General features: G+C 44.3%; 2 protein-coding genes across 3 annotated transcripts; one reads left to right on the top strand and one right to left on the bottom strand.

Moving 5' to 3' along the window:
* Positions 1-2,759: 2,759 nt before the first annotated feature.
* LOC103696564 (NAD(P)H-quinone oxidoreductase subunit S, chloroplastic) lies at positions 2,760-3,862 on the bottom strand. Its single transcript, XM_008778236.4, has one exon. The coding sequence runs from the start codon at positions 3,763-3,765 to the stop codon at positions 3,097-3,099; it is 669 nt and encodes a 222-aa protein (XP_008776458.1). The 5' UTR covers positions 3,766-3,862; the 3' UTR covers positions 2,760-3,096.
* A 42,484-nt stretch (positions 3,863-46,346) lies between these two features.
* On the top strand, positions 46,347-53,689 carry LOC120111900 (ferredoxin C 2, chloroplastic-like). Of its 2 annotated transcripts, XM_039130081.1 has the most exons (7): positions 46,347-46,771; positions 46,904-46,967; positions 47,665-47,753; positions 49,348-49,416; positions 49,568-49,612; positions 50,062-50,151; positions 53,373-53,689. In XM_039130081.1, the coding sequence occupies exons 1-6, from the start codon at positions 46,541-46,543 to the stop codon at positions 50,104-50,106; spliced, it is 543 nt and encodes a 180-aa protein (XP_038986009.1). In that variant the 5' UTR covers positions 46,347-46,540; the 3' UTR covers positions 50,107-50,151; positions 53,373-53,689. The 2 variants fall into 2 exon arrangements, with proteins under 2 accessions (XP_038986009.1, XP_038986008.1); XM_039130080.1 differs by lacking the exon at positions 53,373-53,689 and having other exon boundaries at positions 50,062-50,344.
* Positions 53,690-72,089: the final 18,400 nt, after the last annotated feature.

The following is a 72,089-nucleotide window of genomic DNA, read 5'->3' as shown; positions in this document are numbered from 1 at the left end:
GGTGGAGTTGGCTACCCAGGGAGTTCGAGGCCTATGGGGATGGTTTTACATCTTGCAAAAATCAAGTCATGAGGCTTGCCTTAATATTGACTTGAGCTGCCTCAACCCTTGTGAAGGGGTGGACGACTGCACCCAGCGGAATGCTGATAATACTGAGCTGCTACCCTCCGAGTCCAACTGAGCAATGGATCTCCAGCCCGTCCTCGAGCTGAGGTATTGCTAGTTTGGCCAAATGCTCTCTTTGTCTTGGATCTTAGCCCTCCTCTTACGAGATTTGCTGTAATCAACCTTTTGGCGGACTAATTTTGTCTCTCTTTCTCTGATGTAACTGGCTATGGGCACAACTTGTAAATGACACTTCTTTTAATGAAAGTTAGAACTCTTTGATCAGCACTTACAGGTATTTCAGAATGCTTGTGCCGATTTTGCTGTGTGATTGTGGTTGTAGCATTAAGCCTTGCGAACAACTTGATAAGGTTGTATCCCTCTTGAGGTCGCCTTGGGAGCCAATATAGCCTGAAGGTAGTCGCTAATCACTTTGCCCCCCAATCATGATCATAAGAGGCCGAGCTATTCGATTTGGCACATAGGATCTTTTCTGACGTCGTCATAGCTCGATGCCAGAGAGTTCGATCCTTAGGTCGTGCCTTTGTGCTGAATCTGACTAGCTTTAGCTCACGACCAAGTAGGCTAGGCTGCCATTTTAGTTTGACCTAGTCGTAGCTAGGATTTTACCCCGGCTAGCGTTAAGACACCACTTGTGATTCGGGGACTTGGATGTAGCCAAGTTTTTTGCCCTTCAGCTTTAGCATGTGACTAGTTAGCGGCTGCCACTTTCAGCCGACCTAATCATAGTGAAGATTTTACCTTGGCTGACATTAAAGCACCATTTATAAACCGGGGACCTAGTTGTAGCGAGGTTTTTCTTTTCATGGCTAGTTTTCTACCCGAGGGGCCAGGCCGAGCAGGACTGGTTGTGATCCAAACCTAGACTAATAAGGTTTTCCTTTATCAGCTGGTTTTGCTTGCGACCAATTTGGCTAGACATACCACACGAAGGATACTGACACCGGGAGTGACAGACTTCACTGAAACACCACTTGGAGTCTTGGATGCTTAGGTACTCGGGCGGAGAGAAAGGTAGACCAAAAGATAGAGTCTTGGGGACCCCATATATAGGGACACAGACGATCCTGATCGAAGCACCGGTCCGACTACCCAGATAGATTGAAGCACGTGTCAGTCTAAGGTACGGCACGAGCAATCTAAATGGATTGCTATATTAATGGTGTCTCAAAGTCACCCCCGTAATAATGATGCCTCAAGATGGCCTGGATCCGGCGATGCTTCGAGAAGACCGATCGGTGCGCCTAACACCTTTAACAAAGATCTCGCCCTCAATCGAGGTAACCATCCGACTTCCGTCGTCCGAACCAGAATATAGTTCGGCCTCGAAAGTGGAGGATAGTAATAAAAAAAATATTGAACACATCGACCTCGGGCCAGACCGGCCCTCCAACCTCAGGCTGGAACTAAGATGAACAACTTCAACTCCAGCCAAGAAGTCGCCAGGCAAAGAGAACAATCAGCCCGCGTCGAAAAGGGCTGACAGCCCTGGTAACCTACGATCATCGTAGCTCTACATGTCGCGTTAGATTTGCACTGTGCCCTGCCCCCACACCGATTGACTCCTATGCCGTGGCAGTACCACCGCCGCAGCCGTACCACCGACCACAATCTGACATCATTGCACGTCACATCGGCCCAAATAATGACAACATTGGTTCCTATATAAAGAGAGGCAACCCTTATATGCAAACCACATTGGGTTGTCAAAGTGAAAATAAAAGATTATAGCAAACGACCAAACTAATACTAGTGTTGATTTGCTTAAAAAATGTCAAGTAATCTTAAATCTCAAAATGGCTCGAGTCCTTTTAAATGCCCATAGACTCAACCTACTACACAACTACAAATTAATGAACCATCGGCATCTTCTGTCAACTACTAGAATAATGGAGGAAGCAGTTCTTAATGTAGAAGCACAGATTTTTATATTTAAAAGATAATGTATGTCCATAAGATGCTTGAAATAAGCTACCCATGAGGTTTATTCATTAACCTGAATGAAATTGTTGTTTACTTGTAATAGTTTTGTATTTGATTTTTCATTAACCTGAATGAGGTTTATACATTAAGCTGAATGAAAAATTAATCTTTCCATGATGATTAATTAAGGGATTACATAATTCGGAAGGTTAAGCACTTGCAGAGGGTCTGATCTTCAAGTTGGAATAAAGTTCTGTATTTGAACCAAGCCTGCAACCTTCAAAACTCCCAAGAAGAATCCTAAGACAGCTTTAGGTAAACCCTCTATTGGAATTAAACAGCTCAAAATAACTCAAAAAATAGAAAAAATTTAAGACATCTGCAACCTCTGCACTGAAACATGACCATGATGAGTTTAATAATCCTGCTTCTGAATTAGTTGCGTTCAGTTCCCCATGACATAACCAAGAAAGCAATCCTAGGATGTCTTACTGCTTAACAATATGACAGAAAACATTAGATTGATAGTTTTCTAATATAAACTCTTATAGAATGCCCCGCTAATACATCCCAATTGCAATTTGCTTCTAATCTTTAGCTCCTAGAGGTGTAAAACTGCAAGAACAATCCAACAGCCGCCTAGGATAATGGAAAAACATATGCAAGTTGCTATAAAATTTGATCACATAGACTTGGGAAATATGCACTAGTGAAGCACAAAAGAACTGGGATGGTATTGATAAAATTTAACAAAGTTTATAAGGTTCTGGCATATAAAATAAACAAAGTTTATAAGGTTCTGGCATATAAAATATCTCTCACATACTCAAGGTCCTGTCCATATATACACTAATTTTACCAACAAGATTCCCTGTCGTTGACAGACTCAAGGTCCGATCCAAACTTAAAATTCAGTGCAAGCTTCAGACCAAATATTTGGATTTATTGTTTTTATATAGTCTTCATGCATAATTAACCAGATTGTCAAATTCTCTACAATATGGTATCTTTTTTTTGGTCATTATGAAATGCTACGAGCTTACCCTGTCAGACCGACTTCTGAACAATGGCTTCCAGGACGGCGGACTTGGGATTGACCATGGGAGGTCCCTTGTCCCTGCGCTCGAGCTCGTCCAGCCGGAAAGTGACGAGCTTGTCCCAATTGCCGCCCTCGAATAAGACCCCAACCTTCCCATCCGTGACCCTCTGGACGATGCCGCAGAACATGTACAACGGGTTCTTGGGGTTCTTCACGATCACGATCATCCCTGGCAGCAAGAGCGGCAGCTCCGGCGGCTTCGGCTTCGAGCCGGAGAACACAATCCCCGCCTCCTCCCTGCCGGCGATGGGTGGGTTCTCCTCGATGAACTTCTTGAGGCCCTTCTCGCCGCCGGGGAAGCCGCCGGTGAGGCCGAGCAGCTCCTTCTCGAAGGCGTCGTCGCCGAAGCCCCACGGTGACGAGGAAGGGGATCCGCCGGATCGGGGCTGAGGGGTGGTCGGAGATGGCGCAAGGCTCTGGTTGAGCTCCTTCTGGAGGCCCTGTTCGCCGTTGCAGAGGCCGCGGCCGCCCAGGATCTCGGAGAGCTGGAGCTTGGCGGAGGGTGTAATCGTGGTGGTGATGGGCCTGCTGGGGATTGAGGAATTGCGGTTTTTGCGCAGGAAGGAGGGGCGGCCAAGGACAGGGTTTTGGGTTTGGATTGGAATGGAAGACGCCATGGATTTGAAGAAATGAAGGGACAACGGCTGCTGCTGCTCCTGCTCGAGTCCGGAATGGGATTACATGGGAGACTGGACACCACACACTATTAATCGGCAGTTCGAGCCGTATTACTGGACCAGGCACACATTTTGATTGATGATTGGTATGTATTTTAAGTTAAGCTTTTAGAAAATAAAATTATACTTATTATAATTTATAAATATATGTATGTATGTATGTATGTATGTATACACACACGTATGCATGTGTGTGTGTATATATATATATATCTATGTATGTAGAATGAACCCCTATTCATCATGCATCCTTTTGGCCTTCAAAATTCTATGAAATAAATTAGGTTCAACCACTTTGTCAATGCTGGTAGGGTTGCGTCGGTGTTGGATGGGGAATGCACGGGTGGTGTTTCATAGGTGGGTGGAAGAGAAGGTGAGGGAGAGTAGAGGGGCATCAAGTGGTGAAGAGGAGTAGAAGCATTTAGGAGAGAAATTTTGCTGGGAGATGTTGAAGCACTTTTGATCTCTGTGGGCAATTGCCGACGATTACTTGGGCTTCTATTTATATGGGCTTTGTTATTTACGTTTTGGATTTGTACTGAAATTAGTTCCGCTCACAATTATGCGAGAGACCTAGTAGAGGTACGAACCTGCCTTGAACCAGTATGGCTTAACAAACTATTTCATATGCCGTTATGAATAAATTTCAATATCTTTCAAATTTTCAGATAATATTGAAAACTTTGCATAAACGATTAAAGCTTGAGAAAATCATATTATCCGAGTGTACGGCAGTTGCCGTGACCCCCGGCTCGCGATCTCGAGTCGGGAGCATGACAATTAATATGGCATCAGAGCATAAGTGGATGAATCATAAGTTATAGAATCAGATATAATATGAACGTAGGTGGATAGACACTAGGGACATTGAGACGCTAGTTTATGGTGATTATGACAAGTTATTCTAAATACTTGTAATTAACTGGTAAGCTTATTAAGGGTATGTTGCTATCTAATGATATAGGTTAGGATGCCTCTATATCGGATAAGAAAGGCTACTAGTGGTGCTACTGATGAGGCACGAAACTAGCGAGATGGCAACACCACACCCCAATAGGTCGGCGGCACCCCTCAGCAGGAGGGAGTCGTCGATCTTACTAGGAATACTCAAACAAAACAAGAATCAGACTTAGGCCAGATTATGCAGACCTTAGTTGGTATGATGCAGATGCAATAGCAGGTGTAACAGTAGTTGCTCCAACAACAATAGCAAATGCAGTTGCACCATGCACGGCAACAGCAAGAACGAGAGAAGCAGTACATGCAATGCAGTAATATAGCTGAGTTAAAGAATCTGGCTCTTCTAGCTTTTAAGGGAACTACGGAATCTTTGGAAGCTGACAATTGCCTTACAGAGATGGGCAAAGCGTTCACTATTCATAAATGCCAGGATGATGAAAAAATTCTTTATGCATCATACATGTTGCAAGGTGAGGCATTTAAACGGTGGCGGATGCTGGAACATAAATATGAATAAGATAGGGAGCCACTCACTTGGAAAAAATTCTGAGGAGCATTCTATGATAAGTACTTTTTTGGGATGTAAGGATGCAGAAAGAGCAAGAATTTATTTATCTGAAATAAAGAAATATGACAATTGCAGAATATGAAGCTAAATTTACCGAGCAAGCTAAATTCTTCCAAAGTTAGTCGAGGATGAGCTAGATCGAGTACACAAGTTTGAGATAAAACTAAGAATCGAAATAAGAAAACAAGTAGTGTCATACAAATTGACTACCTATGCAGCTGTGGTAAATAAGTCCTTGATAATTGAAAGAAAAGTTAATGAAGAACAGGCAGAAAGAGAGAATCGAAAGAAGAGGAATAGGTCAAATGATTCTTAGGGATAGAGCAATAGAAACACTGGAAATTTATACAAGAGATCAACAAGTGACTATCGTAAGCAGATGAATAGCAATAAATGTTCTAGATGTGGTGAGAATCATGCTGTAAATGAATGTCGCTGGAACACCGGTGCATGCTTTGGTTGTGGATAGAAGGGTCATAAAATAGCTGAATGTGCACAAATGAAGGAGAATCAACCTGCTCAAAAAATTGAATAAAATAAGGAGGAAAGTCAGAAATCTCAGACCCAAGGAAGGGTCTAATGCGATAGTGACAAATACTAATCTAATTCTAGTATTTATTCTTATGTATTATTTGATATGAGTATTACTCATACCCACTACTTTTGTTAGATGACTTTCTACATTGCTAGGAAAAGATTAAGTGGCTGCATAACTTTCTTTAATTAACTGTCAAAAGAAGAATGTGAACTGTTAAATTTCGAAAGTGTTCACAAGGATTAAGATATAGCAATGCATGTACTAATAAATAGGTAATTTTAGAAAACCTAGACTTAACATAGGTATGTTATGGTTTAAATTAGAGTTGCGCAGCAAAGACATGGTGAATTGAATTATTTTGACACTAGTCTGACCAGATGACTTTGATTTTAGAAGTGTTATGAAGAAATATCCTCTACTCTTTGAACTATAGCTAGAAAAATTTTATGGACAATTTTTTTTTAAGAGGGAGAATGTGAAACCAATGGACTGGGCCTGGTCTACTTGATTGGCCCAGCCATATTTTGGCCTTGGACTTCACGTGTGACACGCTTGTGGGTGAATCAGGAGGATGATTGTGGCTGAGAGACTTCTTCCTCTCCGATCGCGATGATGATTGGAGTCTCATCACCACCCAAAGATAGGTCGGATAAGGCCAAGATTGCCTATTTAAAGACCCCCTTCCTCTTCTTTTGATTTCACCTAAGATCAAGCCACCAATCCCAAGCTTCTTCTTCGATCTTCTTCCTTGATTTATCGCTCAAAGGAGCTGCAAGACCACCTCGCTAGACTGAGGTAGGTCTTCTTCTTCCTTTCTCTCTCTATTGTTGTTTAGATGAGATTTGGGCCGGCGAATCACCAAAAAACTATCCGAAATAGGGTGCCCTATTTTGGCCTCTTTTTTTTTGGGTTTTGCATCCGACGATCACCTTTGCCGGTGATAACTGTGGTTGAGAGTCATCGTGACCACCATCTCCTGGGGCTGAGCCACCATGGCTTGCCACCCCCTTTGACTGAAGAAAGAAGGGAGAGATGGACTCTCCCCTATTTTGAAAAACAAGAAGAGAGTCTCTCTCTTCTTTCTCTCTCCACTCTCTCTCTTTATCTTTTTTCTCTCTTTCTTTGTTTCTTTTATCTCTACTAGACTTTATCTCTCTATCTAGACTTTCTCTCTCATATATCCTCTCTCCCTACTTGAATTTTTTCTCCCTAGAGTTGATTGGACTTTGTAAGTATGGCTCTTAATGATTTCTGGATCGACCTAGGTGAAAGATCCTGATCTATAGTCAATAGATAACGTGCTAGCCTCTACCTTGGTTTTTGCTGAACATTATTAGATTTGGTCACCTTCGATCTCTATTGAACTATTTGTACCTAGTTCGAACATGATCAGATGAGTTTTGCCTTAATTAGACCAACCAAGGTGTTAGACACTCCCACTTGATCAGCCCCATGAGGATATTGGAATTAGAATTTCTATTTTTGGAATGATCATGATAAATTCTGATAACTTTTAAGTACCGGAAACTTAGAAGGATTTTTGAAACTAATTGGATTGATGCTTTGGATTCACTCGCAAGGTAAGTAATGTAACTCTTTTTTCTCGATATATCGACATATTATAGATATTTTCTTAAACGAATCATTCTTGATTTATGAAATTGATGCACAGTATTTTATTTTCATATGTACCTCTTGCTAGAATATTGTATGATTCTTAATTGAACATATTGATTTTGATATAGATTATGTTCGATCGATTTTGACGTCATATGAATTTGTGTATCTTACGATTTGGAACACTGAATATGGGAAAACGAGTTTTTATTTTGAAATAGTTTTAGACTCGCAGCCAGACTATGTATCGACACCCTACCATTAGAGGTTATTCACTAGTATTTCGACACCTTGCCAGTGGAGGTTATTTGCTGGTATATCTACACCTTACCAGTGGAGGTTATATGTTGGCATATCGATCCCATGCTAGTGGAGGTTATACGTTGGCATATTGACACCCCACCACTGGAGATTATACATTGGCGTATCGTTATCCTACTATTGAGGGCTTCACGTTGGCACTTTGAAGAGCTCATATTATGGCCCAGCCATTGGGTATAAATGTGGTCATAGCTCATGACTGTCGAGATGAACTTAATGATTTGAAAAATAATTGATTTATGAAATAAGATTTCAAATTTAAAGTGACTGGATAGCATATCAATTTGGTTTTGAATCGATGTATTTTGCATGCTTAATTTTAGTATATTATTATTATTATATTGTTTGATTTATCTAGCTAAAGTTTTCATTACTTACTATACTGTCTAGCTCATTATATGATTTTTTTTACTATTTTTTATAGATCCGAAAACTTAGCTCAACTCAGAAATTTATCGTGGAAAAGTGATTAGAGGTAAGATTTTGACATCTTTATTTAGACTAGATTTTATTTTAGAGTTGAAGCAAAATTTTAAAATATTATTAGTTTTGTAAGACTTTTAATTTTACTATTTAATAAGAATTTGAATGTTATTATTTAAATTATGTGACAACTCATGCGGATGTGTGTTTAGTTCCACATCAGTTATTCGCTGTGTAAATCTTGGGTACTTATATAGGATGAAGGAACCCAAATAATAAATTTCGGATAGTCATTTTTGGGTGAGATCTTGGATTATTATAAATGGTATTAGTGTGGACCTGACCCATGACGTATGTGGACTAGGAAACACTGCAGCACAAATTCTTTGGAGCTGACCACGGATCGATCATGGTATTTATGATTAGATTTAAATAAATTTGAATCCTTAGCCTCACAAGGACGTCGGGGCTTAAATGGGGAGAGTATGTGAGGACCTGTGCGAGCGTGTGTTTAGTTCCATATCAGTTATTCATTGGATAGATCTTAGGTATATAGGATCTAGGAACCCAAATAATATTTTCCAGCTAACCATTTTTGGATGAGATATTGGGTTGTTACATCATTTTTATAAAATATTCTTACTTATAGAACAAATAATGCGGATATCTCTATTCATTTAGAAAATAATCTTGTCCACGAATCCTAATCAAAATGCAAAATCAATGGCGATACCTTCTACATCAAAAACGCATGCATGAAAAGAAAGTCCATGATTATATCCTTCATCCTCAAGCCTTTCGTGCGTAATTCTTTATTACAACATTTTGTATTCCTAATTATTTCCAGCCATACAACTTAAATTACTCCTGTTCATTCGTATGCTTCAGCTCACCGAATGGACCTCTGAATTGGTCCAAGAATTAAACATGGGATTGCAATCCTCCGTTTTATACTTTTGCCTGCTTGTAACACGGGAATGCATGCTCTGATTCACTTCTCCAATGTAATGAAGTAAGGGGAGAGTACTTGGAGAAGGAATGATCGCTTTGTTGACTTGGATTAAACAAGACGGTGCTGGATACCTCAGTTCTATTATATTGTCCACAGTACAAGGAAAAACAAGATTTGGCGACGCTTTTTAAGGCTTTTACCGACGCTTATAAGCGTCGGTAATTTTCCTTCCGATCTTTTTAAAAGCGTCGCCAAAGCGTCGGCTATGTCAGAGTAGAAATAAGAATTGCCGACGCTTTTAGAACGCGTCGCTAAAGAGGGATTTTTAGCGACGCTTTAAAGCGTCGCTAAGTGGAGCAGATCATCAAATTTGACAGTCATAGCTAGTTTGTACGTGGCTCTTGCATTTTTGAGCCCGAACGGCAAGCAATCACCACAGGAACCGGTATATATGAGTAATCATAATGCACGCAATCAAACGAGCCGTAAACTGGATCTCCTTCGCTTCGTCCACTCCATCGAAACAGCTTTCAATCGGGAAAGGAAGCCACCCGGCCCACTGAGACTCCAAATCCGCCACTCGTTGGGCGACGCCTTGCTTTCTATGAACACCTCACCACTAAATGATGTACTTAGCCAGTCTTCGCTTCCAACCCGAGCAGGAAATTTTTTTAGTTAGCAGCGCTTTAAAGCGTCGTTATATATATTTTCAAAAAAAAATATTTACAAAATTATTTTGAATGAAAGCTGTATTTTTTTTCAAGATGTTTTTGTTCTTTTTTTTGGCTGGCAAAGGCCTATGTAGCATTGAGAGTGTCGAAAAGAGCACGACACTACCATCAACAAAAAGGCTTGAGGATGATGAAGGCACCATTTGAAATATGGCCAAAAAAAAAAAAAAAATCTACTTCCATTTATTTCCAGATAATCCATGGTTTCGTTATTGATCCAACAAAAATAAACTACATCCTAGATATTTGGAAGGGTATCATTTCGGACATTTCCTCCCTTAATACAATCTGGAAGCGATTTGAGATACCATGCTGCAATAATAGATGCCTTCGGCAGTCTTCGGCAGCCAAGATACCTGAGGTATAAGCTCCATGAACAGACCCAGAATGATTAACACCTGCTGCTTCCCCAGCAAAATAGAAATTATCCACAGGAGTGCGAAATCTCTCAAACAAATCAGCTGGCTTCCCAACCATATCACAAGAAAAGGACCCAAGGGGATCTAGATCTGTACCCCATCAAGAAACCAAATACCGAACCTGAAAAAAAAATTACAGTTAAAAAAATTAGTCCGAAGCTAAAATCACCAATGGAGTACAGCACAAACACAAATGGATACAAGTGATAGAATCTTATTGGCTCTGTGGCATCTGGTAACATTTTCTTGAGTTGTAGCATCACAAAGTTAATAGCTTCTTCATTAGATAGTTTCTCAATGTCATGAGCAAACCTTCCAGCAGCCATGTACACAAGAACAGGATATCCTGTTGCTTTGTGGAGATTGAGAAAATAGCCACAGGCATAAGATGTAGGAGCAACCATTCCTAAAACTTCTACATTAGGCCAAAAGGCAGTACTAATGAAGTGTAAGGCATTGACAGTTATAGCAGTGTATGGCTGGAGTAGAATGACATTGTCCTTGACTTTCGTTGGCTAGCAAGCAAAGCATGACGCGGAGGCATTGTAATGTACGGCCACGTAGGTGGGCATGAGCACGCTCGTGGATGCGGCCATAGGCGAGGCCGAGCTCGATGAGAGGTCGCATCATATATATGTTCGGTAGTGCGCCCCGAGCTCGAAGGTCGGAACGTGTTGTTGGATAAGGCGCCCCGAGCTCGGTCGGGGCGCATCGGCGAATATAAGGGCGCCCCTAGCTTGGCCAGGGCGCATTGGCTGATATAAAAGGGGCGCCCCAAGCTCGGTCGGGGCGCGTCGGCGAATATACTTGTGGTCGTAGGAGCTCTTGGACTCGTAATCCGATTAGTTGGGCGCCTCGAGCTCAGGCTCGGGTCGTTGCTATGAACATCAGAAGAGGTTGATGCAGATCGTAGCAGCGAAGAGACCCTTCTGAGGTCAGCTGAGCTCTCGACAAAGTCCGAGCTCGGACTGGCTCTTAGTGGGACCGAGGTCCGGCTCAATCGGTGCTGGAGTCTATTTGGCCGAAATTGGATGGTCCTATTGTTGTGAGTAGGACGATCCATTTTGTCCCCCATCAATGATGGCTGGCCAGAAAGATGCCGTGATGAAAATAATTCAAATTTATCTTTGGAGGCCTAACAAAAATATCGGCGAGGATATGATATATAGCCAGGTACAATCATTGCCAATTTTTACATCCTAGCATAGAAAAAACAAGGGTTTCCGCGGCGCTACATATATACATCACAATAAATTAAAAAAATATATTGCTTATTTGAGATATAGAATCCAATTGAATTAAGTTGAACTAGTATAAAAAAAATAAATTTTAATTTCTGTCCAATTATTCTGAGCCTTTAATTTAATTTTTTATTTTTTAATTAAGAGCTAATCAAATCTTCTCAAATAGGATTCGGATCTTGTTTGAAATAGTATTAAACGCGGTGAAGAGGAACGGGGCAGCAAATGGTTTAAAGAAGTGAACACAAAGTTAAAAGGACTTTCTTTTTTTAGACTTAGTTATTCTAATTTTTTTGCACGACACGAAACTCTTTGACCCGAAAATTTGGAGTATGGACCTTAGTAAAGGTCTACCGGGCTATACTTTGAAGTAATGGGTTTGCATGCAGTCAACTAAAGAAGGCATATCATCATGCCTCTTTTTTATAATAGAAGTGGGAGTTTAGCAGCGACGGAAGCAGTCGAAGAACTCAGATGTGGCAACATAAATGGAGGGGTGATGGATCGATTTTAGCACAGCAGTAGTAGCCTATCCTTGCTGATTTTCTTGGCCTTGATCCCCTCCGAATTTGGAGGATCGATGGCTCAATGGATCTCAACCTCTGCCACATTCTATGGGGGAAGCGATGCTTCTGGCGCCATGGGTAGGGTGACCTACATCACATTCCCTTAGCCTTTATCCATGTTTATTACCCACCATTGATTTGTTTTGGGCTGCTTTGGTTGTTTGCATGTATGAGCTCTGTAAAAAATCTGGTGAGAACAACATTTGCCTTCCTTTAGGCAGAAGCACCTCAAAGAAACAGCTGAGGGGCAAACCTTTTTCTTTTTTTTTTCTTTCAAGCTTAGCCTTAAGTATCAGGCACTTGGCTTAAGCTGAGGGGTAATTCAATTCTAATGTGCACACAAAGTCTAAGCTAGCTCTCGTGCTTGCTTGTGCTGCCATATATTTTGAGGTCATCTTTGACTGATTATTATACGTATACCTACAGGGTTTTTGTTTTTTTTTTTGGCTGGAAAAAAGAAAAGAGGGGGGAGAAGAAGACCTCACCCGCACAGCAACCCCCACTAACCCCCACTGGGCCCTCTTCCTGCTGGAGAATGTTCGATGCGGGTAGACAAGTTTTTCTCATATCCTTCTCACCCATGGATTGCCCCACGTGTGAGTACGTCACACCAGCACCATCTAAGTACCCGCGAGCCAGATGGCGACTCCACCGGACAAATCAGGTGGGGGGTATCCGGTCCCCGCATTTAATCGACGCCCGCGCGTTTCGAACCTGGGCCACCATCAATGGCAAGGACTACTTCGAGCTGGTTTCGGTATCCAACGTTGGGGGCGGCGGCGTAGTCTCCAGAATGTGGATCAAAGAATCCAGAACTGATTGGATGGCAATGAGAAGGAACTGGGGCATGAACTGGCAGAGCCTTTCTTACTCGAATGGACAGAGCCTGTCCTTCAGGGTGCAGACCGACGACGGCCGCTGATACCTACGCCACATCGATCCAATTTTAGCAATTCATCTGGAATTATCCTGTTCTTTTGGCAGTCAGTAAGTTTCAGCACACTGCAGCAGCAGCATGCAGCTGTGATCTTCTTGCGTCCAAACTTGCTTACATGTCCCTGTTTATTGTATCAGATTTTGTATTACCCAGGCTGAGGCTTGGGTTTAGGTAGCCCACCTAGCAGCATATACGATCCTGAGTCACAGATGATAAAAAGGTCCCTTTGGTTCTGTTTGGGGGCTCCATTCTGTTCACAAGTTGCTTTTTCATACTTTCAGTTAAAGCTAAAGCACTCCTGAACTTGATTCCAGGAATAACAATCTTTTTCATTAAATTAAGAACGAATACCTGTGGACTCAGATGCTCTCTGCATTATCTCATATCTTGAGATTAACAGTTTATATTGATACACTTTGGGCAACAAAAGAGGATCAATAGACACAGCATTTTTCTGTGTTTGTAAACTTGAAGAGGACCAGAAATTTTACTTCCCCACCGGACAGTTCGCCATAGATGATTCCAGTAGCAAATATTGCAGACTGAACGGCAGTCTCAAAGATAGAACCTTATGTCATCAACAGCCGACGGTCCTCATCAAAAAGAGCCTAATCAAGAACTAGTTAACATCGGAATAATGGCAATTGAGACTATGGCCTCCTATTTATCTCCATCTTTACCATAGCTCATGCACTCATATGGCTGTGATAATCCAGCCATCACAGAACAATAGAGCCCCAACTAAATCAAGCTACTTGAGGTTTTGTGGCGAATAACAATAATAATAACAAAAGTAATAAAGATCAAAACAAATTGACATGGTAAACCTAAATTAATATAACAACTTAATATTGTTAGAAGTGGTAGGAACTTAATATTGCTAGTAACAAATTAGCACACAAAACAGTATATTTATGAAGACTAAAATGAGAAATATGGAAGCGTTATCTGAGGCTGCTAGAATTACATGCATAAGAGAGTTCTATAAATATATCATACATAATAAGGCACCCTTATAGGAACTATTAAGACAATCACATATTTAGCAGAAAAATGACAACCATTATGCTTTTTACATAATAAGTGCTTACTCAATAAACAGAGAGCATCTAAAGGCGCCGTATGAAAATAAGAGTTGCCAAAGGCATTGTAAATTCCCATAATCTTCATGAGATCATGAAATCATATTCGTTGGTCTGGTATGTTGGGTTGTGTGGATTTGGCTCACGCAACAGGGCACGCCCCACCATGAAGCTATAAACATCATTGTGCAACCATGCTTTTCAATTGTTAAAGACTAAAATTTCAAGAAGATAGGCGACAAAAGATTTCTAATGAGAGCATAAAAGTTTGATGATCAATTTTTCCACAACAAACTTCATGGAGAAAATATATCACTGAGAAGGAGATAATTGCAAAGCATAACTTACATTTCCTTGATATCACTTTCTTCCTTCACATACTGCCTGTGTGGTACCATTTTGAGCATCTCCCAAAGTAGCAATTCCACAATCCTTCAGCTAGACTATCTACCTCGAGAGATGCAACATCCTCATCAAAGACACCATTACCTTTTCCTGCCTCTAGCCTCCCTGCAAATACTATTCTCTCCCCATCTTCATCCCATCCACTCCTTGACTTCAACAGAAAGCAGCCCATTTCGATGTGATCGTTATATATGCTAAAGTTCACTTCATCATAAACTTGATATACTCTGAATTCAACCATTTCCTCATTGACAAGTAGGATCTCTCTCGTCGCTTGTTTCTCAGATGATACAAACATATAAACTGCCATGGAGCATACTGCAGTGGAAAGTAAAAGAGGAGAGAAAAAGTGCAGAACTTCCCAAAACAGAGGGCAGAACATGGAGAGCAGCAAGGCACAGGAGAGTGAGAAAGCAGCAGCTAGATGATTGTGCAGTGCATTCTCCAAATTAGCTTGCAGGTTTTCCAACAGAACAAGAGGTCTAATACACATGTCTGCTTAAGGGATTAAAATCAGCCATTTAGCCTGCACTCTTGGGTTTATAGAAGAGAATATATTCGTTAGACTTCATGCTGGGTCATTATTACTGAGTGGGGGCACTGTTCTTGTCTAGTGGAAGCAAAGTTGGAAGCAGAATATTACCTTTAAATTGTGAAGAATAAAAGGCTTGTTGGAGAAGGAGAATTGCACAATATATTGACCCTGACTTGCAATGGAGAACTGCTGCGCTTGTACTTTCCAGCATCGGTCGGAAGCAGAATATTACCTTTAATTGTGAAGGATAAAAGGCTTGTTTGAGAAGGAGAACTGCACAATACATAGACCCTGACTTGCAAAGGAGAACTGCCATGGTAGTTTGTACTTTCCAGCATCTTTTTTAGCCACCATCCATCACCAAACATGTAATCGTAGACAAGGAGAACTTCCTTTTCTATAATTTCTTCTTCCACAGAAAAGCAACTGACATCATCAATATGCTTTTATATTTGTTCTAGTATTACTGAATCTGATTCCTAGTCTTATTTAGCACAATGGGGGTTCCGGGACATGATGATAATACTACTTTGCAGAAGAATAAAAGATTATTTCAGTTTAACAGTTTTTTCAATGCAGGTGGGTGGGGGTATAAGAAAAAGGTAGATCCAGAATTGATACATACAAGAAGGCAGAGATAGGAATTTAACTTAAGAAAAAATATTCAAGAAAATCGTGTAGTCATTTTCCCTAACATAGAAACATCTTATGCATCAATAATTTTTTCTTCTATGCAGCATAAATATGCAGAGAGTTAACTATATTGCCCCCTTAAGAATCTATGAGTTTGTGTTGGCTCATATTGACGAGCAAAACAATTATTCTTCGCATTTCCTTCTTTATTAAATGGAATAAGCTGCTTGGATGAGAAGGAGATATGAAGGGAGAAAGAAAGCCACTAACTACCTGCTCCTCGAACTTAATCAAAATCCAGCTAGTTCTCTCCTCTCAAAATTAGTGACATTTTTTCAAATGATAATCGAAATACATTATCCAAAATTTTTGCTTCATCATTACTATCAAAATAGTTCGAGGACATCCAATTTTCAGGACTTCATACGTGTTAGGAAAATATGTAACTTCATTGCCAGACAACATAAATGAACTTTATACTATCGTTTGCTTATTTCTCAAGTCCATAGGTATCTAATACTGAATATTGAACAACATATTATATGATGAGATGGCTATCCTCTTCTTAAGCGCAAGAGCGTCCATTCATATCAAACTTTGAACTATCGAAACAAGATCTGGATAATACCAAATTCAATAATTAACAAAGCTAAGGGGAAAACAAGCTCCCCTCTCGCAGGTCCCCATCCTTCCTCTCTCCCTCTCTCTCGCTCCCAAACTGGCCCCCCTTCTCCATTCAACCGCCACCACTATCCACCCCACCGCTAGTTCCACCCCTTCTCTGCCTCAGCTCAACCACCACCTCCCTTTTGCTTCTCTGCTCTCCATAGACCTTCCGTCGAGATCACAATAGCGCCATCTCTGCCATACCCAAACACCACCAACTCCCGTCGGGAGGAATGATGCTATTCCCTCACGGCTCGAATTTCTTAAAAAAGTTTTAAAAAATAAAAAACTTTTGGCTAGAATAGGGCCTAAGCCTATTTTCTTTAGTTGATAAAAGATAAACGGAGATACAATCTATAAGTGAGATTTGCACTCCCATAATTGGTAATTCGGATCAATTTTTCTTTTAGCTAAAAGAGGACATAATATTTTTCAAAATCAGTATAACTAATTATAAAAAAACTAAAATCTTATTGAAGATGAATCTTGATACTCATATAGTCTTTGCTTTTAGCCACCCTACTTAATTCTTGCTAGATTTAGAGATATGCCCAATTAAAATTTTTTCAATTTTCTTTTTTTTTTAATTTTAATGAGTCCGTTTCATAGCCTAGAAGATAAAATTTGATATTGATCACTGGATTGTACCACTCTCTTAAATGGCAGCACCATGTCGTAGAGCTTAAATGTTACTTGATTCTAAAAAGTATCTCAATCGAGCATCATACACGTAATTATGGTATCCAGAAATTTAGCATGTGATTCAGTTTCTTGATTTGGAGGATCCTCCTCTTGAACCATATTTAGCCCTTTCTTTTTTATCATAACCCACTTTCATAATCCTCATCCTTCATTTGCTCCCTCCACTTTGTTATATATATATATATATATATATATATATATATACACACACACATATAAATTTTTCTATCCATATTTTTCAGCACATCATCCTCTTATGTCTTGAATCTGATTTGGTTTGTGGATTGGTGCTCAAAGTTTTTTGTGCTTTGTTCATTGGAATTATCACAAATTGATCTTGGTCTGTAAGTTTTACTCAATCTCTTCTCATCATCAATTTTTGTGTACTCCTTATTTTATTGGAAGTTGCTCCCTCTCTATTTGAGCATTGGTCTATTTGGGCCATTTATAATCTTTTTGCACCTTCGTACTTGAAATAGAACACCATGGCAGTTGAAATGTTACCAGTAATTTCAATCAAATTGAATGAGAAAAAATTCAGTCAGTGAGAACCCAACATTTGTCACACTCTGATCGCTCCTGGGGATTACTTGGATCAGTTGGATGTTCGTGACACCTCATATCAAATCTAATGGTATCTCTAATGAAGAGGATAACAAAGCCCGCAAGCAGTGGAGCACTAATAATTCAAAAGTGTTATCATGGATCTTAAATTCAGTGGAACCATCAATCAGTGTCAATCTATACAAATTTGATGTGGCAAAAGAGCATGGGAATATCTCATAAAGATGTTTAGCAATCTAATACAAGAAAAAAGTATGAGCTCGAGCTTGAAATAATATTAACTCCTCGAGGAGATAAAGGCATTAAAACCATTCACTTAGAGATTAGAGAGATGTGGGATCTGTTGGAAAAAATATTGGACATCTCGACCTCGAACCAGACCTACCCACTTAACCTCCGACGTAAGCCGAATAGAACAACCTCCGCCTCAGCCAAGCAGCCAACTAGTCGAGGTAAGCACCTTCAGTCCTCACTGAGGAAGAAAGATCAGCCGAAAAACATAATCAACATATGTCGACAAGAACTGATATCCCTAACAACCAACAACTCTAACAGCTCGCAGTCGTAGCAGCACCACGGCCTGCACCCCACCACACTACTCGCTGCCCACATAGACTGGCTCCATGCCACTACCATACTACCGGCTGTTACCTAGTCATCATTGCATGCCACATCTGGCTAGATAATAACAATGTGGCTTTGAGGGCTTTCATGGATGCACATAGTTGGGCCTCCTTCATTTCCGCTTAGGCCTGCACGATCGAGGCATGAGCTTCCGCCGACCTAATCTCATCCTTGACCGACTTGACCTTCACCTCGGCCTACACTTTGTTAGCTTTTCATTTCCCCTCAAGCGTCGAGCAATGCCTCAAGAACCTTGTGGTCATTTGTTGCTTCTCACTAATCACAAAAGCATGAAGGAAAGTGGAATAGAGTTAGTAACTAAAGTGAAAGACTATATAGTAGTTTGTGAATCGGAGACCTACTTGAATGACCATGGTGAAAGCTTCATTGAAGAACTCGATGATGCTGATAGAGTGCATAGCCTCTAGGCCGACTGGGAGCTGCATGGCTTTGACTAACTCCATCGCCACCATAGGGTTTGTTAAAGCCGAGTCTGACTCTCAAACAGACCAGTATGGGGAGTAAACCCTGGAGGCACGACCCGGAGCAGAACGGGTGCTCTTGGTGGATGGACGAACTCTTGACTGGACCGAGCCAAGCCACGGATCTCAGGGACCGAAGCCTAGGTGGTAACCACGAAAGTAGCCTCAGCAGCAGCGGCCGAAGAAGACTCCTCTCTTGGCCTTTGGGGGACCCCGACTTCAGCGGTAACAACCGAAGAGGACTCCCCCCTCAGCCTTTTCCTCTAGGGGACCCTGACCTTGGCTACAGCCTCAGCAACAACAGCCAAAGAGGACTCTCCCCTCGGCCTTTCCTCCCGGGGAACCCTAACCTTGGTAGCAGTGGCCGACTTCATCTTCATGCTCCTCCTTTGACAAATCAGCACGAGGTCAGTCTTCATAGTGGTGAGAAATACAAAACCACGAACTAGGTCAGAAAGGAATGAAACAAGGTAGGAAGACAGAGGAAGAGTTCAGAAGGAGCTTACCGAGGGGGTCGACCATGCTCAATCCGACGTTAATTGGAGTCTCCTTGAAAAATAGCTCCTTTAGGCCAGGAATCTTAGATTGAGATTCTAGAAGCCTATCCAAGGCCCTTTGATCGTCACCGAAAAGCCTCAAGGGCTAATTTAGGTCGGTCAAGGCGCCCTCCACATGGTCTCTAATACCTACGACTACTCGAAGTGAATAAAAAAATCTTCTTTTCCATCTGTGGATGGAAGAGATGGAAGAGAAAGTACCTTGAATCAGCCGGCGATCTTTCCAAAGAGAAAAGTGCCACCAGCTGCAGTCCTGAGAATGCTTCCTTAGAGTGAAGCACCCCTGGAAGAAAAAAGATGAGGCCTAGTGCCCCAGAGAAAATAAAGAGAAAGGAAGCCAACTAGAATCCACCAGAAATTTGGAACCAATTCGGTCGGGATAAGGTTATAGGCCCTCATCAACTTGACAAAAAAGGGCTGGAGAGGTAGCCTCAACCTAGCCTACAAAGTCTCCTCATACACTCAGAGTCGAGAAGGAGAGGGTCGGGTAACCCTGTCACTGGGATCGGCGATCTTGAAGACAAACTCAGGAGAAACAAAATGCTAGGCTTGGATGAGGTTCATCTTCTCTTGTGTGATGATAGACGCCTCACAATCTGGGACTAATTGGACCTTAGACTTAGCTGTAGGTGATGGCTGCCAAATTTGGGGAGAATGGTCCGCTCCTCTCCAAGGTGTTAACGTCACCATCTCTCATTGTGGGGGAAATAAAGAAGAAAACAAAGAAAAATATGAAGAGGAGGCCAAGGTAGCAAGGGAGAAGACACGGAAAAGGACCGAGCAGCCAAGGAGTGAAAACACACTGAAAATGGAGAAGCATGGAGGATACCGGTGCCAGAGGAATGAAAGACATCATTAGAGCACTATTCCGGTGCCTGGACACTCGAGCACTAAGATGAAGGAGTAAGCGAAGCGAGAAGTGGAGGCCGAAGGTTGGGACGTCCTTATATATAGGTATGGATGGCCATGATCAAAGTGCCGGTTTGACTACTAAGGAAGATCGAGCCATCTGTCAGCTCAGGATATGACACGACAACTCGCCAAGATCGTTGAAGAATGGATGCCTTGAATAAAAACCCACAATGATCAAGTCTTGAGACAACCCAGATGTGGCGATGCTTTGAGAAAATAGATCGGCACATTTATTGCCCATGATGAAATTCTTGCCCTTGATCAAAGTGACGACTTGACTTTCGTAGCCTGAATCGAAAAACGGTTTGGTCTCGAAAGTTGGGGCCATGTTTTGGAAAATATTGGACAACTCGACCAAGGGCTAGACCTACCCCCTTTACCTCAAATATTGTGGAGTGATTGATTAAAACCCCATTTGATTTTGATGAGCTCAAAGCAATTGAGTATATCTTGTGATTACTAATGAATTCAATTGAGTGTTTCAGTGAAAATCCTGTCCAAGTGTTTCTAGACTTGGTTCATAGTATTTTGGATAAGTTAAGAAGTCTGCATGAACCAATGTCTGAGACTCGAGTCGACTCCCGAGTATCACGAGTCGACTCCAAGCGTATCAAGTTCACTGGCACGAGCTCGAGTCGACTCCAGATTAGTACGAGTCGACTCCGACTGAGAACAGAAAGAAGAACAGAAAGCTTCATCTCAGAACCTGTCAACGAGTCGACTCCTGAAGTGCGCGAGTCGACTCCAATGTTCACCGAGTCGACTCCAGGGAAGTAAGAGTCGACTCCAAGCAGTCACAGGCAGAAAAGTCAGAGAGCAGTTTTCGGGTCTGAGATTCGAGTCGACTCCAGTGGAACGCGAGTCGACTCTGATGGTTGGCAGGTCGACTCCAAAGAAAGTAAGAGTCGACTCTCAGAGGAACACAAGGAAAAAGTCAGAGAACGATTTTCGGACTCTGAGATTCGAGTCGACTCCCGCAGTACACGAGTCGACTCCGAGACTGAACGACCATCAACAGACAGAAGACCATGTTACTGCCTCTGAGATTCAAGTCGACTCACAGACAGCTCGAGTCGACTCCAAGACAAGCTACACGTCAAAAGGCAGAAGACCAACTTTCGGAAACTGAGAGCCGAGTCGACTCCAAGGAGGTTCGAGTCGACTCCAAGACTGGATGAGCCAAACGACAGAGAATCGAGAGTTCGGGCTCTGAGATTCGAGTCGACTCCCAGGACAGTCGAGTCGACTCGAGTGGACAAAATTCAAATTTGGATCCACGGACTTCAGTGGATGAGCCGACTCCAAAAATTGCCAGGTCAACTCCAGAAGTTGGCGAGTCGACTCCAGATCAAGACGAGTCGACTCCCAGTCAAGACGGCAACTTTAATTCAAATTTGGAACAGTTGCCGAGTCGACTCCGGAAAAGCGTGAGTCGACTCCTGCTACAGCCGAGTCGACTCCTGATCGCGCGAGTCGACTCCAACCCACCAACGGTCATATTGTCAGGCTGCGCAGAGTGTGCAGAACGGCCAGAAAAAGCAGAGTAATGGCTAGTTTCCGTGGGGGTTGGCTTAAATAGCCACAGAGGACTGTAGCAAGGTAGAGAACAGATATTCCACTCCAAGCATTCAAGTTTTCAAGCTCTCCAAGTGCTCTTAAACGAAAAAGGGGAGATCTGCATTTACTGCTCCAACAACTTCTTCCCAACAATCAAAGCTTCCTCCTCCTGCATTCAAGTCGACCACTCTTTCAAGAAGAGACCGGAGTTCCAGAAGCCATACATCTTCACCAGCTTAAAAGCGTTTGAGGGCTTCTAACTCCTTTACGATTATATTGTCTTAAATCTGCTTTTTGAGAAGCTATTTTCTGTTTTCTCCTATCTCTTGTATTTACTTGATTCAATCGGGGGATTGAATCAAGGGGTTTAAGGTTGGTTGGTGAGCCAAGTTAAAACCAACGTATGTAAGGGTTTGATTGTGAGCCCGGGAAAACAATCGGGGTTGGTTCTAGTCGGTGAGCCTGGAAAAACCGACCGAGTTCGTTGTGAGCTCGTAAAACAACAAGTTTGGTTGTGAGCTTGTAAAACAACCGGCTGTAATCCAAGGGGGTTATAGTGAAATTCCCAAGTGAGACTTGGGGAGTGGACGTAGGAGCAAGGGTTAGCTCCGAACCACTATAAAACTTTGTGTTTGTAGTGCATTGTCTCTCATCTCCTTCCCCGCACATTACTCACAGCACTAGGCTTTAATTAAATAACTTGCTATAGTTTTTAATTAATCATCCACAAAGTTTTAATTAGCCAAATTATATTAAAAACCCAATTCACCCCCCCCTCTTGGGTTGTCTATCTGGACAATAAGTGGTATCAGAGCCAAAAACTCTTCCACTCAAGAGTTAAAAGATCAAAATGACAACCCCATTTGGATCTTCTCACATTGAGGGTCAGTCCACCCAAAGACCCCCTTTCTTCAATGGATCTGACTACTCATACTGGAAGGCTAGGATGAGAATATTCATCCAAGCCCAAGACTATGAGATGTGGTGTTGGGAACCCGCCCATGCCGCTGATATTTCAAAAATTTTCAGATGGCAGCGGAATCGGCATGCACGGGTTCGACGTTCATCGCATGAACGCTTGTTTCGAGACCTTTCGTAATTAGGTAAGAATTAAAACTTTTAGAACTAATAGGAAGATCAAATCTTCACCTTGCGCGGGTAGATGATCACCGCGAATCTGAATTCGTGGTTTTGGAAGAGGGTTCGTTTGAAGCCGTTCAAACGTCCGGCCTCTACGGGTATCCACACGAAGTAGAGAACCGATCAAAGCTTTCTTGTCTTCCCGGGGTGCTAGCTCCCTTGCAAAGACTCCTTTGATGGCTGATCTCTTCTCTTTCTTTCAACTCTTGAAAGTGCTTGAGAGGAGGAAGAAGAAGAAGGAACTCAAGGAAGAAGAACACAGCTTCTGCAGCCTTCTTTCTTTTCCCTGCGTTGGAAGAAGGATTGGAGGAAGAGGAAGACGCCAACGCTTGGACCTTGCTCTTCCTTTGCTTGCGGCTGAACCAAGAGAGGAGAGGGGAGGGTGGCGGCAGCAAGAGGAGGATGGCTCCAATACCTAGGGCGCCGGCCTCATGGTGCTTCTTATAGCCATCAAGGGCTCCTCCAAAGTAGGAGCCCTAGATGGTTTTCCAAAGAAAGAAAGGGGGGGTGCGCCGGCCCCTCTCTCTCCTTCAATCCGCACCATCCAAGATGAGAGGGGCTGATGCCCCTCTTACTTGGTTAACCTAATCCTCTTCCAAAGAGGATTAGGTGCCTCTCTCATGGTTTAATCCTAATCTAATTAGGATTGGCCAAATTGGGTTCAATCTATACTAGTCCTAATCCAATTAGGACTTGAATGAACCATGACTCAATTGAACTCTTCAATCCTAATCCAATTAGGAGTCATGTTGATTCATTAGATTAATAATTAATTTGGACTTAAGGAATCCTAATCCAATTAGGATTTGTTTAATTTTAGTCCTGATCCAATTAGGACTCTACTTGAATCCGAAGTCCTAATCCAATTAGGATTTCTAGGAATCCTACTCCAAGTAGGAATCCAATTTTTAATTCAAAACTCCTAATCTCATTAGGATTGAGGAATCCTATTCCAAGTAGGAATCCCAGTCCTAATCCAATTAGAACTCTAGTTATCCTACCCGAAGTAGGATTCTTGTTTCAAGTCCAATTAATTAATTCCTTTTTCCTTCTTCAACTTCTTATCAATCAAATTGATTTCTTGTGATTCCTAATCACGATTTCAACCATCGGATCGGTCAATACTTCTAGTGTGTGTGACCCCATAGGTTCTATTCTGACTGGTAGTGAGATATATTGTGATCTCTATCACTATATCATTGAAAACTCCTTTCAATGGGTTGGAACGATTCCAACTCAACTCATTAGGGTTTATCGATCATCAAGATAATCTCTATGAGTCCCACCATCCACCAGTGACACCTAGCAGCATGTAGTGGCTACCCAGCAGAATGGAATGATGAACCTCTAGGTGCAGTTAACATGTGATACAGTCCTACTATCGTGGATCCCTACAGGACGGAGGTCATGGACAACTCGTCAAACCCCATCGTCTGTCATATGTCAAGATTTATTCGACTCGAGTTCGATAGTGAAAAACTCTTTCTCCACTATGCATACTGCCCCGGCCGAGGTCTTACGAACTCAGTCTTATAAATCACATAGGATCTCTCCTTATCTATCAAGGTCGATAGATTCCATATAGGTGCATACCCTACTCCTACAGTGAACTTACTGCAGCCAATCTACACTGCATGGACCCATATGGCTAGAGACCATGTATGTGTGCAGTCAAACTACAATAACCTCACTGTGAGTAGCCGAAGCGCCGCAGGTCAAAGGACCAGTCACACTACTGCAACATCAAGCAAGTCACTGACGAGTGGATAGACATCCAAGTGACTTCTTGTATTGGTCACGCTCAGTACCCTTGTTCTCTAACAAGCACCTGCACTATCACTTCAGTGTCCCTACACTGTGGACTCAAGTCTCGTCCATCCAGAAGGAGAGTGATCTGTGCACTGATCGGATCGATCACCGTCCTCGTGATGATCCTTTGATCAGGAGCATTTAGAAATTAATCACCAATGATACATGGCTCAAATTCTCAACTCTTGAGAATATGTATCATCATCTTATTAATTTCTTGGACGATTCATAGACACATAAACAATATGAATGAAAAAGATGCCTTTTATTTATTCAATAATAAATAGTCAAGTACAAAATTATGTCCCTAGAATCAACAATGTGTCAGCCAAATTGGCTTCTAGGGCATACATCTAACAATCTCCCACTTGCACTAAAGCCAATTGGTCATATATCTTAGGCCCATCTTCTCAAGGTGGGCTTCAGTCTTTTGCTGACTCAGCTGCTTAGTGAAAGGGTCTGCCACGTTATTCGCGGAGTCTACTCTCTGCACCTCTACATATTTCTTCTCCACATAGTCGCGTATGAGGTGAAAGCGCCGCTCTATATGCTTAGACTTCTGATGAGACCTTGGCTCCTTAGCAAGGGCTATGGCGCCATTGTTATCGCAGTCGAGTGTTATGGCATCTGATGTCATCACATCCAGCTCTGCAATGAATTTCTTGAACCAGAAGCCTTCCTTAGCAGCTTCAGAGGCGGCGATGTATTCGGCTTCCATAGTCGAATCAGCAATGATCGGTTGTTTAGAACTCTTCCAATTCACCGTACCACCATTGCACAAGAACACGTATCCAGATGTTGACTTCCTGTCATCGACATCAGTCATGAAGTCTGAATCTGTGTACCCTTCTACCTTTAACTCTGATGATCCTCCAAAAACCAAGAATAAATCTTTAGTTCTTCTCAAGTACTTAAGAATATTCTTCACAGCTGTCCAGTGTTCTTCACCTGGATTCGACTGATATCTGCTTGTGACACTCACAGCAAGAGCTATATCAGGTCGTGTACATAGCATGGCATACATGAGGCTTCCTATTGCCGATGCATAAGGAATCTTGCTCATGCGTTGAATCTCCTCAGATGTGTTGGGGCACATCTTCTTGGAGAGATGAATTCCATGCCTTAGGGGTAAGAGACCCCTCTTGGAGTTTTCCATGCTGAACCTCTTCAGCACCTCCTCTATGTACATTTTCTGTGACAGGCCAAGCATCCTTTTAGATCTATCTCTATAGACCTTTATTCCCAAAATATAGGATGCTTCCCCAAGGTCTTTCATGGAGAATTCTTTTGACAACCAGACCTTGACCGAGGTTAGCATGGGAATATCATTCCCAATCAGGAGAATGTCATCTACGTACAGTACGAGAAAAACGACAGCACTCCCACTAACCTTTTTATAAACACATGGTTCCTCCTCGTTTTTGATGAAATCAAACGTTTTGATTGCATCATCGAAACGAGTGTTCCAACTCCGAGAGGCTTGCTTTAGTCCATAGATGGATCTTTGCAGCTTGCAGACCTTGTGATCTCCATCACTGGAAGTGAAACCCAAAGGCTGTTCCATATAGATATCTTCATCAAGATATCCATTCAGGAAAGCAGTTTTCACATCCATCTGCCAGATTTCATAATCATGAAATGCTGCAATGGCAAGCAATGTTCGGATGGATTTTAGCATGGCTACAGGTGAAAAGGTCTCCTGATAGTCAATGCCTTCGCGCTGACTATACCCTTTCGCCACAAGCCTTGCCTTATAGGTCTCTACCTTTCCATCCGAACCTATCTTCCTTTTGTAGATCCATTTGCATCCAATAGGTACAATACCTTCTGGTGGATCTACTAAGGTCCAGACTTGGTTGGAATGCATGGAGTCTATCTCTGACTTCATAGCTTCCAGCCATTTCTCGGAATCGATATCAGATATCGCCTCGTTGTATGTTTTGGGATCCTGTATGTGATCCCTATCTCCCACTAGGAACATTTCCTCAGTATCCTCTTCAAGTATACCTAAGTATCTATCGGGAGGATGGGAGACTCTACTAGATCTACGAGGTGGTTGAGGGACATCGTGTACTGGCTCCTTATGAATAGGTTCTATAGGATCTATGACTCGTTGCTTTTCAGAGACTTTCTCTTCAAGCTCAATTTTCCTCCCACTGCCTCTATCAAGGATAAACTGATTTTCCAAGAAGATGGCATGACGGCTCACAAACACATTGTGATCCTCTGAGACGTAAAAATTGTATCCTAATGACTCTTTAGGATATCCTATAAAACGAGCACTTATGGTCCTAGCCTCTAACTTGTCCGCCTGTAGTCGCTTGACGTGGGCCGGACATCCCCAAATCTTGAGATGACCCAGACTTGGTTTCTTACCATGCCATATCTCATACGGTGTGGTAGGAACGGATTTAGAGGGAACTCTATTCAATAAATAAATCGCTGTGAGTAAGGCATCTCCCCAAAGGAACATAGGTAAATCAGTGAAGCTCATCATGGACCTGACCATATCCAATAGGGTCCGATTTCTCCTCTCTGACACCCCGTTGAGTTGAGGTGTTCCCGGAGGTGTCCATTGTGAGACTATGCCGTTTTCTTTGAGATAGTCCCGGAATTCCCCACTAAGGTATTCTCCTCCTCGATCTGATCGAAGAGCCTTAAGAGGTTTTCCAGTTTGTTTTTCTACTTCATTCTTGAACTCTTTGAACTTTTCAAAGGATTCAGACTTGTGTCTCATAAGATACACATACCCATACCGTGAATAATCATCGGTAAAGGTAATGAAGTAAGAATAACGTCCCCTGGCTAGCACATCGAATGGGCCACATACATCTGTATGTACTAGGGTAAGTATTTCAGTGGTCCTCTCCCCATATCCTACAAAGGGTAGTCTGGCCATCTTTCCTTGAAGACAGGACTCGCAAACTGGATATGACTCGGAAGTCAATGAGCCTAAGAGCCCATCTTTATCCATTTTGTTCATTCTATCTTCTCCAATATGGCCAAGTCTGAGGTGCCACAAATATCTTTGGTTTATCTCATCTCTGGATCTTTTGGATCCTTTGGCACTCACATCTTGCTCGGTAACATTCACAGATACATCCATATGTAAATGGTAGAGACTGTCAATCATAAAACCACGTGCGACTATTTTATTTCTCAAATAAATAGAACAGCAGTCTTTGTCAAATGTAAAAACATGACCTTCCTGTGCTAGACATGAAACAGAAATCAAATTTCTGCTAGCAACAGGTACATAATAGCAGTCTCTAAGTATTAAACTAAATCCAGACGGTAGTCGCAGATGGTAGGTGCCCACAGCCACAGCAGCAACTTTTGCCCCGTTGCCAACCCGAAGGGTTACCGCACCTTCCGCCAGCCTTCTACTTTCCTTTAGACCCTGCATGGTAGTGCACAAATGAGCACTAGAACCAGAATCTATAACCCAACTGGAAGTAGAAGAAACCGTTAGATTAGTTTAAATAATGAGCAAGTCTATACCTTCTGAAGGTGTGTCACCTTTCTTGTTCTTTAGGCTCTCGAGGTATGAAGGACAGTTTCTCTTCCAGTGGCCTTCGACATTGCAGTGGAAACATTTTCCTTTGTCGTTAGCCTTTTTCTTTTGAACTTCCTTCTTTGGCTTCTTGTCTTTCTTCTGCTTCTTTGTAGGCTTCCTTTTCTTCCAAGTAGACTTTCTCTTGGAACCAGAAGTCAACTCAGCAGCGAGGACATTGCCCCTTGAACCTTTCAAGGCTCCCTCAGCAGTTACCAACATGTTGATTAGTTCAGTCTTAGTGCATTCAATCTTATTCATGTGGTAGTTTACTATAAACTGACCAAATGAATCAGGAAGTGACTGTAGGATCAAATCCACTTGCAATTCCTTGTGCATATCCATACCGAGCTTCTCAAGCTCCTCTAGGTCCTTGATCATGGTCAGACCGTGATCATGGACAGACTGCCCTTCGCGCATCTTCGCTTTGAAAAGCCTCTTGGACACTTCAAAACGAGCTGTGCGACTCTGCTCACCATACAACTCTTGTAGGTGTGCCAGTATGTCCCTAGCAGTCTTTATATTTTCATGCTGGCATTGGAGTTCATTAGACATAGATGCCATCATATAGCATTTTAGTCTAATGTCATCGTCCAACCACTTTTTATGCATCTCACGCTGAACATCAGTGGGACGTGCTGGTAATGTGGGGATATCTGAATCAAGTATATAGCCTATCTTCTCACAGTCCAAAACTATTTTGAGATTTCTAAGCCAGTCCTTGTAATTGGTTCCGGTCAGTCGGTTGGTCTCAAGAATACGGGTCAAAGGGTTTGAAGCCGACATTGTATCTGCAGAGAGTAAAGATTCTAGTTAGACTTTTGTACTTGATCCTAATCTGTCCTAAGGTCTTTTAGAACAAATGTGACTCCCACTATTTTCTCGAATTCCTCACACTCCCCTGGTAGGAAAACGGAAATCCCACACGACTAGGGTTTCTAGTGGGTACTGCGGTCCCACCAATTTACATGCCACCTCACCTAACAGTTATTGGTGACACATAGATGGATGAGTGTACAACTCTTGTACAATGCTTCTCAAGCATGTTGCAGTGCAACTTGGTCTCTAAGCCATGAAGACCTCACCTAACAGTTATTGGTCTCATTTCTTAGTTAAGTCAGACCAACCGTATAACCGTAGGAATAAAGTCGTCATTGGGTCCTCACCTAACAGTTATTGGTGCCCAACCCCACCTTTACCCTACAACATCTCATGTCTATAGAGAGGTCCAGCCCCCCAATGCAACTTGACCACTGTATCCAGCCGAGACAAGTCAACATCAGAAAGGCCTTAGCAGCTCTACTACAGTGGAAGACCTATTGACTTAATATTGGTTAATCAGGTCTTAGTGTTTGCAACTTGAGCCTTTCATAAGAGGTAATCAAACAATTGGCCAGGTAAGCAGGTGGGAGGCTCCCCTTACTCAGAGAGTAAGGTCCTAATTAAGTAACCACCTTTCATGCTTTCCTAGACACCAATTAGATCAATTAATCTAATATGACTTGCTCATGTCGGTTCACTCTCGACTTGATTGAGGAGGTTTTGATTTAGGTCTCAATTGGGTTTGCTACATCACATGTAGACCTATCTACCCGACTCTCATTCACATCACATGCAAACGGCGCATTGCAGGCAGTTATAATCGCGGCAATAATTAAAGCTAAACTTTAACTAGGTGATGATCATGGATTCTAATTAGGTCGTATTACAAGCACATGCACATCAATCGATCAAGTGGTCTTCAACTCTTGAATTGGATCCAAGCTTCCTTGATTCGATCCTTGATCAACTCTTGATCCCATCGCCATCAACCGCTTAGATCACCTTTCATCTCATGCCTTTGCTTCAACTTGATCGTTGATGTACATCACATCACAGAAATACAACCAGATGTAAAATAAAAATAAAAATAATTTACATCTCCTTTTAGGAGGCACGCAGGCCTCTCAAAACATCAAATAAGATGCATGCAAGCATCTGAAAAATTACATGACATCGCAGATCACATCGCAGGTCATTACATTTGATACCAAAAGGGGTTGAATCCTATGATCATCACCGTATGCTACAATTATAATTTTCAGATCTGAAACTTAACTGATTATATCATGACATAGGTCGCTGATCATGCTAATCATGATTCTAAACTTTGTAATCCCATTAACAATGCAATTAGAATCATCTTTTTATCACATAAAAATCAGCATGTAAAAATCAGCACCCCTGAAAAATCTGCATGCAGAATTTTTCAGCATGCATGATCATTTAATTTTCAGATCTAATATGCCTTTAGATATTTAATTCTTACCTTAATCTACGAAGCCTAGGCTCTGATACCACTGTTGGGAACCCGCCCATGCCGCTGATATTTCAAAAATTTTCAGATGGCAGCGGAATCGGCATGCACGGGTTCGACGTTCATCGCATGAACGCTTGTTTCGAGACCTTTCGTAATTAGGTAAGAATTAAAACTTTTAGAACTAATAGGAAGATCAAATCTTCACCTTGCGCGGGTAGATGATCACCGCGAATCTGAATTCGTGGTTTTGGAAGAGGGTTCGTTTGAAGCCGTTCAAACGTCCGGCCTCTACGGGTATCCACACGAAGTAGAGAACCGATCAAAGCTTTCTTGTCTTCCCGGGGTGCTAGCTCCCTTGCAAAGACTCCTTTGATGGCTGATCTCTTCTCTTTCTTTCAACTCTTGAAAGTGCTTGAGAGGAGGAAGAAGAAGAAGGAACTCAAGGAAGAAGAACACAGCTTCTGCAGCCTTCTTTCTTTTCCCTGCGTTGGAAGAAGGATTGGAGGAAGAGGAAGACGCCAACGCTTGGACCTTGCTCTTCCTTTGCTTGCGGCTGAACCAAGAGAGGAGAGGGGAGGGTGGCGGCAGCAAGAGGAGGATGGCTCCAATACCTAGGGCGCCGGCCTCATGGTGCTTCTTATAGCCATCAAGGGCTCCTCCAAAGTAGGAGCCCTAGATGGTTTTCCAAAGAAAGAAAGGGGGGGTGCGCCGGCCCCTCTCTCTCCTTCAATCCGCACCATCCAAGATGAGAGGGGCTGATGCCCCTCTTACTTGGTTAACCTAATCCTCTTCCAAAGAGGATTAGGTGCCTCTCTCATGGTTTAATCCTAATCTAATTAGGATTGGCCAAATTGGGTTCAATCTATACTAGTCCTAATCCAATTAGGACTTGAATGAACCATGACTCAATTGAACTCTTCAATCCTAATCCAATTAGGAGTCATGTTGATTCATTAGATTAATAATTAATTTGGACTTAAGGAATCCTAATCCAATTAGGATTTGTTTAATTTTAGTCCTGATCCAATTAGGACTCTACTTGAATCCGAAGTCCTAATCCAATTAGGATTTCTAGGAATCCTACTCCAAGTAGGAATCCAATTTTTAATTCAAAACTCCTAATCTCATTAGGATTGAGGAATCCTATTCCAAGTAGGAATCCCAGTCCTAATCCAATTAGAACTCTAGTTATCCTACCCGAAGTAGGATTCTTGTTTCAAGTCCAATTAATTAATTCCTTTTTCCTTCTTCAACTTCTTATCAATCAAATTGATTTCTTGTGATTCCTAATCACGATTTCAACCATCGGATCGGTCAATACTTCTAGTGTGTGTGACCCCATAGGTTCTATTCTGACTGGTAGTGAAATATATTGTGATCTCTATCACTATATCATTGAAAACTCCTTTCAATGGGTTGGAACGATTCCAACTCAACTCATTAGGGTTTATCGATCATCAAGATAATCCCTATGAGTCCCACCATCCACCAGTGACACCTAGCAGCATGTAGTGGCTACCCAGCAGAATGGAATGATGAACCTCTAGGTGCAGTTAACATGTGATACAGTCCTACTATCGTGGATCCCTACAGGACGGAGGTCATGGACAACTCGTCAAACCCCATCGTCTGTCATATGTCAAGATTTATTCGACTCGAGTTCGATAGTGAAAAACTCTTTCTCCACTGTGCATACTGCCCCGGCCGAGGTCTTACGAACTCAGTCTTATAAATCACATAGGATCTCTCCTTATCTATCAAGGTCGATAGATTCCATATAGGTGCATACCCTACTCCTACAGTGAACTTATTGCAGCCAATCTACACTGCATGGACCCATATGGCTAGAGACCATGTATGTGTGCAGTCAAACTACAATAACCTCACTGTGAGTAGCCGAAGTGCCGCAGGTCAAAGGACCAGTCACACTACTGCAACATCAAGCAAGTCACTGACGAGTGGATAGACATCCAAGTGACTTCTTGTATTGGTCACGCTCAGTACCCTTGTTCTCTAACAAGCACCTGCACTATCACTTCAGTGTCCCTACACTGTGGACTCAAGTCTCGTCCATCCAGAAGGAGAGTGATCTGTGCACTGATCGGATCGATCACCGTCCTCGTGATGATCCTTTGATCAGGAGCATTTAGAAATTAATCACCAATGATACATGGCTCAAATTCTCAACTCTTGAGAATATGTATCATCATCTTATTAATTTCTTGGACGATTCATAGACACATAAACAATATGAATGAAAAAGATGCCTTTTATTTATTCAATAATAAATAGTCAAGTACAAAATTATGTCCCTAGAATCAACAATGTGTCAGCCAAATTGGCTTCTAGGGCATACATCTAACATGTGGTCCATTGTAGTAAATGGGCCATACATCCCATCCATATACGTAGATGGTGTTAAGGTACCTAAACTTGAAATGGACTGGGATGAACATGACATGAGGAAGGCACAATTAAACTCTAAAGCAATGAATGTCTTCTATTGTGCCTTAGACCGTAATGAATTCAATAGGATTTCAACTTGTAATTCAGCAAAAAAAATTTGGGACAGACTTGAAGTGACCCATGAGGGCACGAATCAAGTCAAGGAATCCAAAATAAACATCTTGGTTCATAAATATGAACTATTTAAAATGGATTCAAATGAAACAATCACATCCATGTTCACTAGGTTTACTGATATTGTCAATGGCCTAAAAAGCCTTGGCAAGAACTATACTAACAGTGAGCTTGTCAGGAAAATCCTTCGGTGTCTACCGAGGTCGTGGGAAGCTAAAGTGACAGCAATTCAAGAAGCCAAGGACTTGAACAAGCTACCACTTGAGGAGCTTCTTGGATCCCTCATGACGCACGAGCTCACCATGAAACAACACAACGAGGAAGAGTCCTCCCATAAGAAAAAGGTAATAGCCCTTAAATCTACTTCTTCTAACAAGGACTTGTCTTGCAGCAGCAGCAGCGAAGAAGAAGAAGATGAGGAAGATGGTGGTGAGGCTCTTCTTGTGCGCAAGTTCAAGAAATTCATCAACCACAAGAAGTCCTATCATCAAAGGAGAGGCCCCTCAAATTCCTACCGGAAGGATAAAGGTAAGGAAAGGGAAAATGAGGGGATTGGTTGTTACGAGTGCAAGAAGCCGGGTCACATAAGAGCAGAGTGCCCCTTACTGAAGAAGGGGAGTAAGTACAAGAAGAAAAAGACACTTGTGACTACCCTATCGGACTCCGACTCATCATCCTCCTCATCAGATGATGAACAAGAAGAGAAGGCCAATCTCTGTTTCATGGCCAACGAAAACGAGGTAACTTCCGACACGCATCCTGATTTTTCTTTTGATGAACTTTATGATGCATTTAATGAATTAATGGTAGAATATAAGGCTATAAATCTTAAGAATAAAGAACTGAAAATAACTAATCAATCATACCTACATAAATACGATAAATTAGTTAAGGATAAGGATTTAATCACCAAAGAAAATATAGAACTTAAAACAAGCAACCAACTTTTAACTCAAAAGACCAACACCTTAACTAAAGAAAATGAAAAACTAACTAAGAAATTTTCAGAACTTAAAAAATATAAACAAACCTCAGATAAGGATCTTACTAAAGAACTTAATGATCTAAAAGCCGAAAATCAGACACTAACTAAAGAACTTAACAAATACAAACCCTTAGTTAAAAGATTTACCTATAGTTCTGAAAAATTAAACATGATACTAAATAGTCAACGTGCAGTGTTTAATAAAGCCGGTTTAGGATATAAACCAAGGAATAAGCAAAAACTTCTTAGTAACTTCTTTGTTAAAGCTGGGAAAACAAAAACTAAGAAAATAACCTGCTTTTGTTGTGGTACAGTAGGCCATAAAGCAAATGTATGTAATTTTAGAAAAAGTAAAACTAAAAGAAAAATTAAAAGGGTATGGGTTCCAAAAGGAACCAACTTGACTAACCATGAAGGACCCAAGAAACTTGGGTACCTAAGATGACATGATTTGCTTGTGTAGGAGTGTCTTGCAGCCAAGGTCAACAAAAATTGCTGGTATTTGGATAGTGGCTGCTCAAGGCACATGACGGGTGATAAAGACCAATTTTTCACCCTTGAAGCTAAGAAGGGAGGTGCTGTGACGTTTGGAGACAACAACCAAGGTCACATCATTGGTATTGGTAAAGTTCAAATCACCCCTTCTACTTTTATAGATAATGTTAGATATGTTGATGGTCTTAAGCATAACTTGTTAAGCATTAGTCAATTATGTGACAAAGGATATGATGTTATGTTTAAACCATCACTGTGCATTATAACAAATACTAATGATTATAGTTTAGTTTTTAAAGGGATTAGACGTGGAAATGTATATGTGGTAGACCTAGAAGACCTTGCAAAACATAACCAATGTTTAGTTGTTAATGAAACTAAAGATAATAATGCTAGTTGGTTATGGCACCGTAAGTTAGGTCATGCAAGCATGGACACAATAACTAAATTAGTTAAAAGAGATTCCGTGATAGGTTTGCCAAAGTTAAAATTTGAAAAGAACAAAATCTGTGAAGCATGTCAATTTGGCAAACAATCTAGGAATTCTTTTAAACTCATAAAATGTGTCTCTACCTCTAGGCCTCTAGAATTATTACACATGGACCTATTTGGTCCAACTAGAACAACAAGCCTAGGTGGAAATAAATATGGTCTAGTCATAATAGATGATTACTCTAGGTACACATGGGTCATGTTTCTAGCACATAAGGACCAAGCATTTTCCATGTTTAAAAAGTTTCATAAGGAAGTAACAAATGCTAGAGAGTCTTCAGTCATAGCCATTAGAAGTGACCATGGTACCGAATTCGAAAATCAATTATTTGATGAATTTTGTAGTAAAAAGGGGATAACCCATAATTTTTCTGCACCTAGGACACCACAACAAAATGGAGTTGTGGAAAGGAAAAATAGAACACTAGAGGAAATGGCTAGAACGATGTTATGTGAAGGTAACCTCCCTAAGTACTTTTGGGGAGAAGCCATTAATACTTCTTGCCATATATTAAATAGAGTTCTATTAAGACCCATCATAAAGAAAACACCTTATGAACTGTGGAAAAACAGAAAACCAAAGGTTAACTATTTTCATGTTTTTGGATGTAGGTGTTTTGTACATAATAATGGGAAAGATAATCTAGGGAAATTTGACCCTAAATCTGATGAAGGAATATTCTTAGGTTATTCTACAACTAGTAAAGCCTATAGAGTCTTTAATAAAAGAACACTAGTTATAGAAGAATCTATACATGTTGTATTTGATGACTCTAGTGACATCTCCTCTAGTAAGAAAGCCAATCTTGATGATGATATTGAAATACTTGAAGAAAAGATAGATGAGGTGGGATTACAAGATGGTAATCAAAAGTTGATTGAAGGAGAATCATCAAACCAAGAGCTTATAGTGGATCATGGGCTAACTAAAGCTTGGAGGTATGCTCACGGGCATCCTAAGGAACTAATTCTAGATGATCCATCACAACCGGTTAGGACTAGAGCATCTCTTAGAAATTTGAACAACCATCTAGCTTTTGTTTCACACTTTGAGCCCAAACATATAGAAGAAGCCGAAAATGATGTAAATTGGATAAATGCAATGCAAGAAGAACTAAACCAATTTACTAGAAACAAAGTGTGGGATCTAGTAGAGAGACCTTCTGAATATCCAATAATAGGTACAAAATGGATATATAAAAATAAACTAGATGAAAATGGAATTGTTATAAGGAATAAGGCTAGACTAGTAGCAAAGGGTTATAATCAAGAAGAAGGCATAGATTTTGATGAAACCTTTGCTCCCGTAGCTAGACTTGAGGCGATTAGACTTCTATTAGCATATGCATGCTCTAAGGACTTCAAGCTATATCAAATGGATGTAAAAAGTGCTTTTCTAAATGGGTTTATTAATGAGGAGGTGTATGTAGAACAACCTCCTGGTTTTGAAAATCATCAATATCCTAATCATGTGTATAAACTGAACAAAGCGCTTTATGGACTAAAACAAGCACCTAGAGCATGGTATGAGAGACTTAGTAAATTCCTATTAGAACATGAATTCTCTAGGGGAAATGTAGATACAACATTATTTCTGAAAAAGAAAAATAAGGATATGTTATTAGTACAGATCTATGTTGATGATATCATTTTCGGTGCTACTAACAATCGCCTCTGCGAGGAATTTGCTGATTTGATGCAGAGTGAGTTTGAGATGAGCATGATGGGAGAGCTGAACTATTTCCTCGGGCTTCAAATCAAACAATCTGAAGGAGGCATCTTCATCAATCAAGCAAAATATATCAAGAAGATGCTCAAGAAGTTTGATATGGAGGGAAACAAGTCAATCAGCACCCCCATGAGCTCATCATGCAAGTTAGACCAAGATGAATCAGGTAAATCTGTAGATCAAAAACTTTATAGAGGTATGATAGGTTCTTTACTGTATCTTAGTGCAAGTAGGCCTGATATTATGTTTAGTGTGTGCATGTGTGCTAGATATCAGGCTAATCCTAAAGAATCACAACTAGCTGCAGTTAAGAGAATCTTTAAATACTTAATTGGAACTAAGAACATAGGGCTGTGGTACTCTAAAGAATCTAGCCTAAACTTAATAGGGTACACAGATTCAGACTTCGCTGGATGTAAGCTTGATAGAAAAAGTACCAGCGGGTCTTGTCAATTTCTAGGAGAAAACCTAATCTCATGGTTTAGCAAGAAACAAAACTCGGTTGCATTATCCACTGCAGAAGCTGAATATGTTGCAGCCGGGAGTTGTTGTGCTCAAATCTTATGGATTAAACAACAATTAGAAGATTATGGCATTAAACAAGATAAAATTCCCATTAATTGTGATAACACAAGTGCCATAAATCTAACTAAAAATCCAATTCAACACTCAAGAACTAAACACATTGAGATAAGACATCACTTCATAAGAGATCATGTATTGAATGGTGATGTGTCACTCCAATTTGTGTGTACTGATAATCAATTAGCAGACATTTTTACAAAACCCCTAAGTGAAGAGAGGTTTAGTGTGCTTAGAAGGGGATTAGGAGTGATTGATCCATCCTAGTGGGAGTTTTTTCACTAGATTAATTGATTTTGATGATTAGAATGAGGTTAAAATAGAGTTTCTATGCAGTGATCATCAAATCAGTCCTTAATTAGGTGATTTTCCCTCATTTGGCACGATTATGGCATGGTTTTTAGGTGCGTGCCAAGGTTAGAGACGACTCGAGTAAGTTTCAGAGCCGGCTCCTCAGGGGGAGTCGACTCGCGCATTAGCGGGAGTCGACTCGCAAAGTTGGCAGCTGAGGGGGAGTCGACTCGCACACTGTCGGGAGTCGACTCGAAGTCTACATGCGCTAACAGAGAGTCGACTCGCGCATATTCTGGAGTCGACTCGAGGTCGAGTCGACTCGCGAATCAGGGGAGTCGACTCGCAGTCGGGATCCGACTTTTTAACCCTAGGTTTGTCGTTTCGCAAACACTTTTCCTCAAGCCGCCACTGTTCACAAAGCCCTAGAGCCGACTCCTAGGTCATCCCCGATCGTCTCCAAGCCCTTTTCCCGTCGATTCTTCGCCGGACATTGAGTTTCCGTCCGTTCCTAGGTCATTTCCGGTCCGTCCCGAGCTTCCTCTGTCGGTTCTTCACCGTCCTCTAGGTATTTTTCTTCCCGTTTAAGTCAAGATGCCTCGTAAGACCGTCGTTAGGAAGAGGTCCCGTCCCGAGGCCGGTCCCGAGCGACGCTCCAAGGCGCGGCACGATCCCGCGAGGCAACCACCTCCGGATCGTTCCCCGCCTAGGGTGGTTCTCGTTAGGCCGTTGGCCGGGAAGGCCGTCACCTCCGAGAGGTTTGTCGATTTCGACTATCTCTCCCGGGAGGGGTTCACCATAGGCGATAGGCTTAGAGCCCAGGGCCTAGAGTACTTCCTCACCTTGGACCTTCCCACCTATCCTGGCCTAGTTCAAGAGTTTTACAGTACCGTCCATCGGGGAGATGGAGGTATCGAGGGTACGGTAGTAGGTGTCCCGTTGCGTGTCACAAAGGACCTCATTGCCCATATCCTTCACCTTCCATTAGTAGGGGTGGCTCCCACACACCCTGAGGATAGAGTTGCGGCCCTTACGGTCGTCTTAAGGCATCCACCTCAGTCCCCCCTAGATGAGGTATCTGCTAGCTCACTTCCTATTGAAGTGAGAATCCTTTTGAGCATTCTGTCCAGGTCCATCTTCCCTAAGACAGGGAGATTTGATTTTGTGAATGAGAGGAACTTAGCTATTATGTCTTATATCCTTCAGGACACCCCGATCAACTTTCCAAAGCTCATTTACAGGTATATGTGTGAGCCCCTAGATAGACCTAGGCTCTCACTCCCATACGGGATGTTATTCACTCTTCTTTTTAGGCAGTACGAGATTCCCATTCCTAAGAGGGAACCCTCTCGTGCCTTGCGATGGACTGATCGCTTGTGTACGGGGACTATGCACAGGATGGGATTTCGGAAGAGAGAAGGGATCTGGGTTAGGAAGTCTACTCTCACTGCTCAGACCACCAGACCATCACCCAGTCCTAAGCCAGATTCAGACTACCCAGACCTTCCAGACCATCCAGACCTCCCATCCACTCCTCCTGCTCCTACCACCTTTGCCGGACCTTCCTCCTCAGCCACACCATCTATGGAGGTTCGGATTGATCCAGAGCAGCTCCGGGAGCTGCGGCAGGAGATCGTCCGAGATCTGAGGGACGAGCTGCTTCGGGAGCTCCGAGGTGCGGTGCCTGCTCCCACTCCTGCATCCGTATCTTCTCAGTTGGTCCCTTCCTTGACAGCCGTGACTGACATGACGGCTCATGTACGGGAAGAGATCTACAATATCCGGAGTTTGGTCCAGGCCCAGTTCCACAGCATGAGTGAGGTCACGAGCTCCACTCGACAGATGCGAGAGGAGATAGGTCGTGACATGCACACCACCACCGAGGGGGCCGAGCGCTTGTCGAATGTACTCATCGACAAGCTGGACGCACTTCAGACATCGGTGACTGGGCTTCAGGCGTCGGTGACAGAGCTCTCCACTACACATAGCAGAGCCACCACGTCTATCATCGCACAGCTTGGCCATGTGACAGATGCAGTCACCCTCCTCATGGAGCAGAGCCGATTGAGAGGAGGAGCCACATCCTCGAGAGGAGGAGCCACATCCTCCAGAGGAGGAGATGCATCCTCGAGAGGGGGAGCCTCATCCTCGAGGAGGCCATAGATGTTTTTGTGTTTTGTCTTGTTTTGCTTTACTTATTGTATTCTCAAATGTATTCACATTCATATCAATACAATGAGTAGACATTTTATCTTCAATTATGTGCCATTTGATGTGCCATTTGTTGATTGTGCCATTGATTGTGTGTGATTACCTCCGTTTTGGTATGATGACAAAAAGGGGGAAAAATATGTATAAAATATGGTAAAATATGTAAAAGGGAAGAAATATTAAAAAAAATAATATGTAAAAGAAATCAAATAAATAAATATAACGATAAACTCTTAAAAATACACACAAATTTGTTCTAAGTGGATTCGGTACCTCGAGGCTCATTATCTCTCTTTTGGGGCTCCTAATGGAGTAATCTCCAGAATCTATTCAAGGGATATTCGGAGATTAGCTGAATCCTACTCAAGAACAAATTGACAGATTTTTCCTCTAAAAAGATAAAATTCAGTTCAAAAACTTCAAAGCATTAAAAGGAAATTCAGAGAATCAAAACATAGTTGAATGCATATGTTGAGGGGGAGAATCTGAATCTTAATCAAGCTAAATCATTAATGACATATAAGCCAAACAATTGATTGCAAAATATGAAGGCTTATATAATTCCAAATGAAAGGGGGAGCTTTAACTCCGAAATTTAATGTTTCACTCCTTTCAAACTTGGATAAATTAAATTATCAGACATTTGAATTCATTTATGGATTTTACTTCATTGTTTTATGAGCAATTCATTTTACATATACTCAAAGTTTTGTCATCATCAAAAAGGGGAAGATTGTGGAGTGATTGATTAAAACCCCATTTGATTTTGATGAGCTCAAAGCAATTGAGTATATCTTGTGATTACTAATGAATTCAATTGAGTGTTTCAGTGAAAATCCTGTCCAAGTGTTTCTAGACTTGGTTCATAGTATTTTGGATAAGTTAAGAAGTCTGCATGAACCAATGTCTGAGACTCGAGTCGACTCCCGAGTATCACGAGTCGACTCCAAGCGTATCAAGTTCACTGGCACGAGCTCGAGTCGACTCCAGATTAGTACGAGTCGACTCCGACTGAGAACAGAAAGAAGAACAGAAAGCTTCATCTCAGAACCTGTCAACGAGTCGACTCCTGAAGTGCGCGAGTCGACTCCAATGTTCACCGAGTCGACTCCAGGGAAGTAAGAGTCGACTCCAAGCAGTCACAGGCAGAAAAGTCAGAGAGCAGTTTTCGGGTCTGAGATTCGAGTCGACTCCAGTGGAACGCGAGTCGACTCCGATGGTTGGCAGGTCGACTCCAAAGAAGGTAAGAGTCGACTCTCAGAGGAACACAAGGAAAAAGTCAGAGAACGATTTTCGGACTCTGAGATTTGAGTCGACTCCCGCAGTACACGAGTCGACTCCGAGACTGAGCGACCATCAACAGACAGAAGACCATGTTACTGCCTCTGAGATTCGAGTCGACTCACAGACAGCTCGAGTCGACTCCAAGACAAGCTACACGTCAAAAGGCAGAAGACCAACTTTCGGAAACTGAGAGCCGAGTCGACTCCAAGGAGGTTCGAGTCGACTCCAAGACTGGATGAGCCAAACGACAGAGAATCGAGAGTTCGGGCTCTGAGATTCGAGTCGACTCCCAGGACAGTCGAGTCGACTCGAGTGGACAAAATTCAAATTTGGATCCACGGACTTCAGTGGATGAGCCGACTCCAAAAATTGCCAGGTCAACTCCAGAAGTTGGCGAGTCGACTCCAGATCAAGACGAGTCGACTCCCAGTCAAGACGGCAACTTTAATTCAAATTTGGAACAGTTGCCGAGTCGACTCCGGAAAAGCGTGAGTCGACTCCTGCTACAGCCGAGTCGACTCCTGATCGCGCGAGTCGACTCCAACCCACCAACGGTCATATTGTCAGGCTGCGCAGAGTGTGCAGAACGGCCAGAAAAAGCAGAGTAACGGCTAGTTTCCGTGGGGGTTGGCTTAAATAGCCACAGAGGACTGTAGCAAGGTAGAGAACAGATATTCCACTCCAAGCATTCAAGTTTTCAAGCTCTCCAAGTGCTCTTAAACGAAAAAGGGGAGATCTGCATTTACTGCTCCAACAACTTCTTCCCAACAATCAAAGCTTCCTCCTCCTGCATTCAAGTCGACCACTCTTTCAAGAGGAGACCGGAGTTCCAGAAACCATACCTCTTCACCAGCTTAAAAGCGTTTGAGGGCTTCTAACTCCTTTACGATTATATTGTCTTAAATCTGCTTTTTGAGAAGCTATTTTCTGTTTTCTCCTATCTCTTGTATTTACTTGATTCAATCGGGGGATTGAATCAAGGGGTTTAAGGTTGGTTGGTGAGCCAAGTTAAAACCAACGTGTGTAAGGGTTTGATTGTGAGCCCGGGAAAACAATCGGGGTTGGTTCTAGTCGGTGAGCCTGGGAAAACCGACCGAGTTCGTTGTGAGCTCGTAAAACAACAAGTTTGGTTGTGAGCTTGTAAAACAACCGGCTGTAATCCAAGGGGGTTATAGTGAAATTCCCAAGTGAGACTTGGGGAGTGGACGTAGGAGCAAGGATTAGCTCCGAACCACTATAAAACTTTGTGTTTGTAGTGCATTGTCTCTCATCTCCTTCCCCGCACATTACTCACAGCACTAGGCTTTAATTAAATAACTTGCTATAGTTTTTAATTAATCATCCACAAAGTTTTAATTAGCCAAATTATATTAAAAGCCCAATTCACCCCCCCCCCCCTCTTGGGTTGTCTATCTGGGCAACAAATATAAGCTGAGAAGAACAATCTCAACCCTAGCCGAGCAGCTAACTAGCCAAAATGAGAACCTTCGGTCTCGACCGAGGAGGAGCCATCAGCCAAGAAGTATAATCAACATGTTTCGACAAAGACTAACAATCCTAATAACTACAGCTCTAGCATCCCACAGTCGTGGCAGCACCAAGGTCTGTGCCCCACTAGCACTACTCACCACCCACACGGATTGGCTCCCACACCCTGGTCGTACTACTAGCCATTATTTGGTCATTATTGCACGCCACGTCAGGCTTGGTAACGACAAAGTGGGAATCCCTGTATAAGGGAGCTGCCCAGAAGACCTCAGATATGCATGCTACATCACTCATAGAGACGTTACTCTACTGACATTCTATTCCTTCCATATTGTTGCCCCACTGTTTTGTTTTGACTTAAGCATCGGAGGATTTTCCACCGAAAACTCTCCGGCAAGCGAACTTTTTGCAGGCTAAATCTAAAGGAGATCCACCCTCTGCACCTCGACCAGCCTGTGTAACTCATCTCTAGTCGATTCTAAAACTTCTCCTTGTCGTGTTACCCTATTTGATGCAGAGTTTAATGAAATGTATTTATTCCAATTTTTGATGGCTTTTATGTCTGAATTCGAGTAGATAAGGAGTTTCATTCTATATTGATCTCTTCTCTCTACTTTGAATACAGCATTGTGTAAGTTTTTAACGGAGGAAACTTGTCTTCATTCCATCATTTCTTAACTAATTCTAGTCATGACATTGTTTTAGTTGCACTAAAGTCTAGGCTATCATCTACCATGCGCCAACAAGGAGCTTGGATACTACTTCTCATAGTGACATCCACTGCAATTATTGCAAGAAACTTGAGCATACAAACATTCATGAAACAAACATCCAAAGAATCCTGATGGGACCAACAAAGCACCTCCTTGATGATTCTCTGATACCATATCTTTCCATTCTTCATGATAGACAACTACTCTCGTAAAGATTGGCACATCACATGATAATCCTAAAGTTTCAAGTGCTCCAACTACAGACTCTTGCAATTAAAGATTATTCACCACAGATTAGTTATAACAAAGTCTTCATTTGGATTTACTACTTCTACTATTTCTCCTTCTACTACTCTTCAGGTATTATCATGCTATTGCCATCGAATCTGGGCTAAGGTCAGAGTTCAGCTCGGATGATCCTAAGGTTGGCTGGAGATGAACTAGGCAGGCTGGCCGAGGTGCAGAGGGCGGATCTCCTCTGAATGTGGCCTGCAAAAGGTCTGCTTGCTGGAGAGCTTTCAGTGGGGTCCCTCTGATGCCTAAATTAGAATAGAGAGATGCAACAGTATGGAAGAGAGAGAATTTCAGGAGAGTATTGTTTCTATGAGCTTGAACGATTCTGAGGTCGGCTGAGATGAACGAGGCAGGCTGGCCGAAGTGCAGAGGGAAGATCTCCTCTGGATGTGGCATGCAAAAGGTCTGCTTGCTGGAGAGTTTTTGGCAGAGCCCCTCTGATTATTAAGTCAGAATAGAGAGATGCAACAGTGTGAAAGAGAGAGAATGTTAGAAGAGTATCGTCTTTTTGAGTGATGTTGCATGCATACCTGAGGTCTCTCGGGCTGCCCCCTTATATAGGAGTGCCCACTTTGTCATTACCTAGCCTAACGTGGCATGCAATGATGACCAAATAACGGCTCGTAGTACGACCCTAGTATGGAAGCCAGTCCTCATGGGTGGTGGGCAGTGCTGGTGGGGTGCAGGTCATAGTTCTGCCATGATTGTAGGCTGCTAGAGCTATCGATTGTTAGGGTTGTCATTCCTTGTTGACTCATATTGATTGTTCTCTTCAGCTGATAGCTCCTCCTCAGTCAAGACAGGAGCTCACCTTGGCTAGTCGGCTGCTTGGCTGGAGACGATGTTGTTATCTTTGGCTTGTCAAAGGAGCAGGTCTGGTCTGAGGTCAAGGTGTCCAATATTTTCTCCAACAATGGCCCCCACTTTCGAGGCCAAACTGCCTTTTGGTTCGAACAACAGAAGTCAAGTTGTCATATCGATCAAGGGCAAGACTTTCATTATGGGCAATAAATGCGTCGATCTATCTTCTCGAAGCATCGCCGCATCCAGGTTGTCTCGAGACGTCATCATTGTGGGGTTTTCTTCGAGATGTCTTTACTACAATGATCCTGGTAAATCGCCATGTCATGTCCCGTGCTGACTCGTGGCTTGATCTTTCCTAGTAGTCGAATCAGCTCAATTAGAGCCATCCATGCTTCTATATAAGGGCATCCCCAACCTTCATCCTCTACTTCTCGTTTCGCATGCTCCTTTGCTCGAGTGCTTGAGTATCCAGGCTCTCGGTTGGTGCTCTGGCGAAGTCTTTCATCTCTAGCTTCGGCGTCCCCCACACTCCTCCATTTTGATGGATATTCTCTCCTTTGCCTGGTCAGCCATTCTCCTTGGTCTTCCTCTATCTTTTGCATCTCATCCTTGACATTTTTTTTAGTCTTTCCTTTCATCTTCTTGCCACCACAAGCGGGGCTGAGGTCAATTCTATGTAGGAGAGTCGGTTGTCTAACCTCTTTTCTCGAGGTCAGCAGTCATTTCCTCCGAGCAAAGCTGAGTCTGAGGTCCGATTAGGATCAGATTATGAGGTATCCATCCTTACACAGAAGAAAATGGACCTCATTCGAGCTCAGCATTTTGTGCCTCCTGAGTTCACCTTTGAGCTCGCCGGTCTAAGTGATAGGGTGATGAACCCACGTCCTTTTTGGCTCGGCTTGTATGAGGATACTCTATGGGCTGAGTTGAGGCTTGCTCTCTACCCCTTCTTTATGCAACTGATGAGGTCTTACGACCTCATCCCGACTCAGTTGGTGCTGAACTCCTAGCATGTCTTAGTTGATTTCCTTTCTCTTTGTCTTCTCTAGGGCATCCAAGCCTCGATCCCGCTCTCTCGGGGGTGCTTCACCTTGAAGAGGCATCCTTAAGATTGTAGCTGGTGGTATTTCTCTCCTCTAAAAGACTGCTAGTTGCTTCAAGATACTCCCTCTTCCATCTGTGGATAGAAAGGAAAGTTTTTCTTTGTCCACCCCGAGCAACTGTGGAGTTTTGAGACGGAGTGGAAGGCATCTCGGAGCGGTTTGAATCGCCCCCGAGATTGTTTGATAATGATCGAAGGGCCTTGGACAAGCTTTTCCAATCTTGGTCCGAGATTTCTACCCTGCATGAGTTGCAATCCAAGGAGACTTTGATTAAAGTCGGTCTGAGTCTGGATGACCCTCAGGGGTGAGTTTCTCCGGAGGGGGTCGTCCTTGCCCAACCCTATACTACTGCCATGCCTCTACACCAACCATCTCTTGAGATTCGTGCCATGGCTCGATTGGATCCGGATCCATCCCTTCTGGCCGAGGATGACCCCTCAGCCTCAGCCCATACCTCTGGGATCTATTTCGGCAGATCAATGCTATGGCTCGAGTCAGCCCCAATTGAAGAGACTATTCCTTTGCTTGAGCCAAGCAAGCTTGGTCCGAGACAGTAGACAAGGCATTCTATAGTAATTTGGTCAGCTTGGTATCTCGGTTGGGTCAGATTTCCTTAGCAGCATTAATAGTAATAGTCATAGTAGTAATATAATATTAGTTCCAGATTTCAGACGGTTGCAGCCATCCGGAGTGGTTCCGGATGAGCCATCCGGATTGGTTCCCATTGTGGATAGCGTTGCGTACCTTCAGCTTTCAGCTCTCGCGCCAAGGCAGCAAAAGGCGGATGACCATGCGGAGGGGAAGCGCAAGCCGAGGACAACCGTGAAGAAGAAGAAGAAGAAAGAAGGATTTATTAGAGCGGTAACGGCGGATGGCGATGGATCTCCGAATCCTTTCCTGCAACGGCCATGGCTCTTTCCTGCTCGCCTCCTCTCCATATCGAAATCGATTCCTCCTCCCGAGACCAGAAAATGGCGGCCACCACCACTCCAGTAGGAAAAGCCCAAAGAAGATCACGTCCTCCTCCTCGTCCGTTCCCACTCACCGCGTCACCGTCCACAACCGCCAGCGGGGAGTCGTCCACCACTTCCTTGTCCCCGAGGTATCGATTCTTTTCAGTTCCACCGTTTTGATCGAATCAATCCCTCCTCTCTTCTCTTCTCTTCTCTCCTTCATTGCTTCGTCAGGTTGGAGAGCATCTTAATTTTTTTTCTGGGTCTGGACTGAGCTGTAGGACCAGTACATCCTCCACACCGCGGAAGCCCAGAACATCTCCCTCCCCTTTGCCTGCCGCCACGGTACAAACTCCTTCCACTCCACTCCCCAGGAATAGCATCTTTGCTTCCTATGCCTCGTTTTGTTTATATGGTTATAATTCTTCTAGCGTGCATAGAATCCACGATTTAATAAGATATGGTGCTTTCTTATGCTTCATATTGCTGCCTCGATGCGTAATTTACCCTAAATTGCTAATTGCGATGCAATCAGTGATGCATTGGTCACCCTGAACCAATATTCAACACACACCCACCTTTTGGTGGAAGCTTCGATGGCCTAAGCCACCTCTACTAGCTGAAGGACAAAAAGGAAATCCGCACCTGTAATGCATGATTTATGAATACTCACTCAGCTGTATCCATTAGCATAGTAAAGCAACTCTTTCGTTGGCAATCATGTACGAAATTCTCAAGCTTTCCTCATGCCTTGCCATAAAGATGCATTTGTTCATTTATCAGAGGATCACATAATGGGGAAATGATTGTGTATGTTTTCCATTATTTGGTATCCAACGGATTCTTCTTCTTCTTCTATATCCTTCCTCTCATATCTAAAAGTGGAATAAAACTAGAATGCTTGTCAATTCGTGTCAGAACTTGTATCTGCTTTGCCTGCATGTGTTAGCATCAATTTCCTTTTTCTTTCCAATCAATAAAAGGAACAAAAATTTGCTCTTGAAAATTGAAGATACTGACCTCGGTTGAATTTCATGACTAGGTTGCTGTACAAGCTGTGCAGTTCGAATAAAATCTGGTCAAATTAAACAACCCGATGCTCTTGGAATATCTGCGGAACTGAAATCTAAGGTTGTTTTGCTTTCGCACTTTTTTATTTTGTGCTTCAATGGTAAAGTTTCTGCAATTAGCTGATTTTTTTCTGTCTTACATACTATGAGCCTTTTGCATCATGACCTCAGCCCCATGCTATGAATACTTTTACGTTTAATCTTATAGTCCACGATGCGAACTGCTTTTCTTTTCTGTTTTGTGGAGTGAAATTCTCATTTTCGAATGTAAAAAATATTGTGAACCAAAAACGAACATTATGAATCCCGAAGAACATCACACAACCATCAGCAAACTGTTTTACATTTGAAGACTGAAGTTATATGCAATTTTTCTTAAGAAGCTTTAAGATCACACTTGATTTTTTTTTTTTTCTTTTTGTCAAGCCATAGTTTATCCCAGATTTCTTCATTCAGTATTGATCAGTATATATCTGTAGACTTGGATTTCCATCTATACTCTCAAGAAAGACAAATAGGGAGGGCTGGCTCCAAATCCAGCTACATTAGCAGAGAGGAAATATTGGCTTTCTAAACTTTCACTGCAGAGAATAAAGCACATGTCAGTTCACGGAAAACTGACACTTCCTCCTACAAACTTCTCATTAGAGAGGGGTGCATTCAATCTTCACAGGAAAATAAAGCAAAAAATTGGTTGATAAACCAAGTCAGCAGATGTTGGGCGTTTTCTGTGGCTGATTTATAATTAAAGCCCTGTTTTCTTTTGTTTTCTCTTGTATTAGATGTTAATTGACATTTATGGGTTCATTGAAGAGTGAAGAATGTGCATAGTGCCCATTAAAAAAAATACACATATGGAATTGTTGTTTAGATAAATAGACCCTTTAGATACCCCGCCATCCAAACTATTTGCTTTAGATCCTAGAATCAGAATATTTCTGAAAAAAAATCACTAAACTCCTGGTCATTATAAAAGAAAAAAACACTTTGTTTTGGCATCCTTACATAATGCCAGAATTCTGAAATAATTCCCTTTTGATAAGGAGAGCTACGTAGGCTTTGTACGAGGCTAACCACCTTGTATCATTTTCTCAGCACTGTGTTTATTACTTAATTAAGGCAACTTCAAGGCAATACCGCACACGCTGCTATTTATAGTGCAGAACATCATCATGGTTAAGCAATTTTCTAACTTTTCTATATTAATTTGCTACTACCAAAATCTAGCAAGTATGAACATAGAACTTTTAGAGATCATTGCAGACTTATTGTTCAATGTATAGTATGGTAAGTTGTTGCATTTCTGATTGCTACTCTTTTGAAGTATTGGGAATTTCATTATATCTGTACCTGTAATAATAGGCATGCATTTGAGACAACTAAAATTATATGAATTATAAATAGTATAATTAACATTTCATAGTCTATATGGTCAGTCTGAAGATAATAGGCTAATTTGAAAATTTTGAAACGTACTTATTTATATTATGTTAATTTACAATTTTAAATACATATTAGAGTCAAAATGATTATCACTATGATTTTTTTCCTCATTTTGATAATTTTCAGTTATTTTATGATGTTCTACTGTGTCCCTTGCAGCTAATTATATTGAAGAGATTTAAAAGAATTAATATATTTACCACTCTTTTCAGGGTTATGCATTACTTTGTGTGGGCTTCCCATCTTCTGATATTGAAGTTGAAACTCAGGATGAGGATGAGGTATGACATTTCAAAGCAACACTTGTTAAGACTATTAAAAATAAAGCTCCGAGAGAGTGAACCCGTAAACTCTTTCTTTTCTTTCTAAATATCATGGACAGGTTAGACTATACCATGATATCAGTCAATATAACCTCCTTTTACTTTGTAGGTTTACTGGCTTCAATTTGGACGATATTTTGCACGAGGACCTATTGTGAGTTTTCTCAGCCTTCCTTTTGATGAGAACGATAATTAGATTGAGAAAAAATGAAAATCAAAATTAAGATTTTAGTACATGCATATGCACATGCTAGTGTTAACATGCAACTTTCTATACATTTGCTTGGAACATTCCCATGTTTTCTGAACAACCAAGCAAATGCTGCTTGCCTTGTTTTCTTCTTCCCCTTACATCTTCAAGGGATTGTCATGTCCGGGGAAGACATTAGATCCTTGATTTTACAGCTGCAGCACATATATGAAGCAAAATTTAGATGTGGTTTGTATGTGTTATTGTTTTTGCAGCACAATGTGAATTGTATATTACTTGCACATAATATGAATTCATAAGTACTTGCAGTCAAATTTACATGGTCCACAGCATTTTGTGAACGGTCCACTGATTTTAGTTCTTGATCAATTAATTATTGGCTTAATATGCAGGAAAGGGATGACTATGCACTGGAGCTGGCCGTGGGTGATGAATGATACATGCCTAAAGGATTGAAAGCAGAGTCTAGCCTTTATACTAAGGCAAGCAGTTTTACCCCCCCTCCACCTAGCCATTTCATTCCTTCCTTCCTACCTTACTCGGCAACAGTTGTATTTAGTTTCAGTATTCATGGGACTTTTCTCCACTTTGTTAGTTATGTGCTCTATTCTGTATCACAATGTTCAATAGGAAAGTGAAATCAAAACAAAATGTTCAAAGATTGCATTTTCACAAGACTTTGAAGTTCACATGATATGGCTTCCTACAGAGCAAAATTCCACTATTTTAAACCAGCCATCAAGATACCCTGGAACATTAGACTGGTAACTTGCAATGTGAAGGATTGCTGGATGTTGCATAATGGAAAAATCAGTAAAACATAAATAATGGAGTTAGTTGTACTATAAAAGCTAGAAGCTAGCATTTTCATTAGATGAATGGAACTTTAGTAGGAAGAGAAGGGTTGCCCAAGATATACCTCTACATGATCATATGTTTTTATTTTTATCTATTTTACAAAGAAAAAGATCCTGTAATGAGCAATGTCTATTCTAAATATTAGGTACTTGAGAGGGGTTTTTAGGTTTTGTGAGTCGATTCTTTTATGTGAATAATGCTGACAAAGTTGAAGTGATTAAAATGTTATGTTATCTACATGTCAGTGCACATAAGATGAGCATAGGGATGTGAGAGTTTGAGGTGGATGCAGGCTAATCTAAGCAAATTAGAGAAAACATATAACTCACACTAGTGATTGAGAATTTACGTATGATTAGCAAAGATCTAAGACATGTTAAGAAGACGTGTTTGGATTTACAAGAAAAGGGTCTAAAAGAATTGGGAGGACCAAAGACCTAACCAATTCGAATGGACATATCAATTGACAAGATCTGATTGGTGAAAAGTATGTTGCTAGAACAAAGGTTTGCCAACGTGGTAGCAGGGCTTGTATCGGCTGGTGACTAATTCGGTATGGTATGGGTCTGTACCATGCCATTCCGGGGTGAACCGAAATAGGAAGAGAGAGGGGAAAAGGGAGAAGGAGAGAGAGGAAGAGGGAGAGGAGAGAGAGGGAGATAGAGAGCGAAAGATAGAGAGGCTGAGGCCTTCGGGAAGCTTGGAAGGGGGACGGAGGCTGGCGAAGACCAAGAGAGGGAGAGGGAGAGGGAGGGGGAGGGAGAGAAAAAGAGGGGCCTCCTGAGAGCTTCTAAGGGGGGTGGCGGCCAGTGATGACAACCGAGAGAGAGAGAAGGAGAGAGAAAAAGGGAGGGAGAGAGAGTACCTAGAGGGTTCTGAAGGGGAACAGAGGCCAGAGGGTTTCGCAGGAGGCTCCAGCTTCGAACCTTTCTTTGCCTCTGTCTGTAGAGGGTTTCATGGGAACAACGCATTGAGGGTTTCAATTTAGGGTCTGAGGGTTTTGAAACTTCCAAAATGAAGGGACTCAAACTAACAGGCTGGGGTACTGGGCTGCTAGGTTTTATATATAAATAGTTTCAAGCCTCTGAATTGTGCTGGTAGTCAGAACAGTCTTGTTTGATATGCCCTAAACCTGTCCTAACTTATCCATTACAAATTTGGATAGGGTGCATCATACAGGAAGGCATATTTTTTTTTATTGCTTTTGTAGTTCAAGCTCATGCACACTTGTGGTAACCTTCTAGGATTTTGTTAGATTATATATGAAACACATATAAACTCACTAGTATGATTGGTCGGCTTCTGAAAACCCTGGAAAAAAGTTAGTAGAATTGAGAACTTTTTGATGATTCTCCTTCCATGGTTGAAGTTATCCAAGTGGTATAAACATTGGTGTAAATGATGCAACAAGTTCAACCAAAATTTGGGACAGTATCATTAACTTTTCAGCTCAATGATGCAAATTGCTATGCTGTGGTTGTATTTTAGTTGGCTCCAACCCCCTCATACAACATGGAAGGCTTCTGAAAAATCTGCTCTATGCCTGCACACCTATCTGTGAATTCACCGAGCATAAAGTTTCACACACTCCCAAAGTCATACACTGAATATTTTTATTTATAATTTCATAATTAAATTACTTTAAATTGGTAGTATAAATGTAGTGAAATCAAATAGTGATGCAAGAGTAACATCTGTTCTGCTGTTTTTTCATTAAGAAAATATGGTAGAAGGCAATGTAGAGAAAATGAAGACTATCATCAGCAAGCAAGGCTTAGTCTTGGTTGCACCCATCTTTCAATGGGTGGAGAATTTATGGTTGAACCTTGGGAGGTGTTTTTCCAAATATGTGACATGGAAAATTCTTCCATGACTTTGGCACAAAAAAAAAAACAGAGAATTCCCACCATTATTCTCAAAACAAAGAAGTATTTATGAAGGTGTTAACTATTGCGGTTTTTGTGCTTGGCATGGCTTCTAGGGCACCATTGGAGTGGTTGTTGCTTGTAACCATTGAAGTAGTTGTTCACTAAAACTGAGACATCTCTCATGACAGATGGAGTAGATGGAAGCCATAATAACTGGGGTACCATTCTTGCATCAGCTTCTTGTCCTTTCTATTCTTTGTTTGACGGAATAAATAGGGAGTGCTAAAGCCTTTCTATTCAAATGGGACCTCCAATTCACATACTGGCTACCTGAATAATGAACTAATTAGACGGGTTTTTTATGAGAAGTAACACCTACAATGGTTGGAGCAGGCTTATGATATTGATAATAGTCTTCCAAGAGCCATCCTTCATCTTTTACAACCAACCAAACCTATGATCGAGGGATGTTTGGGAGAAACTATTTCATTGGAAAAAATGGTTCTTTGGATAACCTTTGATTGGAGATGATTCTGCGGTCTCTACTCGCTATTGCACTGCTTCCAAGCAAAGCACTTGTCTGCATGCCTTTTTTTCAGGATATCCAAAGGGATTGCGAGACCTTCATGCACATATGGAGTGAAATTGGCCAGCAGATGGGTAGGTATCAAAGTTGCTCCCTAGCTTCATATTTGGGTGGACATCGTCAGCAATTTGATGTGGGTAAGCACCAGTTTAGCACTTGTTTAGGCCGAGTATGGCTAGCATATCTACAGAAGGGTGGCAATGAGTGCTGTATGTTGGATTTCCAAAACTAGACTTGCAGGTCTAGTCCAATGCATGAGCTCGATTGGCTGCCAGTTTAGATGAAGGCTTACCCATACCATAGAAACTAATAATATATACGACCTAACTATTATGCATGTCATTTATCAAATGTTCCATAAAATAATCCTGAAAAACATAAATGTGCGCAGGGAAAAACAGAAACAAGGCAGGATCAGGACTTGAGAAATCACAGACCCACTGTGTGTGATGGAGACATACATGGCCAAGTAGGTCTAGCATGCCTCATTGATGTGGATAGATGGATTGACAATAACAATGTTCGCCAAATTATTTAAAAAATCCTTGAATTATTCTCAATTTTTTCTTTGGTTGAATGGTTCTGTATATGAATTATTGTCGATCAGCAAATCAAACTGGACGCATACTTCAGGATTTGTTCACAACTTAGTCAAAGCTACTTTGGAAATGTATATGCTCACAAACTGAAGATAGTGGACATTGTTAATGTGGCCATTGTTTTTGCTATTGTTTATCATTCTTCTCTTCCATATTTTTTACATAAATAAGTATATAAACTTTCGAAAGAATTAATTTTAATATTTTTCTTTAGTATTTTGTTATCCATTTTTTTCCTAACTTTTAGAGGAATCAGCTAGATCTTCCCAAACCCTAAATCTTTACCTCCAGCCAAATTGTTACCAAATGTTGAACTTGTGACTATGGATTTGCCCCTCCCATCCACCAACCCTTTTACCATTGCTAACTATGATTTTTTTTCCAAGTGATTATAATTTTCATGAAAGATTGAACTAATATATGTTTTGCCCCTTTTTTTTTCATAGCCCTACCATAATCTGACTTATCTTCCATCTTCTTTCCATGACTAATTCAAGATACTAACGGTAGAGACACCGCATGGCTAGCTTAATGGATGGCAAAATTGATATTTGATAGCATACTTCTGAACAAATCCATTTGATTGTTTTAGCATTAGGATTAACGATAGGGGCAAGAGATAGACATGAGAAAAGTGATTAACCAATCAATAGATTGTACTTCAAAGCAAAAAAGATAGTTATTCTAATGAAAATGTGTGTAAACTAGCCAAGCTCAGTGTAGGAGGGCCAGCTCCGAGTCAACATATTTTGTAATCAAATCAAGCTCGAGCCAACTCAATTAATTTTAACCTAAACTTAAACTGTTCGTAACCATAACAATAGCGATATTCATCTAACCTTTTTCCAACTACTTGGGATTAGCTTTATGGATCCTTATTCGCCAAGTATTCTCAAGTTATTTACTATTCACTTAAATTATCTGCTGAAAGCTGAACATCTTTCATGACTCTCATTTTATATTTTTAATTGGTTATCCTAAATATTGTTGAAATGCAGTCTATTTTATATAAATCATATTAATCTATAAACACAAGGGTATGCAGGACCTTCTTTTAACATTTTTCACGTCTGACTTCACGATGGGAATAATTGGGGATGGCTCATGTGGATGTATCATGTTGTTAAACAAAGTAGTGATTTTTTGTGTGATGGCTAATGCTCTAAATTTATCAACTAGCCCACCTTTTCATGTGGGATTATCAAAATTCCTTCTCACTGTCGGCAATATGAGTAACCAACTTCCTTGGAAATCATATATTTGGATTGAATATATCGAGAAGGGTAATCTCGCGATCCAAAAAAACGGACTCTCCTCTTTGATTTCGCGGCCAGTGAATGCTGTGAGCAAGACATGATTCACAGGAACTGGAGAAGAATGAAGAAGGAATATTAGGTTTATGAAGCAAACAGACAGCTAGCATCTCTAGAACACCAGAATGGGGAGCGAGAGAACGCTAGAGTAGAGGAGGAGAAAGGCAGAGACTGGAGCGTGGTAGCTCCATTGGGGTGCAGAAGAATTCATGATGGAAAAAGAGAAAAGGAGTCAGATGATATCAAGGTTCGCCAAACCGGTACCGGACTCCATACCGGTGCCACACTAGTATAATGTCGGTACAGTATGGTATGAAATTTTTTTGACGTACCGAAAATCGGTATGCCACCGATACCGGTACCGGTACCGAACGGATACAGTACGGTACGTTCGGTACTATTTGGTACGGTATGGGTGAGATGGAAAGGCATAAAAGAAGGTACTTGTGTGGAGAGACATAAGACCTAGAATTATGTTCCAAACAAGGAATGGAGTAGATCACCACTGGAAATAACTAAGGTAGACGAAACAAGTAAAGAAAATATATTAATGTTACAAAAGATGCAGCTCATGAGAAAGAGAGGTTTCTGTGTAGGGAGACCACCCTCTTCCTACAGCCAAGTGAGGGATAGGAGAGCACTGGCAGTCCCCACTGGCAAGAAAAGATGATTGCAGGACCTGCATCCACGCCCAACATTGTTTTCACAACCTCAGAATATAATTCTGCAACCCTCCTCCGCAGCACGATGAACCTCATCCATTTGAATCTCTTGGAAGGGGATATCCGGAAGGATATCATCTTGCCGTTCGCCTTCCGCAGCCATCGCCTTCGAGGCCTCGTAGCTTTCTCGACTTCACTCTGCAGCCTCTGATAGCGGCCTTCGGAGGAACCTCGCAACATAACTTGGAAACCCATGGCAAGAGAGGCTCTGCGGTAGTATGGGATATATAGATGAGGAAAGGAAAAGTGATCAAGGAATGTCTTCTCACGGGCACATGGAAGAATCAGTAGCAGTACTAAATGGGGCATAGAAATGGATGGAAAGAGACGAAAGTTGCCTGCGTCTGGATTCCTTTTGACACATGGCTCCCATCATGCACGCATCTCTCTCTCCCCTCCTCCTCCCTCGGTCCCCGCTCAGCTAGCAGTCGCTCCGGGATTGGGAGGAGTCCTCCCTCTCTCTCTCTCTCTCTCTCTCTCTCTCTTTCTCTGTGGGTGTGTGTGCGCGAGTATTTCTGTGTCATACACAATAATATGGCTCAAGCTATAATTTTATAACTATTTGTATCAATAATTAGCCATGTGCAATCATTAATGAGCATGTTAGGAAATGTCGACAAGAGCCAAACAAATCATGGCCAATGATTTGTCAGGAGGGATGTAGACTATAAATATTCTAAGCATAGATCTACAGCCTTGTTTCATAATCTAGTGATGTATGATTGCAATCTTCGTTGTATTGTGAGAGGAGAGCAAATAAGTTGTAACTTGTGTTATTTTATAATTTGCTAGTGCTTTGTAGCCTCCACTTGAATCTCTCATTTGTGTTGATTCGCTTGGAATTAGGAGAATGAGAGTGAAGATCATCAGGAATATGTAATAGAAATTTCATGACCCGACAAGAATATAGGCTTCACTTCACGAGTTGACATCTACATCTACGTTGCAACCTAGAGACTTAATCACCTTCGTTTCATGTGCACCTAATTAATTTTCACAGGCTGCACCTGCAGCTCCTGGTCCCTCTTGACCCACCTTGGCCCCAACTGCTATTCCCTTTCTCAAAGGGTGATATTTTTGTACCTCAACCTTCCATTCAATTGACACATCAGATCATGACTCTTGCATTTGCAGCTTCTATACTTGCTCTAGTCTTCGCACCCGTGTTAATCCATGTCCTACATCACCACCCACTCCTATCCCTATGCCTGCATCAGATTCTCTTCAGTAAATAATGATCTCTTTACTCAGTAAAAAAATTTTGGCTCCGTTGATATCTCAGAGTTTGACATCACGAATGCAACATAGAAATCCATAAGGGAACAGAATTTTCTATTGGAAGAAGCTGGCTCATCTTCGGAAATAGATCAGAGATGGAAGATGTATTTTGATGGTGCACTCAATCATCTAGCCCAGACGTATAGGAGAATTCTTAAAACCACCAAGTAGTGCTCAGATACTGGAAGCGATCAGATTAAATTTTGAACACATACACAACATGGCCAAATATGAAGCATGCATTTTAGAATTAAGAATGGCCCTGAACTTGGATGTCAAAAGAGTTGATATATATGGAAGCTTGATGCTTATTGTGTCACAAACCAATAGGGATTGGAAAAATAGGGATGACAATTTTGTTCCATATCAAGAACACATGCAAAAATTAATTTTAGAATTTGGAGAAGTCAGCTTCCATTGTATTGTATGCCTAGAATGAGGAATCAATACGACGATATCCTAGACACATTGATCCCTTGGGGGAACATTTTGAAAGGAGACATAATAAAGCTACATATAGCCGAATAGGATGGACTGATTCATTGTTGTTATAAAATCCAAATCACTCCCTCCACCAAGAATTGTAACCCCATGGTTTAAACACTTCAAAAGGCACTTGGAAGATTCAGATGTCTCAAAGAAGCCACTGCTTATAATCATCGTACTCTTATAATGATGGCTACTACGTACCTTATATCTGGTGGACACATACAAAAGGGCCTTCAATGGGATGCTACTGAGATGTGTCACCATGAAGAAGATAAATACATCATGAGAGAGACCCATGTTAGAGTTTGCGGCTCACACATGAGTAGCATTTGAAAAAAAACCTAGCTATTGAAACTGTAGTTACAGTAACATGCTGCTGTATTTGGAAAGAGCGAAACAATAGAATCTTCCAATTCAAAGCCTACTCAGCAGGAGAAATAGCCAAACAGGTGGCATTCCTCGTTCACAACTGGACCTCCATCGTTCAAGAAGAATCTCTGATCAAGCTCCATACTTAGCTTTCTCAAGCAGCTCTTATATATATAAAAAGGAAGAGGGAGACAAAAATACATGGGTGGATGGGCTATTGTCCAAGGAAAGTTGAATGACAAAAGAGCACTTGTCAATTGAATTCAAAATCTATTCTTACAGATTTTCCTAATACTCCTGCCTTTTTGTTTCTAATCCTTCTTTACCCTACGCTACCCTGTAAGAAAGATGGTGATCATGGATGGAGTAGTTCTTAGCCAGGTGGTTGGTTGGAAATAGTGAGAGAAAAAAAGGAAAAATCTATTACTCCTTAGTATAGATCATGATAGATAGGTTAGAGATCATAATTTATAAACTTTGGATTTTAAGTATTTGTTGTAGTGTGGATCATTTTCAATGGCTTGGATCTTCAATTTGCATGGCCCATCATTGATCTTAGAATCATTAATTCCTGTTTCAAGGAGTTATCAGAACTTGTATAATTCAACTCTATAAAAAAATATATAGACATATAGCACCAAAAAATAAGGTAGCCAAAGAATATCTATTCTTTAGAGATTTTTTTGGCTATGATAGATTTTTTTTATCAAAATTTAAACATTGCTACTAAACTTTAATAGTGGTAGTTATAAAGACTATTTTTTTCATCATTTTGATTCAATATTATTTAGCAATAAGTTCATGATTTTAGTGATATTTTTTTGATACTAAAAATCTATATTATTTTAGTGTGTTGCGCATTTTTCTGTACTATATACTTAGAGGTGAAAGATGGGGTTACCAAAAGATGTCTACCAGTTTTACCAACAGCCATGTATATTCCATACGTAACACCCGAGTACCCACCTAATTGATCCAAGTAACCTGGGTTTTAACTCCTTGTACATTTTTTCCATTTTCATTAGTTTTCTATATCAGGAAAATAAAAGGTGTGCCCTATCCACTGACATTAAATAATGATGGGATCAACCAAAGTAATTGGCTTGCTTCTCATCAAAAGTAATCTAGCACACAGGAATTGAACTTAGATCCAGTCTGTTCGTCAAGGCTTGGATCCAGAAATAGTCACTTGAGCCACCATTAATGTTGTTTGAAATGGACCTAACGCTCTTTATCATGAAATCAAAAAAAAAAAAAAAAGAAAGAAAGAAACGAACCTAACACATTTCTCACTCTTTAAAAATCCAGGAGCAAAAGTCTGGCCAAATCCATCATATCAAGTAACCAGATTCATGTTTCTAATCATCTCTTTTGCATTTTTTAAATAATGTTCAAGATTTAAACCTGTTGCTGGAAATTGGACCCGGGGGCCGCCGCGAAGCCGGGGAAGGAGGAGCTCCGCCGCGGGGAGGGCGGACGGCGGTGCGCCGGCCGGCTGCGTCCTCCTGTGCCCTCCTGGGGTGTGTGAGAGAGCGGAGAGGAGAGTGCGTCCTGTCCTGTCCCGTCCTGCAAAAAAGAAGCCGGTGGCCGGGCTCCCCGGCGCCGGCCCTCCGATGCTTAAGTCAGAGAGGGCAAATATGTGGAGAGAGCAAGCCAGAGGGTGAAGAAGAATAAGAGGATATTGGTGCTTAATTGTCTGTGCTGTTGTGTTTCGGTCCCTTCCTCCTCTCTTCTTTCCTCCCAGGCTCCCTTTTATAGAGAGATTTTATGTTGCCCGGGAGGTGACAGGGAGTTTGTCCTCTTTTGTAATAATTGGGCACGATTTGGCCCATTAATGGCATAGTGGAAAATAAGGCCGACTCAGACCGGAACCAGGGAGTTGTCATGGTCGATCGGACCTGTTGGAGTGGTTGAACCGCCGGCCGTGGTAGGCCCGGGGTCCATGGATGGTAAGCGCATTTATTACCGAATGAACCGGCGGTCAGGGAGAGCCATACGCTTTGATGGTTCAGTGATCCGGAGATCGTCTTGAGCCGTGTTCATTAAATGACCGAGTGCATCGGAGACTTGAGGGGGTCTCATGCATTAATGGCAGGTCGTGCCAAATACCTGCGGAGATCTTATGCCTTGACGGCTTGGAGATAGCGGCAGGTTGTAGTGGAGTTGTCAAGTCCCTCAGGGGGTTAGGTAGGAGTTGAACATCTGGTCAAGGCAATCGGCTCGACAGGAGTGCCGAGCCGAGCTGGTCGCCCAATGGGGCGCCCTGTGACGGGGTCGCTTCTAATGCTCCTGGTCGGCGCCCTTTGGTCGAGCGCCTTTCTGGTCGGCGTCCTCTGGTCGGCTCTTTCTAGCCGAGCATCCCTACTTGGTCGTTGGTTGGTCCGAGCGCCTCTTGGCGCTCCGGTCGGTACTCTTGGGCCGAGCATTTTTTCAGATCGGCGCTCTCTAGCCGAGCACCCCTCTGGTTGGTGCTCTTTGGTCGGCACTCTTTGGCCGAGCGCCTTTCCGGTCGGCGCTTTTTGGCCGAGCGCCTCCGTGGCGGTATGACTTGGGGTTTTTCCCCCAACACTACCCCCGACTTCCGAGTTCCAGTTGGCTACCAGCTGGAGCGCGGGAAGTAGCTTTAGTTGGGCCGTTACAAATTCCGAAAATTTTAATTTATTGCGCATTTTGAATTATCGGACGCTTCGAAATGCCTTTAATAGGCGGCGTCTCTTCTTTCCCGAAAATCCTCATTATTAGGACACCTTTTGCGAGGCGTCCTCGCGCCGTGGGCTCATGATAGGGCTGCACGATCCGATGGGGCGCTTCGGCGTTCGAAGCGTTAGCCCTAATTAAATGCGTCGTTCTGTCTTTTGGACCGACACGTGTGGTCATCTCAACGGGGTGCGGCTTTTCTTTTGCCGATCGGGGCCGTTGGGGAGGTTTATATAAACTCTCCCCTGGCCCTCCGTCCCCTTCCTATTGCCTTCTGCTTCTAGCTTTTCTTCCCCCAGCTTTTCACAGTCTGAAGTTCTTTTCTCCGGCGTCTTCCCCAGGTCCTCCTTTTTCTTTTTAATCTCTCTCTCTCAATGGGTTCTCTTCCCAGTGAGGTTGTATCTACCATGAGCGTCCTGGAGGTCGAAATGACCGAAGAATGGTTCTTCCCTCTTCACGGGTTCCGTGTGGAACCCGCCAGGCGTGGGGATCGGGCAACCGATCCTCCGGTAGGCCGGATTGGAGTGTACCTAGAGTCACTCTGGGCCGGTCTCCGATTTCCTCTTCACGGCTTCGTGAATGAGTTGCTGATGGTATGCCGGCTGGTTCCGGCGCAACTCGCTCCGAATGCCTGGAGGACAGTGATCGGTTTCCTGTCACTGTGCTTACTGCACGGGATTCCGACCTCTGTCAACGTTTTCCGGCGACTTTTTATTTTTAAGTCGAATCCGGGAGACGGTGAGTGGCTCTACATTGCCCTTCGGGCGGGTCGGCCACTTTTTCATGATGCCCCTTCATCCATTCATGGCTGGAAGGAGAAATTCTTCTTTCTTGGTTCTGCACAGTCCTGGGGGTTTGACCCCAGGTGGGGACCGGCTCAGCTCAAGTCCATCAACAAATCCCCCAGACTTTCTCCACGTGAGCAGGGCATCCTCGACGCCATCCACAGCCTCGGGGACGGCATCTTACTGAACGGCCTCATATGTGAGGACGCTTTGGTGAACGTGGGCTTGAGCTCGGCACGTCCCCATGGTAAGGATAGTTACAGTGTCTCTTTTTATTTCCTTACTGTTCTAATATTCTAATCCTGTTCACCTTTGCAGATATCGCAAAGATGGTGACTAAAAGCGAAGTCCTCTGCTCGCTTCCAGAAGAGGGCAGCCGAGCTCTCGGGCGAGCCCGCCGAGCCGAGGAAGAAGCAGAAGGTCTCGGCGACCTCAGCGACCCCGGCGACAGCAGTGGCCGAGGAGGGTCCTTCTCGCCCCGCGCATTCCGATGCGGGTCAGAGGGAGGGCGCGGATTCCAGGGGCTCGGGCTCCTGGGGAGCTTCAGCAGTGCTCCCGTGCCCGGTGCCCCTGGCACAAGTTCCTGGTCGGCAGGACGCTCCAGTTGCCAACCAGGGGAGGAGTCCTGCGGGTCCCGTGCTTGCGCGCCTTGCCTCAGTCGTGCGGCAGTCGGATCGGCCGCTTGTCCGACCCCAGCCCCCTAGTTCCGAGCCGGGGAGCAGTCACGGAGCCTCGGGGTCGGCTCCGCCTAGGCCAGCCGATGCTGGCCTTCCGGGCCCATCCGGCTCGGGGGAGCGAGTGCCTCTTGCACTCACCTGGTCGGTATTCGAGGGCGATTCAGCCCTCGAAAACCCTCGAGTGGCGCGCGAAATATTCCGGGTCGCGCTGCTCCCGGTCGACCGGGCCATGATACAGTCCATGAGCTTCAATGCCTTCATGGACGCTACCCGCTGCAACGCCGTCCGGGTAAGTAAAATTTTCGTCTGTGTAATTTTGTAAAAAAATTTTACTCGCAGCGCCTTATGTCTTTCTTTTCGTATCTTTTACAGCACTTGCACGAGACGGAAATGCTGATGCACATAGTCCAAGACTACCGGGAGCGGGCCCGGAGGTGCCAGCGCGGTTACGAGGAGGCCCAGGCGAGGTACCTGGCCGCCGAGGCGAGGTACCAGGCCTCCGAGGCCGAACGTCAGGTGCTCCAAGAGAGAATTGGAGCATCCGAGGAAAGAAGTCGAGCTCTGACCGCCGAGCTCGATGAAGAGAAGGGCGCGCATACACTAACAAGGTCCGAAGTGCGCGCCGCCGAGGCTCGTTTGGCCACAGCCGAGCTGGCGTTGGCCTCCCGCGAGCAGGAGGTGGGGAATGCCCGCCTCCGACACTTGGAGCTCGAGCGGGAAATAAAAACCCTCGAGCGGAAGGCCACATACCACGAGGCTCGGGAGCTCGAGGCTCGGGAGCAAGCCCAGAACGCGGTAAGGCTCTTCCGCGAGTCGGAGGAGTTTCACGACTTCCTAGCAGAGGAGGGCGTGAACGGGCTAATTCAGGGCTTCCGGGACTTCCGCAACCAGCTGCGGCGGCTTCTCCCGGAATTCGATGTAAACCTGCTCCAACCGGGAGCAGGGGTCGAGAGGCCGGAGGCGGAGGCAGAAGCTTCGGGGGCCGACCAGGGAGGTCCAGCCGAGGCGACCGAAGCCGCCCCCGAAGCCGCCCCTGAGGCTACTCCCATTGCTGCCGAGGCTACTGAAGCCCCGACTGCTGAGCCTACCGCTCCCGATACTGCCGAAGCCGAAGTGGTCGAGCTCGAGCCTTAGCATAATTTTTGTTATTTTGTAAAGTCGGGATGGCCCCCCATACTTGTAAGGGCCGAACCCGAATTTTTGTACTCAGCCTACGGGCTTTTTGAAATGAATATACTTTTTTGGAAACTCGTCTGTTGTAGTCCAAGTTTCTCTGCTCGGATCCATTTTAGATTCCGAGGACATGGGCTCTAGGGCCTCAGCTTTACCCGCCACAGGGTTTGGTTTTAGGTTTGGCTAGCCGAGCTCCATTGCTCGGTCCTTCGACCAGTGGTATAGCGACGCTTATGCTTATACCAATGGGATTCGGGCTCGGAGAATTTTTCCGAGCCTAGTCCAGAATTCGACCAAGCCCTGGGGCGGCCGCTAGGACAGATCTTTTTTAGCGTAGTGAACTTCGAATCCGAGCCTCGGGTTGTCGGGGCGAACCGGATTCTTTTCCAACGAATGGGTTGAATGCTCGTCAGCTCGTGACGGGGATTCAACAGACTGTTTATACCAAGTTTGTTGGTATCATGTGTTTCACGCCGAGGCGACTAAAACACTCTGCTCGGAGTCCACTCTTTGAGGACGTCGGCAGAGAAATCCAAAACAGATAAGATAATGTAGAAACATTAAGTAAATGGGTACCTTGTCCCGTGTGCGTCCTTGCGCCGAGGCGACTGAAGACGCTCCTCTGCTCGGGGTCCGTTCTTTGAGGACGTCGGCAGAGATCCAAGAGTAGATAAGATAATGTTAGAACATTAAATAAATGGGTACCTTGTACCGTGTGCGTCCTTGCGCCGAGGCGACTGAAGACGCTTCTCTGCTCGGACTCCGTTCTTTGAGGACGTCGGCAGAGAAATCCAAGAATAGAATAGACAATATAGAGACATTAATGTGGAAACATTAATTAAATGGGTACCTTGTACCGTGTGCGTCCTGGCGCCGAGGCGACTGAAGACGCTTCTCTGCTCGGACTCCGTTTTTTGGGGACGTCGGCAGAGAAATCCAAGAACAGAATAGACAATATAGAGACATTAATGTGGAAACATTAATTAAATGGGTACCTTGTACCGTGTGCGTCCTGGCGCCGAGGCGACTGAAGACGCTTCTCTGCTCGGACTCCGTTTTTTGGGGACGTCGGCAGAGAAATCCAAGAATAGAGAGCGAGCCGAGCTCGTTGGCTGAAGCCGGTGGACAACGAGTTGAGCTCGCCTTGGTCAATGAAGACCGCATCCCAACGCATCGGGGCATCCCGATAAATCGGGGCATCTCGACGTCTCGAGGCATCCCGACCGAGGTCGGGGTAAGAGAACGAGCCGAGTTCGTTGGCTGATGGAGCACGAGCCGAGCTCGTCGGTGGAAGTCGATGGAGAACGAGCCGAGCTCGTCTGGTCAGAGAGGACCGCAACTCATATCTCGACGTCTCGAGCTTCCCTATAACCGGGGCATCCCGACGTCTCGGGGCATCCTGACCGTGGCCAGGGTAGGAGAACGAGCCGAGCTCGTTGGCTGATGGAGCACGAGCCAAGCTCGTCGGTGGAAGTCGATGGAGAACGAGCCGAGCTCGTCTGGTCAGAGAGGACCGCAACTCATATCTCGACGTCTCGAGCATCCCTATAGCCGGGGCATCCCGACGTCTCGGGGCATCCCGACGGATCGAGGCATCCCGACGTCTCGGGGCATCCTGACCGTGGTCAGGGTAGGAGAACGAGCCGAGCTCGTTGGCTGATGGAGCACGAGCCGAGCTCGTCGGTGGAAGTCGATGGAGGACGAGCCGAGCTCGTCGGTCACTTAAGACCGTATCTCGACGTCTCGAGCCATCCCGACGGATCGGGGCATCCCGTTGTGGCAGGGCATCCCAATATATTGGGGCATCCTGACGTCTCAGGGCATCCCGACGGATCGGGGCATCCCGACGGATCGGGGCATCCCGACGGATCGGTCAGGGTAGGAGAACGAGCCGAGCTCGTTGGCCGATGGAGCACGAGCCGAGCTCGTCGGTGGAAGTCGATGGAGGACGAGCCGAGCTCGTCGGTCACTTAAGACCGTATCTCGACGTCTCGAGCCATCCCGACGGATCGGGGCATCCCGTTGTGATAGGGCATCCTGACCGTGGTCAGGGTAGGAGAACGAGCCGAGCTCGTTGGCCGATGGAGAGCGCATCACGAACTCACGAACCGTCTTCAGGGAGTCCACGTGGGTACTCTATCATCCCGAGATATCGGGGCATCCCAACCGTGGTCAGGGGAGGAGAAATAAACCTGGGATCATGAGATAACCAGGAAAATCGGTGAGCTTGAAATGAGTATGCAGATCATAAGTTTATTATGAAATGAAATCCACAGAATGAAATTCAATAGTTGAATAATGAGGGACCCCCTGGGGTTCTACTGGTCGTACACGCGGAGGTTTTCAGAGCTCCAGCTCCGCGGAATGGGAGTCCCATCTAGAGACTCCAATTTGTAAGTTCCGGGTCGGCGGATGCGCGTGACTCGGTATGGTCCTTCCCAATTTGGGGCCAGCTTTCCTTGCTCAGTTGGTCGGGAGGCCTCAGCTCTTCTGAGGACAAGGTCCCCTGGTCTGAAAGATTTGACTTTGACCCTGGCGTTGTAGTACTGAGCTGTCTTTTGCTGGTACCTCACCATACGAACTCGGGCGGCCTCCCTTGTTTCCTCGACTAGGTCAAGGTTGCTTCTGAGCTGCAAAGAGTTGGAGCTGGCGTCGTGATGCTCGACTCTTGGAGAAGGAATCCCAATCTCCAGTGGGATGACAGCCTCCGTCCCGTATGTCAGGTTGAAGGGAGTCTCGCCGGTGGGGACACGGAACGTGGTCCGGTAAGCCCACAGGACATTGTATAGGTCTTCGACCCATTGTCCTTTGGATTTGTCGAGCCTGGCTTTGAGACCCTGCAAAATAGTACGGTTAGTTACCTCGGTTTCTCCGTTCGTCTGAGGGTACGCGACCGAGGTGAAGCGATGGTCAATGCCAAGCTCGGAGCAGAACTCCCTGAAGTGGATGTTGTCGAATTGGCGACCGTTGTCAGAGATAAGGATGCGGGGAAGCCCGAATCTGCAGATAATGGACTTCCAGACGAAATCCCGCATCTTCTGCTCGGTGATCCGGGCGAGGGGCTCAGCTTCCACCCACTTTGTGAAATAGTCGATGGAGACGACCAGGAACTTACTTTGCCCGGTGGCCAGTGGAAATGGCCCGAGGATGTCAATTCCCCACTGGGCAAAAGGCCAAGGGGAGCTGATAGAAGTCAAAGGAGCCGAGGGCCGGCGCTGAACATTGGCGTTCCTTTGGCACCGGTCACATCTTTGGACGAAGCCCATAGCATCCTTCTGGAGTGTCGGCCAATAGTATCCTTGGCGTAGAATTTTGTGGGCCAATGCTCGCCCTCCCAGATGATTTCCACAGATTCCTTCATGGACTTCGCGCATGGCATAATCAGCCTCCGTTGGGCGGAGGCATCTGAGGAGGGGAGATGTGAAAGATCTCCGATAGAGCCTTCCCTCATATAGTATGTAACGGGTGGCGGAGCGCTTGATTCGGCGAGCCTCTCGTTCATCGGTGGGGAGGACTTCGTCTTGCAGGTAGCTGGTGAGTTCATCCATCCAGCTTGGCTCGAACTCAGTGCAGAGGGTCTGCTCAGGCTCGTCTATACTGGGCCTTTGGAGATACTCCAGTACTACCGTTTTGAGAAACTCGCTCATGCGAGAGGACGCCAGCTTTGACAGCTGGTCGGCCCTGAGATTCTCCGACCTGGTAACATGTTGAATGCGAAAAGAATCCAGGGTCGAGGTGAGATCCCGTACCTTCTGAAGATACTTCTGCATGGTCGGATCTCTGGCTTCACAGTCGCCCATAATTTGGTTGACGACGAGCTGAGAATCACTGAAGGCCTTTAAGTCCTTCACTCCTAGCTCTTTGGTTAGCTTGAGCCCGGCGACAAGCGCTTCGTACTCCGCCATATTATTGGAAGCGGGAAACTCAAGGCGCAAGGCTTGCTCGGCGACCACCCCCTCCGGGCTGGTGAGGATTAGTCCCGCTCCACTACCCCCCGAGTTTGAAGAGCCATCGACATGCAGAGTCCATGTCAAACTCGGGGTCGGCTCCATTGGTGGCTCAGGCTCGGGCTCGGCCTCGTCCGGTATGATGCACTCGACTATAAAGTCTGCGAGCGCTTGTGCTTTGATCGCCGGTCTGGATCGGTACTCGAGGTCGAATTCTCCGAGCTCGATGGCCCATTTAGTGATTCGGCCCGCACGGTCTGATCTCTGCAAGATCTGCTTGACCGGCTGATCGGTCAGTACGGCCACTGTGTGGGCTTGGAAGTAGGGCCGGAGCCTTCGAGCTGAGATGACCAGGGCATAGACAGTCTTCTCCAGCTTGGAGTATCGGGTCTCGGCGTCCCTCAAGACCCGGCTGGTGTAATATACTGGCTTTTGGAGTTTACCCTCCTCTCGGACCAAGACCGAGCTTACCGCTACAGGGGAGACAGCTAGATATAGATAGAGAAGCTCTCCCTGTTGAGGCTTTGTGAGCAGGGGAGGGGAAGCCAGTAGATGCTTGAGCTCCTCGAAAGATTGTTGGCACTTGTCCGACCACAAAAAGTTCTTCGGCTTCTTGAGGGCTGCAAAGAATGGAAGGCAGCGCTCGGCCGAGCGGGAGATGAATCTCCCGAGGGCGGCGACTCGGCCTGTGAGCCGTTGTACCTCCTTGACCGTCCTGAGAGGCGCCATCTCTTGGAGGGCTCGGATCTTCTCTAGATTGGCCTCAATTCATCGTTGTGTAATGATGAAGCCGAGGAATTTGCCGGAGGTGACCCCGAATGCACATTTAGCTGGATTGAGCTTCATCTGGTACTTTCGGAGTGTGGAGAATGCTTCATTGAGGTCGGCTATGTGGTCTTGCGCCACCTTGCTTTTCACCAGCATGTCATCCACGTAGACCTCCATGTTTCGGCCTATTTGGTCTTTGAAGATTCGGCTGACCAGCCTTTGATAAGTTGCCCCGGCATTTTTTAAACCGAACGGCATCACTTTGTAGCAGTAAGTTCCTCCGTCGGTGATGAAGGCTGTCTTTTCCTCATCTTCTGGCACCATGCGGATCTGGTTGTATCCGGAAAAGGCGTCCATGAATGCCAGCAGCTCGTGACCCGAGGTGGAGTCCACGAGCTGGTCGATGCTGGAGAGTGGAAAGCTGTCCTTTGGGCAGGCTTTATTCAGGTCGGTGTAGTCCACGCACATACGCCACTTCCCGCTGGCTTTCTTGACGAGGACCACGTTGGCGAGCCATTCCGGGTAGGATATCTCCCGGATGAAGCCGGCTTCAAGGAGCTTGCCGACCTCCTCGGCTGCTGCTCGTTGTCGTTCAGGGGCAGCGCCTCGTTTCTTTTGTCGCACGGGCTTGCTGGTTGGCTTCACTTGGAGCCGGTGGACCATGATCTCCGGGTCTATCCCCGGCATGTCTGCAGGCGACCATGCGAAGACATCCATATTGTCCCATAGGAAGTTGACGAGGCGACTCCTTTCGTGTTCGCCAAGGCCAGAGCCGACCTGCACGGTTAGCTCGGGAAAGTTCTCTCGTAAGGGAACTTGAATTAACAACTCACCAGGCTCTACCCGCTCTTTCTGGGGGTTGACCCGTGCCTCCATAACTTCAGTTGAGGGCTGGTCAGTTGTTGGGGCAGGTACCTCGGCTGGTCGTCTTGCCTTGTGGGTCGCTAGGTAGCATCGCCTTGCCACCATTTGGTCCCCTCGAACTTCACCGATTCCCTGGCTGGTGGGGAATCGCATCAGCAGGTGGTGAGTCGAGACCACTGCTCGGAGGGCGTTGAGTCCTGGCCTTTCGAAGATGGCGTTGTAAACCGAGGGCAGGCGTATTACAAGGAAGCTCATACCCACGGTACTTTCACGAGGGGCGAGCCCGGCTGTGACCAGAAGGTCGATCTCGCCCTCTACTGGGACTGAATCCCCAGTGAATCCAATCAACGGAGCATTCATCCTCCGTAGTTGCTCTTTTGTCATCCCCATTTTACAATAAGCACCAAAATACAAAACATTCGCCGAGCTTCCATTATCGACCAAGATGCGCTTTACATCAAATTTGTTTATGATCATGGAGATGACCACGGCATCATCATGGGGAGTTTCGACTCCCTCTAGATCATCATCTGAGAAGGAGACGGCTTCAGAGGTGCGCGGGCGCTTCGAGGAGGCTTCTTCCCCTGAGGCCTCCCCAGCCGAGGTCCCGCCTCGGATAGTGTTGATGACGCCGGCGATGGGCCTGTTAGCATTTGAACCTTCAGGCTGTGCTGCTCCTTCGGCGTGCTTCTTCCCTTCACGCCGGCCTTGCACAAACCGATCGAGCACCCCTCGGCGGATGAGTGCTTCGATCTCATTTCGGAGCTGGTAACACTCCTCGGTATCATGGCCGTGATCCCGGTGGAAACGGCAATACTTTCGGAGATCACGCCGGATTCTGGTGTCTGGCTTCGGAGGTGGGAGCCGGATGCAATCCCGACTCTCAATCTCCATGAGGATTTCAGCCCGAGGAGCGTTAAGGGGAGTGTATTTTTCATACCTCTCCTCGGGTGCATGGGCCTGCAGTTGGAACTTCGGGCGGAGTGGTGACCTCTGCTGTGGCGGTCCCCTCAACCGGGGTGGACTCTTCGGGCGGGGCGGATTCTTAGCTCGTCGCGGAGACGGGCTTCTGGGCTGGCCGCGCTCCTCGCGGCGTCTCTTCTTGGGGTTCTGCTCGGTCCCGCCCCGCCTAACTGCCACGGCCTCTTCCGCCTTGGCGTATTTCCGTGCCCGAGCGAACATTTCGGTGAGGTCCGAGGGGAAACTCTTCTCGATTGAGAAGAGGAACCTGTAAGACCGGGATCCAGTCTTCAGTGCTGACCTTGCGATTGACTGGTCAAGCTCCCGGACCTCCCATGTTGCGGCGGTGAACCGGTCCAAATACTCCCTGAAGGACTCTCCCTCCTTTTGCTTAATGTCTAGGAGGGAGTCGGACGTCCGTCGCTGGGGCTGGCTGGCGGCAAAGTTGCCGGCAAACTGTCTGCCGAGTTGCTCAAAGGAGGAGACAGTACTCGGCTTCAGCCCGGTAAACCACAGCCGGGCTGGTCCTCGGAGTGTCGCCGGAAAAGCCTTGCACATCATGGCCTCCGAGGCTCCTTGTAGGGCCATTAAGACCCAGTAGCTTTCCAGGTGGTCAAGGGGATCAGCCTTGCCGTTGTAGGGCTCCACCTGGGGCATCTTGAACCGTAGCGGAACCGATTCATCTTCGATCTCCGGGGAGAAGGGGGACTTCGTAGTGAACTCAAAGTCGTCGTCACGTCCTGATTTTCTCCCGTGGAGTGCCTGGATTTGGCGCTCCAGCTTCTCGACCTTCTTGTCGAGTTCGTCATTCTGGAAGATCGCTGCAGCGGTTCGTTCGAGCGCAGGTTGCCCTGGAACCGACTCAGCTTCTGAAGGCTGTGGCCAGCCTCCGTAGCCCCTGGCTGGGTGCTCTCTCTAGAGGGAGGCCTGGACTTGGGAGTCCTGACCTCGAAGGGGAAGTCCGCTTGTAGGGGGCTCCGGTTGAACTGGAGCCGGAGGAGGCGGTGCCGTTGGGATGCCCCTGGGCTGCAGGCTTTGGACAGCGGTAGCCAGGGCCTGCACCTGTTGCACCAGGGCATCAAACTGCTCCGGCCGAACTTGATGAACTGGCTCAGCCGGAGGTGGTGAGTTTCGGACAGAATGCTCAGGGCTGGGTGGAGGACGTCGAGAGGCGTTGGAAGCCCCTTTGCTTCTCAGCTTCATGGCAGCGAACTCGGGCCCTTCCTCTAGCGCCAACTGTTGCTGGAAATTGGACCCGGGGGCCGCCGCGAAGCCGGAGAAGGAGGAGCTCCGCCGCGGGGAGGGCGGACGGCGGTGCGCCGGCCGGCTGCGTCCTCCTGTGCCATCCTGGGGTGTGTGAGAGAGCGGAGAGGAGAGTGCGTCCTGTCCTGTCCCGTCCTGCAAAAAAGAAGCCGGTGGCCGGGCTCCCCGGCGCCGGCCCTCCGATGCTTAAGTCAGAGGGGGCAAATATGTGGAGAGAGCAAGCCAGAGGGTGAAGAAGAATAAGAGGATATTGGTGCTTAATTGTCTGTGCTGTTGTGTTTCGGTCCCTTCCTCCTCTCTTCTTTCCTCCCAGGCTCCCTTTTATAGAGGGATTTTATGTTGCCCGGGAGGTGACAGGGAGTTTGTCCTCTTTTGTAATAATTGGGCACGATTTGGCCCATTAATGGCATAGTGGAAAATAAGGCCGACTCAGACCGGAACCAGGGAGTTGTCACGGTCGATCGGACCTGTTGAAGTGGTTGAACCGCCGGCCGTGGTAGGCCCGGGGTCCATGGATGGTAAGCGCATTTATTACCGAATGAACCGGCGGTCAGGGAGAGCCATACGCTTTGATGGTTCAGTGATCCGGAGATCGTCTTGAGCCGTGTTCATTAAATGACCGAGTGCATCGGAGACTTGAGGGGGTCTCATGCATTAATGGCAGGTCGTGCCAAATACCTGCGGAGATCTTATGCCTTGACGGCTTGGAGATAGCGGCAGGTTGTAGTGGAGTTATCAAGTCCCTCAGGGGGTTAGGTAGGAGTTGAACATCTGGTCAAGGCAATCGGCTCGGCAGGAGTGCCGAGCCGAGCTGGTCGCCCAATGGGGCGCCCTGTGGCGGGGTCGCTTCTAATGCTCCTGGTCGGCGCCCTTTGGTCGAGCGCCTTTCTGGTCGGCGTCCTCTGGTCGGCTCTTTCTAGCCGAGCATCCCTACTTGGTCGTTGGTTGGTCCGAGCGCCTCTTGGCGCTCCGGTCGGTACTCTTGGGCCGAGCATCTTTTCAGATCGGCGCTCTCTAGCCGAGCACCCCTCTGGTTGGTGCTCTTTGGTCGGCACTCTTTGGCCGAGCGCCTTTCCGGTCGGCGCTTTTTGGCCGAGCGCCTCCATGGCGGTATGACTTGGGGTTTTTCCCCCAACAAAACCAATCTTAAACCTCCTGAATGGCAAACCTTTAGACGTGAGGTGCTAATCAACTATTCGGCACC

The sequence above is a fragment of the Phoenix dactylifera genome, chromosome 9 (assembly GCF_009389715.1).
Source record: "Phoenix dactylifera cultivar Barhee BC4 chromosome 9, palm_55x_up_171113_PBpolish2nd_filt_p, whole genome shotgun sequence".
NCBI lineage: Eukaryota > Viridiplantae > Streptophyta > Magnoliopsida > Arecales > Arecaceae > Phoenix > Phoenix dactylifera.
This window is presented reverse-complemented; position numbering and strand designations above follow the sequence as displayed.

Coding starts and splice junctions, on each gene's coding strand:
- LOC120111900 (XM_039130081.1), top strand. CDS start 46,541: ATGGCGATGGATCTCCGAATCCTTTCCTGCAACGGCCATGGCTCTTTC. Junction 47,754..49,347: donor CTGCGGAACTGAAATCTAAG/GTTGTTTTGCTT, acceptor CACTCTTTTCAG/GGTTATGCATTACTTTGTGT. Junction 49,417..49,567: donor AAACTCAGGATGAGGATGAG/GTATGACATTTC, acceptor TTTACTTTGTAG/GTTTACTGGCTTCAATTTGG.
- LOC103696564 (XM_008778236.4), bottom strand. CDS start 3,765: ATGGCGTCTTCCATTCCAATCCAAACCCAAAACCCTGTCCTTGGCCGC.